We start from the raw sequence: 72,089 nt of genomic DNA on the forward strand, positions 1-72,089 counted from the left end.
ACCAGGAAGGAGACCCTTTCTAGACATTAAATCTGCTGGTTCATTCCTCTTGGATTTCCCAGGCTCCAGAACTGTGACAGATATATTTCTATTGTCTATAAGGCATATAGTCTATGGTATTCTCTTGTAATAGCCTGAAAAGACTAAGGCACTGTGTGAACAAAATGGATCTCTCTTTTCCCTCTATGTATTTAAAACAAAACAATACAAAACCCAATGTATTACTTTATGGATTAAGCCTATATCTTCTTTTTCCTGATGGCATCTGAGGTGTGAAGAGAAAGGATATAGGATGCCTATCACATCCATTGTAGTTACTGCATATGTCATTTAATCTTAGTTTTTTGAATCATTGTTCTCCCTTCTTGGGACTAGTATTTCACAAACATAGCATAGAAGGTGAAATCCTACAGCATTTGTTCATGATGAACAAATGCCTACTTATGAATTCTTGTCTCAGAAGCTAATTTAATTGGTGTATTCCAACTACTATTGCTTATTTCACACTTCAATAGGTAAAGATGCATTAATAATCGAAGTTTCAAACTGTAATTAACATTAGCTTTAGGCTCCTGACAATGAAATGATTACATTTTAATATATGGGTTGATAAACAAAGTTAATCTAACATATGAATAAACAGCAAAAATAACTTACATTTACTCTTTCTCTGCAAATTGATACATGCATTTGCGTGTTATAAAGCATGGGAAATAAGTGAATGTCAAAGAAAAGTGTATAAACTGCCAAAATAATACCTAAACTTAATTAATTGAGTGCCCCACAATGAATTTGAAATATTCCAATAAAACATTATTTTTCTAGTAAAAAGTTAAAAGTCATTTTTCAGCTGGCCTGATTTCCTTTCACATCTTTCTGTAATATTAAGTTATAATTTTATATCTTACTTTATTCTTAACCAAATTTATTACTTTATAAGCTCCCTAAATGATAATTTTGTATGCTGATGTCTTGTTCTTAATTATAGCACACCATATTGTGTGAATGTATTTGCCTGATATTATTATATTACCTTTATGCTGAGAAAAAAATTGTATTCATGATTTAATGACAGATGAATGAAGAAAAATGTATTCTTGACATTATCCTTGAAAAAGATATTTTCTGGAATTTTTCATAATATTCAAAAAAATAAGTGTTTAGAATGGTGTTAAGTGTAAATAACTGAGGTTGCTAATCATGGTATTTTAACATTCTCAAACACTTCACTTCAGGTGCATAAGAACAGAGAAACCACATAACTTCTTTTCCAGGTGGAACTGATTGCTCAGAATTCCATTTATTTTGATATGTCCAAATGTGTAGACATATTGTCATTAGCGTCATTAAAGACCAGGATGGCCTCTGAAACAAACAGAAGTAGAATGAGGTAGCCAAAATTATGGATTAAATACCTAGTCTGATCTCAGATATCAGATTACAGAACTAAGGAAAGAGGCTTTGTATTTTTCATTATGAGAACAAGTTCAGAGTTACCTGACCATTTTTAGAATCTGTGTTCTTTGCTATCTGGCAATGGCTAGAATCCTATTTAGAACTGAGACTTAAAGAAGAAACTAGTCAGGTACCTAATATTTATCACAGACCTAATGGGGGGTTTCAGCAAAGATTGTTTTATTTAATCCTAATAATAAAATTGTAAAATACAGACTATATTACATTCCAACCAAAAAAGCCAAGTTTCAGAAAAGTTAAATGATTTGTCCCTATGACAGAAACATAAAGTATTTTCTGATATAAAAGTATTTTCTGATTTTTTTTTAAAGCTTGTTTTTTATCCTTTTTTGGGGGGGGCGCACCCACAGCATGTGGAAGTTCCCAGACTAGGGGTCGAATCAGAGCTGTACCTGCCAGCCTCCCACCACAGCCACAGCAACACCAGATTCAAGCCACATTTGCAACCTATACCACAGCTCATGGCAATGTTGGATCCTTAACCCACTGAGCGATGACAGGGATCGAACCTGCATCCTCATGGTTACTAGTAAGATTTGTTTCCACTGAGCCACAATGAGAATTCCCCACTTGTTATGCTTGTTATGTATTATTTTTTTTAATTTTTTTAATATAGTTGCTTTACCAGGTTGTGTTAGTTTCAGGTGCACAGTAAAGTGATTCAGTTATTCACATATATTCATTCTTTTATTTTAGCATACTGTAGTTTATTAACTTACTGACATACATTTGTAATATTTTTACCTACATTTTGATTTTTTTTTACTTTTTTTTATTATAGTTGATTTATAATGTTTCTTCAGTTTCTGTTGTACAGCAAAGGGACCAAATCACAGTTCTCTGTGCTGTACAGTAAGACAACATTGCCCATCAATTCCAAATGTAACAGCGTGCACCCATCAACCCCAAACTCCCAATCCATTCCACTCCCTACCCCCCTCTCTCCTGGCTACCACAAATCTGCTCTCCTTTTGTAGATAGGATCACCTTTGCTGTATTTTAGATTTCACACATAAGTGATATCACATGGTCATTATCTTTCTCTTTCTGACTTCCCGCACTTAGCATAAGAATCTCCAGTTCCATCTATGCTGCTGAAAATGGCATTATTTTGTACTTTTTAAATGTCTGAGTAGTATTCCATTGTGCATATGTACCATATCTTAATCCATTCATCTGTCAATAGACATTTATATTGTTTCCATGTCTTGGCTATTGTGAATAGTTCTGTGATGAATATAGGGGTGCAGGTATCTTTTCGAATGAATGTTTTGTCCAGATATATGCCCAGGAATGCGATTGCTGGATCATATGGCAGTTCTATATTTAGTTTTCAGAGGTACCTCGATACTGTTTCCTGCCAAAAATGAAGGAATGTACACCTTTCTCCACACCTTCTCCGGCATTTGTTATTTGTTTACTTGCTGATTATGGCGTTCTGACTGGCGTCAGATTGTACCTGATTGTAGTTTTGATTTTCATTTCTCCAATAATTAGTGATGTTGAGCATTTTTTCATGTGACTGTTGGCCATCCATATGTCTTTTTTGGAAAAATTGTCTATTAAAGTCTGCCTATTTTTCAATTGGGTTTTTGTTGTTGTTGTTCAGTTGTGTGGATTATTTGTACATTTTGGAGATTAGGCCCTTGTCTGATGTATCATTTACAAAGATTTTCTCCCATTCTGTGGATTGTCTTCATTTTGCTATGTTTTCCTTTGCTGCGCAAAAGTTTTTCAGTTTAATTAGATTCCATTGATTTGTTTTTGTTTTGTTTTTATTGACCTTATTCTAGGATGTGTATCAAACAAGATGTTGCTGTGATAAATGTCAAAGAACATTCTACCTATGTTTTCCTCTAGGAGTTTTATAGTATCTTGCCTTATATTTAGGTTTTTAATCCATTTTGAGTTATTTTTGTGTATGATGTTAGATTGCTTTCTAGCTTACCTTGCACCATTTTCTTTTTCTTTTTTGCTTTTTAGGGCCATGCCTGTAGCATATGGAGGTTTCTGGGATGGGATCAAATTGGAGCTATAGCTGCTGCCTCTACCACAGCCACATCAAGGGAAGATCTGAGCCAATTCTGTGACCTATACCAAAGCTCATGGCAATGCAGGATCCTTAACCCACTGAGTGAGGTCAGGGATTGAACCCACATCCTCATGGATCTTAGGTTTGTACTGCTGAGCCATGATGGGAACTTCTCCCAGCACCACTTATTGAAGTGACTTTCTTTCAAAAGTTTGGGTTTATTTCTGGGCATTCTCTCCTTTTCCATTGTTTTGATAACTGCAGCTTTATGGTATTGTTTGAAGTCAGGGAGCCTAATTCCTCCATTTCTTTTCTTTTTCAATATTGCTTTAGCCATTCGGGGTCTTTTGTGTTTCAATACAAATTTTAAAATATCCTATTCTAGTTCTGTGAAGAATATCCTTGGTCATTTTATGGAGATTGCATTGAATCTGTAGATTGCCTCGGGTAGCATAGTCTTTTTGACAATATTGATTTTTCCAGTTCAAGAGCATGATATATCTTTCCATGTGTTTGTGCCATCTTTGATTTCTTTCATTAGCATCTTACAGTTTTCAAAGTATAGGTCTTTTGTCTCTTTAGGTAGGTTTATTCCCAGGTATTTTGTTCTTTTTGTTGTGATAGTAAATGGCATGGTTTCTCTAATTTCTCATTATGAACTTTCATTGTTACTACATAGAAATGCAATTAATTTCTTCATATTAATTTTGTATCCTGCAACTTTGAAAAATTCATTGATGAGTTCTAACAGTTTTTTTTTTTTTTTGGTGGTGTCTAAGAATTTTTAGGTTTAGTAGCATTTCATCTGCAGGGAGTGATAGTTTTAATTCTTCATTTCCAATTTGAATTATTTTTATTTCTTTTTCTTCTCTGGTTGCCGTTGTTAGGACTTTGAAAACTATATTAAATAGTAGTGATGAAAGTGGACATCCTTGTCTTGATCCTAGTGGAAATGTTCTCAGTTGTTCACCATTAAGAATGATGCCAGCTATGGGACTGTCATATGTGGCTTTTATTATGTTGAGGTAGGTTCCCTCTAGTCCCACTTTCTGGAGAGTTTTTATAAGAAACAGTTGTTGAATTTTTTATTTATTTGGCAATAAATAGATTTATTAAGACAGGATACTTATGAGAGATGCAAGTGGGCAGGCAAGGAGGCTCTGTCAAATTTTATCAAAAGCTTTTTTCTGTATCTATTCTGATGATCATATTTTTTTTCACTTTGTTGATGTGGTGTATCACACTGATTAATTTGCTGATATTGAAGAATCCTTGCATCCCTGAGATAAATCCTACTTGATCATGGCATATGATCTTTTTAATGTATATTTGTGTGCAGTTTGCTAATATTTTCTTGAGGATTTTTGCATCTATGTTCATCAATGATATTGGCCTGTAATATTCTTTTTTCTTGGTATGCTTGTATGATTTTGGTATCAGGGTGATGGTGGCCTCATAGAATTCTTTTTGAGATTATTTCCCCATATAAACTTCTCTTTTAATAGTTGGAGGCCATAAATAATTTCATAAATATGGCAAATGAATAGGTTATAAATATTAAGCACAAAGAACAATAATTGTTTTGATTACAGTTGTGTGGTGGAACATAGCCAATGGAGGGAGAATAAAGAGAGAAAAGTTATTAGAAAAGGAAAAAAATTGTGTGTGTGCATACACACACACACATATACATATACATGATATATTATGTCAGAAGTTTCTAAGATTGTACTCAGATTCAATGACTTGCTAGAAGTATCAACAAAACTTAGATAAGTTGTTATATTCATAGTTACAGTCTATTATAGTGAAAGGATATAAATTTATTTTTATGTTTATTTATTAAAATATTATTGATTTACAGTGTTGTGCCAATTTCTGCTATAGAGCACAGTGACTCAGTTATACATATATACATTATTTTTTTAGTGTTCTTTCCATCATGATCTATCCTAGGAGATTAGATATAGTTGAATTTTAAATCGTGTTGTTTGTATGATACTACACAGATTTTCAATTGCTAAAAGAAATTACACATGGTTTATAAAGATATATGAAGTACTATATGCTCATTACCCTTCTAAATACATTGTGTGGGTAATCGCATCTTTCATATGAGGACTCCAAGTCTAGAGAAATTGAACAACTCACCCAGATCTGAAAGCTTGTAAAAAGATTGAGACCTTGAGTATTTGACTCCAGGTATGTGTTGTTCTAAACCATATGTCCACATGTCTTACCTTCACCTGTAAAGCATTTGAGATAGGTACATATCTTGCTTTTCTTTAAATATATGATTACTGTTATATCTAAAGGCATGATTGAAAGAACAGTAAGAAGAGTCTCTCTTCTTCACCCCAAGATGATAGTAAAGGTGCACTAGAGTTGACTAGAATGGTGTCTTTCCTTCTTTTATTTTTGTTTTTTTCCCATTCTTCTAGTTATGTTGATTGCATAATACCAATATTCCAGTATTAAAGCCTTACAGATTTATTGTTTAAGTGTCAGATTTATCTCTTTTGTTAACTTTTAAGATAATATGACCAGATGGCATTAATTAAATTAGGAGTTATAATAAAGATATACAATATTTTTTATCCCCAGGAAAGCGTAACATTTCATTCCTTTTCTTCTATTTGTGTTTAATAATCCCAAAGGTCATGAATAATTACATGCAGTTATTAAAAAAACATACTCCATTGAGACAGAAATTCTACCAGATGCTATTATAATCACTGTTTCTTGCAGTTTAAATTTTAAGCAATTGTTTGGAGACAAGTTAAAAGAAAATGGACATTTGTTTTATCGAAGCTGCTTGTTATATATTATATTTGTGTTCAGATATCTAGTGTTATGTGCCAACTGTTTTTTGTTTTTCCGAGCTTCATACATGGTAACTAGCAATAATTTTAAACCAAATCAATATTGGTTTTTAGTCTTAATGACTAACTGGAAGCATATGAAATATTTGATAAGATTGTGGCTTGAAGATGCCATAGTCCTATTACAGGAAAATTATTTTTTAACAGCTGAAATAATAATTTCACAAACAAAACACTCAGAGTAACTCATCATATGATATCCTACCTTGACCCTTCTTACCTAGATTTTGAGATTGCTGTAATGACTGAGCTGCCAAATATTTATTCTCCAACCTTGCTCCATAGATTCTTACATTTCATAAGTACGGCAGTTGGCCGAGGCGCAGAAGCATCAGGCCAGGGAGCAGCTCATTGCAGAATGCTCGTCCAAGATGCCACAGATGATTGAGAATCATCAGGTTCACCAGCAGATGCTGTTAAAAAACAAAACTCTGCAGGCCTCACTCCCAAAAAATTTGAATTAGTTGGACCAGAGTAGGACCCATAATTTTCAACAGGCATCCCCTTTTGCTGCTCCCAGTGCTTGTTCTAATGCAGGTAATGCACAACTCTTGCTTTGAGAAATACTACATAGGATCATGCGGCAAGCTGTGCATCATATTACGCTGGGAATGATTTGAGCATTTGCAGGCCCAAGCACATGAATACTTTTATAGAATTCCACATCACATTTCTGCAGTGTATCTCTGAATAAGAATTACTGATCCATGCAGTTGAAGTCACTCATGACCATCATCAGAGAAACAAACCCTTTATCCATTCCTTCCCCCGCCTCCTCCTCTTCTCCCTCTCTGTCCCCCTGTTTTTCTGTCTCTGACTCACTCTCTTGTTCTGTTTTTTCTTTTTCCTTTTCTTTTTTTATAACTAACTTGTTTAACAGTGCTTCACTGCTACTGTTTTTTGTTGTTGTTGTTGTTGTTGTTTTGCTTTGTTTTCCTTTGCCTGAGGTCCCGGAGCACACACTTACATCCCTATGTTTATATAAAAAGTGACTGATGGTAGAATTGACAGGATTTTGAATACCATTTTTTTTTTTTTTTTGGAATTTGGCACAATGCTTATAGAAGACAAGTAGCCTTTTGTCTGTCATAATTCAGCGAATAGTCAGTACAGTATTAATATTCTGGATAGTTGATACATGGAATGAATTTTTCAGGCAGTGAAGATTATAACAAAATTATGAATCCAATCACCAACTCCTACCCTCCCCACTGCAATATGAATGGAAAAGGGCACCCATTCTCATTATGATCTTTAGACTGTCATCATCAGGGGTAATTCTAATGTTACACTATGGATGATGAATAGCTGAAATCCAATTTGAATGCATAATACCACATTTAATTTACACTACCACCTGTCAATAAGAAATAGACTGAGGCATATCTTCTGCGATATCCATAGGGAATATTCAATTATAATTAACCTTCGTATTTTTGTTAAATCTTTGTCCTGAGATGGATTGTTTGTGCCTTTTCTTATTCTTGTAACAATCTGTCACTAGAAAGAATTTGAATTTTAATCTCATATTCTCCAAGAGATACAATAGAGGATGTTTCTTTTAATCTCCTCTGTACTACTATTGCTTGTCTATTTCATTTCTTTTCCATAGGTTAATTATGACTAAGGTTGTAATCTTTGTGCAGCTGTAGGATACTTTGGCAGACCATGGAAAAGGATTTTCTACAAACCATATTGAGTGCAATATACGGAAATGGGAAATTTCATTTTTTAACTTAATGAGAAGAAAAAGAATAATTTTAGTTTAAATGATGCAATTGAGTGCATACAAATCCATGCTTTCGTGTGTCTAACTTTATAAAACTACTTTTAAGAAATAATTAACTGCTATATATAATCTAAACACCATTAAAATAATTTACATGTTACCTGTACACAGTGTAAAATTGAGCAAATAGGTTTTGCATAAAATTAGGCACCAGATTTAGGCATGTATCGTCTATTGAGTCAATTTATCAACAGTTGAAAGTCTTCCTTATTTTTTTTTAACTCTCTTTTCCATCACAATTGGGAAAATTAAGGTGACCACAGCACTTTCCAACCTATATATTTTAGATATTTGCAAGTTTATCATGCCTCTTTGTTCAGAAGGGAACAAGGACTGAAAGAGCAAAGGCTTTGCTTACATCTTAAGAAGCACTGTCTTCATAGGTACAACACAGGAAATGGGTGTAAATCAATACTTTTGCAGTAGTAGGCTGGGTTTTGCCAACAGGTTTTGCAGACACACGCATGACCATATCCTTGCTTCCACCGTGTGTACTTGATCAAGCTATTAGCTATTTCTGAACTTTAATTGTGCTGATATTTTAAAGGTAAAGTCAGAATAATAATACCAAGCACAAAGAATGTTATGAGGTTTAAATATGATTATGAATCTAGTCCCCAGAAAGTACTCAAAAAAGGCAGCTAATATTTCACTTCTGTATAAAAATATTTTAATTCTGATTCTGTAAAATGATTGGATTAGATCTTTTAAGTGTTCTTGAAGGGACAGAGGAAGAGAGAGAAATTTTAAATTCTTTCCTCTTCTGATTTTCAGTGAGCCATGTATATATTCTTTTTTTTAAAAATCTTATTAAATCCACACAAATAGAGAAAGTCCAGCATAAACCTGAGTAAGAAGAAAGGACTCAGATACTGGATCAACCTAAATTCATTCAGGAAGATAGAATTAGCCACCGTAAAATTGTTGGTGCTATTTAGGTATTTAAAAATTAAACAAGCCATTTTTAAAAGTCACTAAAATGGCACCTAGAAAATAGTATATACACAATCAATGTTAGCTCGATGTGATTATTTCAAAATATACTTTTTATAAAATGAATCTTTAAAATGCAAATGTAATTCTGTCTAGGGGAACAAATACCCAACTATAAACAATGAGATAACTGATCTGTTTTCTTCTCAAAAAGAAAGGGAGTATTATCATGCTTTTATAGTTATTTGCTTTTAATGTGTACTTATTCAAAGAAGAATTTGAATGTTGCAGTACATTTACAGAGATACATAAATAAGTACAAGACATAGGATGATACTCAAATGACAAAGTCTGTCAAATAAAAAAAAAAAATCAAAGTTTTTTTAACCCCTGAAAAGAGACAGAGTAGCAGAGTGTGGTTTCAGTGTGTCCCAGGGTCAAGCTGCCTCGGGTTTGCCTGTTGGCTCTGCTTCTCACAGAGGTCACTCCCTGTGCCTTAGTTTTGTGATCTGTAAAATGTGGAAAAAAAAAAAAAAAAAGCCCGCTTCTTTATTCATAGGTTTGTTATGAGTTCTTATTTGTAAAACATTTAAGCAGCAACCAGTACATAATAAATGCTATGTTAGTAACTATTAAATAAAAGAAATACACTTACCTCTGTATTGTATTTCCCTTCAATAGGAAACAAAAGAATCTTTTTTCCCCATGATACAAACCTGTCCCTTCATACTCAAAGTGCAAAAATCATCATTTAATTTGTCATTTTAAGACATAACAAATTACCATTTAGGATTCTCTTTTAATCTTCATGAAAATTTTATGAGGCAGGTACTCTTATCTGCATTTTATAGATGAGGAAGGAGTGACTGATGAGTAAGATATTTTGTTATAGACATTGCCTTGCACTCATGGTCAAGCATGGTATCATCTTTTGCCCTGAGGCCACATTATCATAAGCACAGGTGGATTTCTACCTCCAGATTTAGAAGCCCTGAGGGTGAAGTTCCTGAAAGGGGGCTTCACTTCCAAAGTTGTCAGTTCACCTGTGTCTCCTATAATGGCAGCTAGGACTTTACCCCACTACTTGAAATGGATGTGGTGGCCACACAGAATCTGTTTCAATGTTCTTGTTTCCCTAGAAGCTCAAACTACAATTTCCACATTATATTCCTATAGTAGGTATGAAAAGGCAATTTAGATGTTAAATATGTATATTAAATTAATAAAAGCACATATATGTCAATTTTCTGACAGTAACAGTCAGAAAATAAAATGAAATAAAAATGAAAGATACCTTGTGTTTCCTAAGATCTTTTTCAATTACTTGTAAGGGCTTGAATTTGATTCTTTTTTATTTTAAGCTTGAGAAAAGGTTTGAAGTTTTCTTTTTTTCATTATTGTGTACTAAATTTTTGTCACATATCTTAACCTTCCCTCTTCAAAGAGAATGCTTTTTTCAGGAAGGATGTGATTTTCATTTTGAGTAGCTAATTTATTTATCAGTATTACCTGTAGATGACTTGCAACAGAGATAAGCTTCACATAGAAGGAAGCAGACCCTTCTGTTCCCAAGGTGATTCATATTTATTGAGGCTAACCCATTTCTATCTATATTCACTGTTCTCAAATCTGAAACCCAGCAAAAGAAGACATCCTGTTATTTTCTTTTCACTTCCTCTTCTTGTTTTTTTAAAGATTAGTAGGAACATTTCAGCTTCTTTGTCAGAAACAAAAATAAGTATAAATACTAATAATATGTGTTTCTTATTAAAGCAAGTTAACAGTACAGGAGAATCAAATACATATTCTACACATAGAATTCAGGTTTCAGAACAATTTAATTCAGTTATTCTAAAGCTAATAATTCAAAATATAGTTTGATATTTACTATATAGCATGCAACATAATATAAATAAAAATTATTTATAAAAATTAAGTACATAATAATGACTGTGAATTAGCTTCAAAACAGTTGCATATTATAAGTATTATTAAATTCATTTTCAGGCATTGGCTATTAAATACATATAGTATTATTGGATGACTTAAATGCTTATGAAGAATAAAATTTGGGAGTAAATATTATATATTTAAACAAATTTAACATCTATTTAAACAAATTTATATGTTGTAAATGAAAATCTCTCCTTTTTGAGATTTATAGAATTTATCTGTAATCTACTCTTAAAGAAGTTCTATCTATATATTACTTTTAATGCAGTTTATCTTTTGCTGTGAACCTCGGTAAACCTTTTTTATTAACTTTTAATTATGTAATAGTTTTAAACAAATATATCTATATCACATAAATTTTTAAAGGAACCTCTTTAAATATCTTCATTATTTGAAAAATTGATTTTATCATCTTTTCGTCCAATTCAATGGGAGTTCCAAATGAATATTTGCTAAGAATATACAGCATAATTCATAAGGTTCTAAAACTGGAAAATTACAAGGAAAGATTCCTGAATTATTATTTGGTAATTATGATAATGAATCACTTCCAATTATGTAGGATTCAATAACGTCCTAGTCAGCTCTTCAGTACTGTTTCAGGGTAAATGTTGATCACAAATGCAACTAGATTCTATATCTCTACATCGACAGGAAGCTTTCTTGCAAATTTAATCTATTACTCAGATCACTACAATTATAAACAATAGGACAGTTCTATTAGAGGGTATATATGGACTCATTTTAAACCTAATATGACATTTTGTATACAACATAGAATGTTAATTATTAACCCCTAAATTATCAAGCCTGTCACAGCCTATTTATCTTAGAAAATGGTATCAGTATTTCCCCTTTTCCTTAGGGCAAAACTATAGATTATCCTTGATTTCTCTCACCTTCTGAAATTATTAGTTTGATTACCTATTTTCTGTTTCTGCTTGAGAATATAAGTGCCACCAGAACAGGGAAGTGTCTGTCTTATTCGCAGTAATAGCCTTAACATCCAAACTGATCCCTGGAACATAGTAAACAGTCTATAAGTACTTGATGAACAAATTAATTAATTGGTCAAGGCTATGTACTATCCTCAGCGACCCTCAAGAAAGCTGGAGTCTTGAGCTCAAACCTTTGAATTCTTCCTGGCATGTCTCTTTTTCCACTACAAGTAAGAGGTAATCTAGGAAAAAGATGTTTTAAGAGGACAGAAGAGGAAAGGATGTTCTGATTCTTTACCTAAAATTGAAAAAAAGTTTACATTAAAGCTCTTTGTTATACAGATAAAATCACCCTAACTTAAAAAAAAATTAAATATGGTTTAAACACCACTAAAATATCTTGGTGTTCAAATTCATGCCATCTAACCTAGTTTTCCTGACTTAAAGGCTACCAGTAGTTCACGCTTGCCCACTTCAATCTGATAATTAGCTTATTATGTCCATAATAATCCAGTTACACAGAAAAAGAATCTCCTTAACAAAATAAAGGACGTCTTTTTTTAATAAAGGACATTTTGTAATCATTTTCTGCAAAGCCAACCCCAGTTTGACAATAAGTTTTATTGCCTTTGAATACCTTCTCTTATAATAAAGCTGAATGGATTTTCAATTATTGTAAAGTACTCACATAATACCAGCAGGGTAAAATGGTGATTATAAAGAGAGAATAAATAATCAGTGACTCGATGTCCCCATTTAAGTTAAGTGAAACAATTATGTTTCCCTGCCTTCCTCCCAAGGCCAGCGAAAGATCTATTTGATATATTTGGAATTGCTTGTAGGTAACAACAACAACAAAACACTCCTCTGATTATCTGAGATGTCCAATTCATTTCATTAAGCACCTCCTGTTGAAAAGAATGTTTTTGGCAATTTACTTTACCTTCATAAATTGCCAGGTTTGAGACTTGGAGAATTCTGTTCAGAAACGTGTTCGATTGACACAAAACCTTCATCTGTATGTGCTCATCCTGCGTCAGAACAGTGCACTTTCCAGGGGTATTTGAAACTTGGCTTGTTCTTTACTTGTGCTAGGCATTTTGAAATTGGCAAGGGCATTGGATTGTTACTTAGATTTTTTTTTTCCCCTTCACTGCCCATAAACAATAAATTTGCCACAACATTTCATTCTCAAGAAAATGACCCAACAGTGTATCCTTAGCCCCAATGTTGCTGCTGCCTTAATAACATTATCACTAAAATAATTTCCTAGCTCTTCTATAAATACAAAAGAGTAAATCCTCTTTTCATCTCCTGAAAGTCTGTATTGCTTAGTAAAGTTGTCGGCTGTTGTCTTGAAAAATAACTGATTTGAGCCTCCATTTGTACATTTTAGAAAGGAGCATGTCCACGCTCTACCCCAAATATTCTTTGACATGTTAATAGTCACATTTTTGAAGCCTGTGTGATTCACAGAGAAGATCTCAAGATAAATCTCTTCGTATTTATATCTGCGAAGAAGAGAATCCAGTTTATAAGATCTTGTCATGGAAACAGGGTAAATCCAGCTTCAAACAGAGGATAAGGTTTGCTTCACTACAGGGATTCAGAAGCTGCTACTTCCACATTTACACAAAATAAACTACAGGGCAAGTCAGAACAGCAATCCAAGTAGTGACCTCTCTCTGAGCCCCCATAAACCAGATAATTCACCTCTGCCCTAAGCAGGCTACTGTCTTTGGAGATCGTGATGCTGACTGCATGCAGATCTTCTCAGAAAATCTGCTCATAGCTGTGACTCTCCTCTCAGGAGAGAGAAATGCACAGTGGAAATATAAACAAACCCATCCTGGATTGGGTTTATAGAACTTGCTTTATAGAACTTTCTGCTCAAGTGACAGATTTTAAATGTTGGTGCTCAAATCAAAGTTTCCTGGCTAGAGACTGAGAGCTGATACTCTTTCATATCTAGGTCTTGAAGGTATTATGGTGGTTTGTCTGTTTGTTTGCTTGCTCCTAATGAGTTGAAAACTTACTTACAGAGTTCCTGCCGTGGCACAGTGGAAACGAATCCAAATAGGAACTTTGAGGTTTCGGGTTCAATCCCTAGCCTCACTCAGTGGGTTAAGGATCTGGCCTTGCTGTGAGCTGTGGTATAGGTCGAATACTCAGCTGGGATCTGGTGTTGCTGTGGCTGTGGCATAGGCCAGCAGCTGTAGCTCCAATTAGACCCCTAGCCTGGGAATCTCCATATGCCCCGAGGGTATGGCCCTAAAAAAACAAACAAAAAAAAGAAACAAAAAAAAGGAAAAAGAGAAAACTTACTATATCAAAATATTTCTAAGCAATAGATACTGTTTTAATTGTATAATGTACTAGCATAGATAATTACTTCCAAGCAGTATTTGGTTAAGTCAGTAGTGGAATTATGAACAAGATGATGGTTTTTGAATCTGTTTAAAAATTATGCATCTGCCTTCTACATGTATGCATACTCTAGCCATAGAAATAGTGATATTTCAGCATTGCACCAAAACTTCCTGTCATAAAAAAGTTTTCTTGTTTACGAAGCAATCTAATTTATCAGAATCTTCGTGTTTCTTTGCTTATAAATTTAGAGATCTAATTTATCATAATCTTTGTGCTTCTTTTGTTTATAAATTTAGAGATAGCTGGCCTTTTTAAAGAAAGAAGCCTATAAATATTTTGATTTATAATCTATAGGCAGAAGTGAATGACACTCAAGCTGAAGATAAAGGAGGCATTCACTTGACCATAGATCCTCTGAGGAGAGTAACCATGTCTTCTTCATAACACATTTGAACTATCTTCCCTTCTCTTCTTCTAACTACTGGGCACAGGACAAGCAAAGGACTGTACACTCAATGCGTTTTTGAGGGATGAAAATGGAAGGGTATGGTTTATTGTGACCTGCATCTAAAATTTGATCAGGCTTGTAAGTTTGGGTTCCATGTGATGGTGCTAGAAACATTCTGCCAAATTGGAAGTCAAATAAAATGCATAAATATCAGTTGATAAAGTGGACAAATCCTTCACAAATTAAAGTGGGACTATTGCTAAAGCCAGATGACTGCATATTGAATACACAGATGTGTAGCAAAAGCCAACTGGAACTTGAATTCATACATCTTACAACCAGCTTGGCCAGTGTGGTCAAAACAGACCATCAGTCCAGAATGACCAATGTCAGATATAGTTAGCTTTGAATGAATCATGCCTCCTAATAATGTGAAAAATGTCACACTGGTGAATTTAATTCCACTTGAATTGTATCTACTCCCTCCTCAGATTTGAATAAGATTTTAAATAATGTAAATATAATGGTTATTAACATTTTCCCAATGACAACATTCACATAGTACTTAAGTTGTAGTGCTAAGCTGAAATACTAGAGGTCTGAATAATTTTTAATTCACTACAGGAAAATTTGAAGCACAATCTATGGGCCCAATATAGACATTTTTTGAGGGAAATGTTGCCCAGAAGTGAAATATTTGATGCATCCCCTCAGTAGGTTAAGTGCTCTGTGGGAAATGAATGCTTGTATTTTTGAAGGGGAAAACATATGTTTAGTATATATTTGAAGTACAAGAAACATTGAGAATTCTTGAAAATAAGTATACCAATATTTCTGCAAACTTAGTTATCTATGAATATAAGTATTTATTTAAAATCTAACAGTTTAGATAACCACCTTAAATTGGAAAGAAGAAAAAGTCTTACTCTAAACAATTCAAGCTAATGGATAATTGCAACGTTTGTAGTTATGTCTGTCAGATTTGATCTTGAGAGATTAATATGCTCTTTTACAAAACAAAGTAAAGAGAAACACTGGAGCAATTATGTAGATCAATGGTTGAGGGAAAAGAAAAAACTGAGGAAGAATGTGCCATATCAGTATTCAAATTATCTGTAGAACTTTTTCAAAGGATTTATCTCCCTGAGCTTTTCTCCTTCGGGTATGATTCAAAAATTTTTGGATAGGTCTTAAGAGAGATATTTTTAAAAAGTGATTCTGAATTCCCCTTCCTCCTTTAACTGCGGTAACAATCCCTCAAGGATGATAATGATGATAATAATAATTATGGTAAAAAAGACAACTCATTGATGTAAACAATGATTCTGCTTTTATTTATATAATTTTCTATAATATTTTCCAAACTAGCATAGCCCCAAATAATGTTCCAAGTAATATGAATAGAACTATATCAAAAATAAAGAGTGGCATATACAGATAAACTACAAATCTGATATTCAAGTCAAATTTGGTAATAACACATAATAAATAAAATTAGCCGTTTTTATGATACTTCTCAGAGCCTTTAATATGCAAATGTGTACTATAAACCTCTCTAGCAGAAAAGTAGTAAACATGTATGCCAAAACTATTTGACCAGGAGTTCTGTTGTCACTGAGCGGGTTAAGAACCCAGCTAGAAAACATGAGGATGCAGGTTCAGTCCCTGGCCTCACTCACTGGGTTAAGGACCTGATGTTGCTGCAAGCTGTGGTGTAAGTCACAGATATGGCTCAGATCTGGCATTGCTGTGGCTGTGGTGTAGGCCAGCGGCTGCAGCTCCTATATGAACCCTAGCCTGGGAACTTCCATATACTACAGGTTAGCCCTAAAAAGAAAACACACAAAAAAACTGTTTGACCACAACTTTTTTTTTTTTTTTTGTCTTTTTAGGGCCGCACCTGCTGCATATGGAGGTTCCCAGGCCAGTGGTCGAATCGGAGCTATAGCCACCAGCCCATGCCACAGCCACAGCAATGAGGGATCCAAGCTGCATCTGCAGCCTATACCACAGCTCACAGCAACACCTGATCCTAAACCCTGATACTAGTCAGATTAGTTACTACTAAGCCACGATGGGAACTCCCCAAACATATTTTTTTATCTACCCTTGTCTTTGTCATTCTTATCTTTTAGAATGATCTACATTAAGACAGTTTGGAAATATGTTCTGCACATATGTTCAGCAAGTATACTTTATGTCCAAGTATACTGCTCTTGCTGTCCAGAGACTGCAAGTAAGATTAACATTTTTTTAACCTGTGTATTACATAATGTTTTTGTAAGCCTTCAAAAATGGCTGCCTAGTGTTTGAAGAAAAAGTTCCAGTGTTTGAGTGTAAAAGATAGGTAGACTTTTAGAAATTCTTGAAATAGTCTGGAGAAAAAGAGGAGAGAAGAGGTAAGAAGCTAAACATTTGATAATTGCAGCAGAAACATGAAATCAGTAAATTGTTGCAAATTACTGGTCATTCTTTGAGTTGGCTTCTCTGAGGCTCATCACCAAATTATGTAACCCATCTCTGGCCACATGATAAGAGTTTATATTAAATATTTAGTTAACTAAGTTACTTAACTTTAATCTAAATATGTATATATATTTTTATATATGGTAGTGTGCATCTTTGTGCATCTCTTCACTTTATACTCCCACCTTCTCCCTCTCTACCTTACCCTTTGGTAATGATAGGTTTGTTTTCTATGTCTGTGAGTCTGTTTCTGTTTTATAAATAAATTCATTTGTACAGTTTTGTTTTAGATTTCACATATATCATATAATATTTGTCTTTCTCTGTCTGACTTATTTTACTTAGTATGATATTCTCTAGATTCATCCATGTTGCTGAAATGACATTTTTAATGGTTGAGTAGTATCCCTTTGTTTATATATATACTACATCTTCTATATCCATTCATCTGCTGATGGATAGTTAGGTTGCTTCCATGTCTTGGCTATTGTAAATAGTGCTACTATAGAATTGAGGTGCCATGTACTTTTTTGGAATCAGAACCTTTGTCTTTTCTGGACATACACCCAGGAATGGGATTGTGGCATCATATGATAACTTTATTTTCAGTTTTTTTTAAGGAAAATCCAAGTGTATTCCATAGTGGCTGCACCAATTTACATTCCCAACAACAGTGTGGGAGGTTTCTCTTTTCTCCAAATCTTCTCAAGCATTTATTACTTATAGACTTTCTGGTGATAGCCATCCTGACTGGTGTGAGGTGATACCTCATTGTAGTTTTGATTTGCATTTCTCTAATAATCAGCAATGTTGAGTGACTTTTCATGTCCCTGTTGGCCATATGTATACCTTCTTTTGTGAAATGTCTATTAGAGTCTTCTGCCCATTTTCCAATTGGGTTGTTTGCTTTTATGTTGAATTTTATGAGATGTTTACATATTTTGGAAATTAAGTCCGTGTGGGTCGCATTGTTTACAAATATTTTCTTCCATTTCCTAGGTTGTCTTTCTGTTTTGTTTGTGGTTTCCTTTGCTGTGCAAAAACTAATAAGTTTGATTAGTTCCCATTTATTTAATTTTGCTTTTATTTCTATGTAGCAGAATAATTTTAATATATATAATATCAAGAATTGCCTATTGTTACATAAAAATTCTCAGTTTAGATTTATAGGTCAATCTGGGAGTTCCCATCATGGTGCATCAGAAACAAATCCGACTAGGAACTATGAGGCTGCGGGTTCAATCCCTGGCCTCGCTCAGTGGGTTAAGGATCTGGCGTTGTCATGAGCTGTGATGTATGTCGCAGACGCAGCTCAGATCTAGCATTGCTGTGGCTCTGGAATAGGCCGGCAGCAACAGCTCCAATTGGACCCCTAGCCTGGGAACCTCCATATGCCGTGGGTGCAGCCATAAAAGGATAAAAGACAAAAAATAAAATAAAAAATTAAAAAATAGATTTATAGGTCAATCTGAAGTAAAATTTAATCAGAATTTAAAAAAATTAGCTGTCAGTCTAAATGTGTTTACTATTTATATATTTAAATTGTATTCTAATATGTCCTCACATATGGTTGGTACAGATATTGAATAGTAATCTCAAGAAAATTAAAATGTTGACCAATTTTAAATGAACATGTTAGCTGTCCACAAAGGTGTAGGGACTTCAATTTTGTTTCAATTTAATTATAATATTGATGAAAAAGGAACAATGAAGTTAGCCAAGTTAAATGGGATTAAAACATTTAGTGTGCTTGTTGCAAACTCATGTAAGGAACTCACCTCTTTGTCATATCATTAGGTATAAGTAAACAAGGTATTTACTATTTCACAATCTAGCATGTCCCAGATCGATTCAGCCTAAATTTGTATTTACTCAAAATTCAGTTAAATTCCTCACATTCAGATATTTGGGGGTCAAACACACAGCATGAAATATTCTTGCTTTCTAAACATTTTCAGGTTTGAATACTCTCTGGTTTTATTTCTATGTTCAGGCTGTTAATGATATTTTAAAATTTTTATTTCTTTTTTTTTTTGGTCGTGCTAATGGTAGCATAAGTTCCCAGGCCAGGGAACAAACCCATGCCAGAGCAGCGACCCAAGCCATAGCAGTAACAATGCTGGATCCTCAACACTAGAGAACTCCTAGTTAATTGTTATGATGATGATGATGATGATGATGATGATGATGATGTTTTTGTCTTTTCCAGGGCTGCACCTGCAGCATATGGAGATTCCCAGGCTAGGGGTCTAATCAGAGCTGTAGCCACCGTCCTATGTCAGAGCCACAGCAATGTGGGATCTGAGTCACGTCTGTGACCTACACCACAGCTCACAGCAACACCAGATCCTTAACCCACTGAGAGAGGCCAGGGATCGAACCCGAAGCCTTATGGTTCCAAGTCGGATTCATTAACCACTGAACCACGACAGGAACTCCTGATTAATTATTTTTTAGATGGATTCTGACTAATCAATTAGTAATATATAAACCACGATTTTTTAATATTTGGAAAAATTGAGCATGATAATAATGAACATATTTATCTGTAGAATAGTTTAAGAAATCTAGTCTATGTAGAGTAGACTCATAATACTTAGAAATGCAAATGTTAAGTCAGAATAAAAATGTCTCAGCAATTTAATTTAGAAATGTGTATATGTAGGTTCTTTCTTGTTTTTATAAATAAATGACTATTTTGATGATTTCAAGACATAGTTGCATAATAATTGCATGTCTGTCTATAAATTGACACTACTAGAATAGTTTTGTATTTTTCATAGGTTAAAAAGAATAAACAATGCATAAGCACTTGCTTTACTTATTAGCTAGTATTATGATTGACACCTTACTATAATCTGCAAAAGTTACCAATCAGTATATCTTTAACACGGCACTGTAAATTTCTGCTACAAAGAAATTTAAGAAATAATCCCTGACTTCAAGGACTTTATAGTTAATTTAAAATATAATTTCAGGAGTTTCATTGTGGTCAGTGGATTAAGAACCTGATGTGTCTGTGAGGGTGTGGGTTCAATCCCTGGCCTTGCCTAGTAGGTTAAGTATTTAACTGGTGTTTCAGCAAGGCTCTGGAAGAGGAAATGTCTATATGCACATGTATATGGGCATAAACTTAGGTTACTGGAGCCCTACTGATATTTAGAGGTGAAGTCCCAAGGAAAAGTAGGATAGTTGGGCTCTTAAAAATACCTCTCTTCTCTTCTGATGATTTGACAAATGCAACCATAAAGTATAATCTTGTTTTGTGTTTGAACTCACATAAAGGAAGAAAATACCTCTAAAAATGTCACTCCAGTAAGTTCAATTTTGTGAAACAACATCGATGTTTTCTAATAAGGAAAATATACCCATGTATTTTCAGAAGTAAAAAAACAGTATTTATTTAGCTGTTTCTTTTTTTATATATAAACTTGCCACATGTGAAAATATTCTAAATTTATACACCAGTAGTAGAACCTGCATGACAGTGTATTATAGAAAGAAATGTGCAATAGTAAGTGAATGAAAGCAAATGAAAATTTTCCTCTTGAGCTTTACTTAACCCTTTGCTAAAATGAAGTCTATCATCTGTCAGCATACTTTTCCTGTCACTTTTTTACTGATATGGAGTCAATTCTTCGTGTACACTTTGACAAGATAGTAATGGTTCTAAAACCTAGTAGGAGCCCCAAACCATGATCTACAAGAATCTACAAAAGATAACTAGAAAGAAAGAGAGCTTGCACTTACAGCTGAAACTCCCAAATGTCGAGTCAGTAAGAAGTGTACCCTAACTACACTTGGGCCAAGAGAGAACAGGAGTACAAATGTGAAACTGAATAGAGGTCTTCACAAAAGAGCTTCTAGAAACAGCTGGATTTTAGCTGCCTTTTAAAACAGGAAGCACCTGGGTTCACATGGGTTGAAGTGCCCTAGATTCCAAGTCAAGGAAAACTGGCTTCCAAAGTATGGATTCAGCAGTGCAGCAAGCAGTTTACATAAAGGATAACAAACTAATTAGAGTTTCTGCTTAGGGGCATGGTAGAGAAGAGAAATATAAATGAATTTGAAGAACTCTGAGAATAATATTAACAAGAGCAAGAGTTTAGCTCTTTGACATGTGGAGTGTGTTCATATACATTGTCTGGTTTGATACACACAGAAGCTTCTGTGACAGAAATATGACTACCATTTCAACTTTCAATGAAAGCTCTAATGCGCTTTCTTCTTCCATAAAATGCGAATGCTATAGTACCTAGCTCCTTGGACTGCTGTAAAAATTAAATGTGCCTGTACATGTAAACTGTGTATCAGCGTAGTTGGTATATTTCAGGTGTTCAATAAATCTGATATTAAAATGAAAAAATATTCTAATAGTACTCTAATAAATTACAGATATGTATAATAACACAGATGGATCTCAGAAAACATTACGCTGAATGGAAGAATTCACAAGCTAAGTAGTATGATTCTATTACATGATGTTTGAGAATAGGAAAACTAGTATCTATATTGATAGAAATTAGAATAGTATTTTTTCTGAGTGTGAAAAATACTGATTGGGAAAGGTACTAAGTAACTGAGGCTAGAAAAACATTATCTTTACTGGGTATATAAAAAGGATGCACATATTTATCAAAACTATTCAAACTCTATACTTAATATCTGTGTATTTCATTATATATTAGTTATAACTCAAAATTATATGAATTTAATTGTTTTTGAATTAAAAATGCTTTGGGAAAAATCTGAAAAGTTTGTGGATCTGGATAGCCATAACGTAGATGACTCTTGAGTAAACCTGGATGATATTCAGTGAGTTATTTGACTATCAGACTTTTAATTGAAAAACTATTTATGAGAGTATAGCACAGGAGGTAGAAGTAGACTCAGTGGTTGTAAGTGATACAATAGCTGGAAAAAAGAAAATAAACTAATTTAAAAAATGGCATGCAAAGCTAAACCTTGATGACTTATTTGGTTTCCAGAATTCCCTTTTTCTGGAAGGGTTCTGGCAAGAGGTAGACACTCATTTTTCAGAGATGCCCTCCAGAAGGTTCACATATTGAACAATAAAAATGTAAATAAATAAAAAAAAACACCCAGAAATAGAAATGCTTGTGTATGAAAAGGTCATTTAAATAGAGTCTCTGTATTAAAAACCAAGATTTTTTTCAATACCAGTGGCTGATAGTCCATGAAATACTGGCTCAAGAATAATGAAATCACCAGATATTGAGATAGAATATTATTTTAATGCATTAATTAACAGTGGGGTTGGTTCAGACCCCTTTAGTTATATTTCAAATACTATACAAAATAAAATAAGATAAATGTTGGTTTATGCAAATGTAAGTTCCAAGGTCAGATCTGACTCAGGAAATTCATGAACTTTCATAATCCTTTGACCAGGAGTCTGTCCCTTTTCCTCTTCTCATTTTTTCCTCCCAACCTCTCTCACAGTTCACCTTGCTCTTGGTTTTTCCTTACCTCTAGTTCTCTGAGTCTTATTTTACTTCCTGAGAGGTTAGATGAAGGTATTTCACATCTTTAGATTTGATAATCCAAGGGGAAAGAGAAAACTTCTCTCTCCCCTTAAGCAAAAAACAAAGAAAAATAAGCAAAACCTCAAAAATATAATTTCCCTTGATTGGAGCATAAGACCATCTCAGAGTTAATCAATATAACTGAAGTACTATGATTTATCTAGTCTGTGTCACATGTTAACTACATGAAGGGAAGACTGGGATTTGGGAGGAGAAGGGGGGCTTAGTACTACGATCTTTACTTCCTCCAGGATGAGAAATATTAGGAGAAGGCAGTCCACTTCTTTGAGATCCTGCTGTATAGCACAGGGAAGTATACCTAGTCACTTATGATGGAACATGAGGATAATGTAAGAAAAAGAAGTATATATATGTGTGTGTGTGTGTGAATGGGTCACTTTGCTGTATAGTAGAAATTGACAGAACACGGTAATCCAACTATAATGGAAAAATAAAAATCATTAAAAAAGAATAACTGAACCAACAATAGAAATAGATATAGATATTAATATAGATATAGGTTCAGATATATATTGTTCTATATATATATATATATATATAGAAAATGATACTCCTGTACATAATAAGTACTCTGTATCAGTTAGTGTTAAGTAAGGTGACAAAAACCATACTAGTAATATGGAGGGGAAGTTTACTAGAAAAATTATTAACTAGTAACAAGAAATTATTTTCTCAGAGGTCTAAAGTCCCAAGAATGCAGGGATAGAAGATGTAGGGAGCAGCTATTGCCACAAATGTTGAGGCCGATCATCTAAGTAAGAAACCAAATAAAATGAGGTCAATATTCTCCCCCAAATGAAGATGCAAACCTTGTTGCAAGGGGTGCAGCTCTGGCCCTTTAGATAGTGGAAATTGTTGCTGAGGTGCTGTAGGCCAGTACTGGCAACAACAGCAACCCCATAAAACAAAAAAGGAAAACAAAACAACAACAAAAAACCAAAAAACCCATACTAGAGACCTTGAGATATATTTGGGCTGCTGTAAACAGTAACACTGAAAAGTCCTTGGAGCTCCCGTTTTGGCGCAGCGGAAACGAATCCCATTAGAACCATGAGGTTGCAGGTTCCATCCCTGGTCTCACTCAGTGGGTTAAGGATCCAGCATTGCCGTGAGCTGTGGTGTAGGTTTCAGGCGCACCTCGGATCTGGCGTTGCTGTGGCTCTGGCGTAGGCCGGTGGCTACAGCTCCAATTCGACCCCTAGCCTGGGAATCTCCATATGCTGTGGGTGGGCCCTAAAAGGACAAAAGACAAAAATAAATAAATAAATAAATAAATAAATAAATAAAAACAAAGGACACTGGTGCAGCTTTCTGGGAAATATCTCTTTGGCCGCCGTTGAAACTCACTAGAGATTTCCCAAGAGCATTTTGGAAGAACTCACTGGGGACAGCACACTAGTGAAGGTGCTGCTCACCTCCATCTGTTAGAAAGAAAGCCACGCATTAGGTGCAGGAAAGCAAGTGTCAGACCAGGAAGAGAAGCACCTTTATTTTGCAGTGCCTCTACAGGACTATTTATTAGTCTAACATGTCAGCTGGTAAAGGAAAAATGTATGCAGGATCCAACCTCACTTCAAAGAGCTGAGCAAGAAAGGATGGCTTTGAAGCTAAGCTAATTGGCAATAAGTTGATAGCTAATACATGTCATTTTTGCCTTTTCAATCTATTCCCTTCCTATAGGCAAGCAGTATAGAAAGCTGAATCATACTTTAAAAACAGTTTACGGATTAGACCTCACTGTCATAGGGAAAAATAAAAGGAAAAAAATAATATGTCCTATTAAATACCACCACCATTACTACTACTTCCAATAGTAATAACAGCTACTGTTTTTTAAAGTATGCCAATCCTCGGACCAAATGCTTTGTTTAATGTGTAAAACAACTTTATAACCAGCTGTGTTTATTAATCCCACATTGATGGATGATTCGTAAACTTAGATATAAAGGGCTTGAGGTCAGAAAATAAAAGCACTGAGATTCAAATCTAGACTGTCCATACACTGCACTTTCATTCCCTGTAGACAACGCTCCATGAGAATGACTAGATTACTTGGTGATCTTGGAGTCAAAAACATGGAACATGATGAGCTAAATGTTAAATAGCTTCCCATGCAGAAAGCCTAGACAGTTATTTTTATCCCATGTGTAGTGAATGGTATTTCCTTTTTTTGTGGCGGGGGGGGGCTACATGCATGGCATATGGAAGTTGCCAGGCTAGGAGTCAAATCAGAGCTACATGTGCTGGCCTACACCACAGCCACAGTAACACAGGATCCAAGTAGTATCTGTGACCTACACCACAGCTCACAGAAACGCCAGATCCTTAACTCACTGGGCAAGGCCAGGGATCGAACCCAGATCTTCATGGATCCTAGTTAGGTTCATTACTGCTGAGCCACAATGGGAACTCCTTGAATGGTCTTACAGGAAAAGTACTGAACACAAAATGTCAGGTGTCACAAACCAAATGCCTACAAGAGCCAGGCTGATAATGCTTAACACAGAAGTGATGCTATAATAATTTGTTAGCCATTCGTCAAGATTGGAGATTTCATGTCCCTGTCTAAAAGATCAGTGGTTCCTTAGTCTTACTGAGTGACCACACCAGAAAATAAAATAAAATCATCCTGATTTTTCAGGAGGATTATTTATTTATTTATTTATTTGCTCATGCCCATGGCATGTGGAAATTCTTGGACTAAGGATCAAGCTGCGCCTCAGAAGTGACAGCACCAGATATATAGCCCACTGTGCCACAAGGAGCTAAACAAATGTGGAACTCCTTTGGAAGGTTTTTTTTTTTTTTTTTTAAGGATGTTTATGTGAAATGATGTAACTTTTTAATGTTGGCAGCTAATTAAAGCAGTTTTAAAGGAGTTCCTGTTGTGACTCAGTGAAAACGAATCTGACTAGTATCCATGAGGATGTGGGTTCAATCCCTGGCCTAGCTCAGTAGGTTAAGGTTAAGGATCCAGTGGTGCCATGAGCTGTGTGGTGTAGATCGCAGACATAGCTCAGATCTTGCATTGCTGTGGCTGTGGCACAGGCCAATCATACAGCTCTGATTTGACCCCTAGCCTGGGAACTTTCATATGCTATAGGTGTGGCCCTAAAAAGAAAAAAAAAAAAACAGTTTTTAATTGCAGTTGCTGATTCTCTTAAGTAGTAATAAGAACCTAGGAATACAATCAACCCTGTTTAAATCTGAAAAAAAAAAAAATTGGAGTTCCCATTGTTTCTCAGCAGTAACAAACCCGACTAGTATCCATGAGGACTTGGGTTCGATCCCCAGCCTTGCTTAGTGGATAAAGACTGTTATGTTGCCATGAGCTGCACTGTAGGTTACAAATGCGGCTGGAATCTGGCATTGCTCTGGCTGTGGTGTAGGCTGGTGGCTGCAGCTCTGATTCGCCCCCTAGCCTGGGAACTTCCATATGCCATGAGTGTAGCCTTAAAAAAAAAAAAAAGAAAGAAAAAAAAGACACTCTGTGGACCAAATAAGACATGCCAGTAGTGGCCTATTGCTGACCAGTTTGACGCCTCTGTCTTTGAGTCTTTTCAGCTTAGAAACTATCTTGTAACTGGGCCAAGACATATTTAGAACCTGATACTAACGATTTCCTGCTGTCTTAATAGTGTTTGGATGGGCATGACCAGTGTTTTCCTCTGTAACTCATCTTAACTCCCTGACCTTACATAACAGGACCATATTCTTTCTATCTGATCATATGTCCCATCAGCATATAGAGAACTCTAGCTGGCCTGGAAACTATTCATCTTTCTTCTAGTGAATTTATAGAACTTCATACTGATTCATTATATATTGCTCTCTATGTTTAGCTAAGACATTTTTTATTAGGAAAAATTTCAGGAGTTCCCCCGTGGCACAGTGAGTTAAGGATCCAACATTGTCACCGCAGCGGCTTGGGTTGCTGCTGTGGCATGGTTCAGTCCCTGGCCTGGGAATGTCCATATTCTGTGGGCATGGCAGAAAAAAAGAAAGAAAGAAAGAAAAGGGAGAATAATCAACTCCTTGATACTCATTACCCAGATTCAGAATTATCAAGATTTTATCACATTAACTTCATATATTATCACTCCTAACTTTTACTGAAACATTTTAAAATAAATGACAAATATCATATTTAAACCTTGAATATTTCAATATACATCTCTAAAATTAATATATTTTTGTAAAATTCATTGCCTCAATGCCCTTAGCCTGTCTGTCAAAGTTAACAATATTTCAATCCATCCCATGTTGTACTTTTTTCTCTTTGCTTCTTGTGGTGTTATTTACTGCACTCTCTTTCCCTCGTATTTCTTGTTAATGGAAGTTAGCTCTAGAAACTTGGTTGGGTTCAGGGTTTAGTAAAAATACTTCAAGGAGATGGATGCTGAGCATAGTTTAGCTTCTGAAAGCAATTTTATTGTTCTCATCTCTGTGGCATAGCAGTTCAGGATACCCCCACAATTACTAACAGCCATTTTCGTTTCTTACAACTCTGAGAGTGTCTTCTAAGAAATTACAAAGAAACAAAAGCAAATTCACAGTGGGCAGTTTGCCTTTGATCTTTCCTTCCTTCTTCACTGTGACCATCCGTCATCCAATATTTTTTTCAGAGTTTTCTTCTGGGACTTATTCTCATCCTCCCTTCTGAAAGTTTTTTGAAAATTATCTTTCTCCATTCTCAAAAAAGCAGGTGCCTTAGGAGGAGTTGTAACACAGAAATGTATCTAGAAAGAATACAATTCTAAAAGACTACATAAAGACTATACTCATCACAAGAAATCTGTACCTATCCATCTGCTTTATCTAGAGTCACTTCTTTTAAATTTTACTTCTTTTAAATTTGTTTGTATTCAGGAAACCAGTACGGTAGACTCCTTCCTTTTACTTTCCTCTAAGAGTTCACCGCTGGAGAGAAAATTATGGGAGAATGTTCTGCATGTTTTAACAGCTGGGTTGATAATAGTATGTAGATACTGATTCTCAATAGTTTTCAGTGAGATTGATGACTGGTACCCATCAGGTGCCATGGAGGAGGGTTAGCCCAGCTATCCCTTCTGGAGACCATCTTATTTCTCTGACATTAGGTTAAGAGAACATTTCTCTTACCTTTGCTGTAAGTTACATTGCAATCATATTTTCTCATTGACTAACAAAGAATGGCATTTTGCATGTACTTTTATCCCTTATTCTTAGCCTTCTCCATAGGTGGGGTTAGTCTTAGAATACATCATATAGATTGTCAGAGGAAACTAAGAAAAATCCAAAATATTGGTTTGAAGCTAAGAATTATAATTTAGCAGCTTTGGGAAATTATTTTAGACCGTTATCTCAAATAAATATTATCATTTTTTTTCTGATTATCCTCCATCTTTTGATTCCTAAAGTACTAATTTGAACAGTATTCTAAACCCTATATTTACTGAAAAGCTTCATTGTTTCTCATGCCCCTGGGGAAATCTATTTTTTGTTTGTTTTGTTTTGTTTTCTGCTCCTCTGTGTATAATCTGAGAAAGGTTCAGAAGGTATCCAGGGAAAACTGAGAAAAGAGAAGACACCCTCTGTTAGTTTACTAGGGTTGCCATGAACAAAATATACTACAGACCAGGTGGCTTAAACAACAGAAAATTATATTCTCATTGTTCTGGAGGCTAGAAGTCCAAAATCAGGGTGTATCGGGTTGGGTTTTCCATGAGGCCTCTCTCTTTGGCTTGCAGATGGTCATCGTTCTCACTGTGCACCCGTGTGGCCATTTCATTGATGTTTCTTCCTCTTTAAGGACATCAGCCGTGTTGGATTAGGGCCCTTCCCTTACGACTTTATTTCATAAGTACCTTTTTTAGAGGTCCTGTCTCCAAAATACAGTCACATTGGGGGTTAAGTCTTCAACATATGAATATGGAAGAATACAATTCAGCCCATGGCATGCCCTTGAGAGTACTTTTTCTGATCTGTAACTGCATGTATAAAAATAGGCCATCTCAATTATATGGGCTCTACATTTCAAGTATGCATGCCAAAGTCTGAATGTATATTTATTAGCAGACTTGACTCACAGCCTAATAGCATGCTACTGAATCATATTTACATGTGATCATAGTTGACTGGGGAAATAATTCAGGCGTTTATCCTGTTTTGTATGTGTGTATGTGTGTGTGTAGTCATCTAGTTGTTTACGGTTTTGATAATTTATTAAAATGACCCCCTCCAAGCTTTTACTGTCATCCCTCACAAAGAATGAACACAGCAGATATTTAGGTCTGCCTTTATGTCTGAAAATTATGCTTTTTTTTTTTTTTAAATGACACTACCCCTTTGAAGGATAGCACTTTTTTAGCTACTTGTCTCCATGTATAAATTTTAAATCCTTTCCTTAATGCATGTATGATGAGTTAGAAAAAGTGATTAGTAGTTTTAGTAGTTCCTTGAGATTCAATAAAAGGGGAGTCTCAGACGTAAGCAAGTTATTAAATTGGAGAAAGGCATATTGGCAATGACAATTAAATAGGGCTGTGACTTGCATATAAAAGTGTGGGAATGAAAAATTAGTGAATTTATGATTGAATTTTATGCATTCAACATGGAAAAAATATTGTAAATTGAAAAAATGGGCTAGAAGACTTTTTTAAAATAATAGTTTTGGAGAATGATTTTTATGTCATAATGCAGGGTATGCATAACATAAATTCTAGTACTAAATCACTATGTTGTTTAGGGTCAAAATTGTATTTTTGAAAAAGTTTTTATTCTTAAAAAATACTCTTGCTAAAGAAAGTTCACATTCATAAGTTTGGATAATTTCTTCCAAGTTTTGTAACTTAAGACAAACTAAGTCTAAACTCTCTCCTGTCTACCAGGGGTTAAGATAATTAGCAACAACTTAGAGTAATGAAATTAAATCACTACTCAGGATAAATGGTTGTCTTTGGTCTGCATGATAAGCTGTGACTCTGTGATGGGTATGAAAGTTTATGTGCCAGACAGAAGGGATTGTCACCTTGATTTTTTTTCTTTTTTGAAGTCTGTCCCAGACCAGTTCAGCTGTTAAATTTCAATTAAACTAAATGCAGTCAGAAAAACAACATTAAAAGAAGGGTTGGAAATGTAAGTATATTTCTTTTATCTAGTCCGAGCTGTTGGCAAAGTAAACTGGCTTTTCCATACTTGGCATTTATTAATAATATTTTGAATACCATTGCGCTTTTTAAGCTGAGTGTGGTGGAATTCTCTTGTGGGATTATTAAATGAGTCGATTTGCATTCTAATGAGAACAAATGTTTGGGATTGCATTGTTAAAATGCTAAAACGGTGTGTGTATAATTATTTTGCAGCTTAGATTCGCAGAACTCATTTCCCCAAACTCCTTTTTTTAAATAACTAAAGAGTCAGAGCCTACTGACGGCTGGAGGGGAGGTGATTAGGGTAATTTAAACTGTTCACAAATGACTTTGCCACAGAATGAAAGCATTTCTTTGGCTTTGCCCAGCTCCTTTCATTATCTTTAAGCGGCCGCAGTGTTGAGTCCCATAAGAAGTCTCACCAAGCTCTCTTTCCTTGTACAGTTTCTCATTTGTACTGATTAATCATTTTGTAATTCCATTCTGGGTTGACTTGCTCATCTTTAAGGCATTTGCTGCTTTTTCTTTGCTTGTCTATCCTGTAACGGTTATGTTGTCTGTTCTAATACCTTAGCTTTATCACTGCAAGTCAAGCTTTAAAACATTAATCCCTTCATGCTTTAATTTCATATTCTATTACCAGAATGAATGCAAATACTGTTTCCTTTTTCTCCCTTTTAATCATCTTTACTACAGCTTTTGCATATGGGCCAAAAGTAAAGTAAGCTTTTTATTATTTAGAGTGTAACTCTTTATTTAAAAATAGTTTTTCAACTTCCTATCTTTCATTAGTTTTAAATTCTGTTGACAAAATAGAAATGTTTACTGCAAATATCTGTAGCCTTAAAACTTAATTTGTAGCCAATTTTTAATAAAATATGCGTATTGTAAATCAACAGTCTTAAGTTACTAAAGGTGGACATGTTTTATTATTATGTTTTTAAGTATTTTGATTGTTAACCTTGACCAGAGTTGTTCATTTCGGTGACAACATTTTGGAACAACAGTGGTTTTAGATTCTTTTCATCAGGCAGTTTGAAGCTGGGCAAGAAAGTAAAAAGGATATAGTCAACCGTACTCTTTTCGTAGATAATAATTGAGAATCCAGAAAATTTAAGTGATTGACTTACAAACAATAAATAATTATTTTGCGAATATTTATTTTTTAGAAAATTAATAGAATTTGAGGCTTGTTTGTAAGTTTATCTTGTGTGGGCAATGCTTTATTAGGCTAAATGATGCTTTGTATCTATTGCATAAAGTATGTATTTACATATATATCTATATATATGCATGTGTACATATATGTATATATATACACATATAACACAAATATAGCTGTGTTGAAAATATTGACAGATACAATACTTTGAAAAATGCAAAAATGTGAAGATCAGTAAAACATTCCTTTATGACATGTTAATACAATAGAAGTAAGTGGCTTCGATTAAAACAAATGTTAAAAGTTGATAATTTTCTAATATTTTTAAAAGTCAGTTAATAGGCTGCTGGTTATTCTTTGCTTGAGATGAATTAAAAGCTTGTGATAAATGATATCAAGATTTTTTATAATCTAAAAATTGGTATTTTTGTTCAAAGTCAGTCTTTGATGACTTCAAGAACTTCAAATTCAGAATATGGTATGTTTTAACATAGTACAGTTACAAAAATGGGGACGTTTACATTAACCCCCTAACTCAAATTTAGCTATTGTTAGAGGTTTACATTGAGAGATCTGATTCATTTGTTTATAGCTGGTAACCAGAAACATGACACAGACAAATTTATACAGAACAGTAGGATTTTTTTTTTTTGGTACAAATAGATAAAAAGAATAAACATGAAACTGGCTTCAGCTGTGCATATTAGTTTAGTGTATGTTAGCAATCCCATCCCAAGACAAAATCCTTGGTTCACACGGTTTTCTAAATATAATCAGTAGTTTCTGGGAAGGACAGACAGGAGATGAATGCTGGCAAGGAAGCCCCAAAATATCCACTAGATGGGATTATCAGTAAAAGTTTCCAGGTTATAATATACTATACAAATTATTCAGACTGTGCAGGCTCCACTTTATCAATTTTTCTGTCTTTGTCTCACTACTTTTTCCACATGTGCTTTCATCATGTGATTTGTTGAATGTGTGAAGGAAAGGAAGGGCACCTGATAGAATGCATTCAGAGTGAATGCAATTATTCCATATTCATTTTGTTTTATTTTAAGACTTAAGGTACATGGCAGATATGTGTATTGCAAACAACACCTTCTCTTGTATACAGAAAAATTACAAACTTTGTTCTCTAAAACTTTCAATCCTTTAATCTTCCTGTGGATGAATAGCTCCCTCCTTCTGCCCCCCAAAGCCTTAGTCTGTCATGACCTTTCATACCTGTTTTGTCTTTAGAAACAGCTTTGTAAATGTCACAAGCTTAGGATTCTTTTTAGAGGCTTTGGGTTTCAGCTCTCTAACCACTGAGTAATCAAATTCAGGTTGGTTGTGGTTCATGATATTTATTGACTGCTAGTTTGGCTTTAGGACCCTAATGCCATAGGTTGAAGTGCCGTATTGTCCTATTATCAAAGAAAAGTCAAAGACTAAGAGTCTTGTTAGTTTCCCTTTTTATCTATTTATTTAAAAAAATATTTCTACAACTTTAATAGTTTTAAGTTCATGATTTTTCTTCTGTTGATATGCATGAAAAACAAAAAAACCTCAACCTATGACCAATTTGCATCTAGATAATATCATCCAAAGACTGAACTAAAGAATGCTGACCAAAACTAGGTCTTCAAATGAAATTGGCAGGAGGAGAATACAACTAGGCATTTATGCAGGCATAAGAAAAGCTCTTCAATCACAGAGAGCAAAGATAAAACTGAAAATTGAAGGACCGTTGATTGCAAAAATGCAGTGTTATGGATGATGTTGATATTTCAAATGGCTTAGAAAAATTATCCTTTTCAAGTGCATTAACCTAATTTTTGAAATAAAATAAAGATCAAATCTTTAATAGTACTGATAATCTATGTAATTTCATGAAATATACAAAAAACCTCATGGTGAGAACTCTTACTCAAGAGCCAGAGCCTTTTCATACCTGGCAAAAATCACGGTTAGACTGGGACAAACACTGTTGGAGTTGATTAAGCAATGTGCCCATTGTATGAATGCAATGAAATGTGTTTCCCTGACCTTTTATGCTGCTGCTTTCTAATTGAGCAGGTGTGCTGTTCAAAGGGAGTTCATTAAGTGGATTTTAGTGTGTATGTGTGTGTGTGTGTGTGTGTGAATCCGTATATCAGATTTGCCAAATGGCTCTTGATATTTGTGTGTTTAAAAATAAACATAAAACATGTAAATCCTGTAGTATTTAGATGAAAATCTGTTCCTTTTACTTTTTCACCAGGAAAAAAAATAGAGAAGCTCCTTTGTCTTAAAACAAAAAAATTCATACCCTTATTTTTCCTTGGCTTTGGGACTTAAAAAAAATGTAATTTTGCCAAAACTGTGGGAATCAATTTACCAAAATATTAAGTGAATTCAGAACTCTGACATTATTGATTCACAATGGGTGTTAATCTTGGCAAAGCTTATTCCTCTAGTTGTAATAAATCCAATTACTCAAAAGTACATTTATTGTGCTTTCTTTCTCTCTCTCTTTCTCTCTCTTTTTTCTTTTTTTTAATTCTCTTTGCTTCTTTCTACCCAGGATTAAAATGCTTAGTAACACTATAAAGGTATTTAGCTAGCTTCAGGAATCTCCTACCAGTCTGTAAGACATGGAAAAATAAAGCTTCAGTGTAGACAAGTAAATTAATATACTTAGAAAAATTAATCCCAAGTGGTTTTATAAGTTCCTGGACTCAAAACTATAAATTAAAAGCAGCAAGGGGATTTTAAAACCCACTGTGAACCACTGACATGATGTTCTACTTTAGTCAAAGGCCATAAAAATTAGTTTATTGAGAGCAACACAGGAATATCATATTCTTTGCATTGTTTTTGTGCTTCACAAGTTAGAAAATGCTTTGACATACTTTTTTGAAATGTGCTCACAGTATCTGTCTATGGCAGAAAATTTGTGAATAGTTGTCTTCATTTTACAGATTAAGAGATACAGATATATGAGATTAAGCTACTGGCTGAAATCACATAGATTTTCATGAATGGATTTAAGTCTTTTTTTTTTTTTGTCTTTTTGCCTTTTCTAGGGCCGCTCCCCCGGGCATATGGAGGTTCCCAGGCTAGGGGTCTAATCAGAGTTGTAGCCACTAGCCTATGCCAGAGCCATAGCAACGCGGGATCCCAGCTGCATCTGCGACCTACACCACAGCTCATGGCAACGCCGGATCCTTAACCCACTGAGCAAGGCCAGGGATCGAACCCTCAATCTCATGGTTCCTAGTCGGATTTGTTAACCACTGTGCCATGACGGGAACTCTTAAGTCTTGGATTCAGATATGTCTGTGTTTTTTCTGTTACACTGAACTGTTTCCTAGGTCATACCAATTATGATAGATCAGATAATAGGCACAGTAGATCTAACGAAAGTTTAGAGAATACAATGAAAAGATAGGGAATTAACAAGCAGTATAGTAAAAGTATTAGAGAAGTGATAAATGTTCATTAACACTGAATTATGCATGGTATAGATAAATAAATGAATAAGTAAGGATATAAGTTTGCCTTCAGATAACTCATATATAATTGAAAAGAAAATGCATGCACAAGAGAAAAATCATGCAAAAGTTTTGGGTATAATATTTTGGAGGTAGGACTTTGGAGAAAGAGAAATCGATTTGTATAACACTGAGTCCGGCTGTTCAATACCAAAGTCAGTAGTCAAACATGAGTAGTTACTGAACACTTGAATTGTGGCTAATGCAAATTGAGATGGCCCAAAAGTGTTAATTAAATATAGAGAATTTCTTAGTAAAAAAAAAATAAATGATTTAATTGAATTAATATCAAAATAATATTTTGATATACATGGTTAAATGACATATATTCTTAAAATCATTTTTATTCTCTTTTCAGACTTTTTTTTTTAACATGGCTACTAGAAAATTTTAAATTGCATACATGGCCCACATTTAACCTTATTGGATAGGGGCTGATTTAGAGAGGACATGGAGAGCTCCCAGAACTGCTTGGAAGGATGAGATGAAGAGCAGGCCTGGGAGGAGGAGAAAGACAAGGAGTCAGTGGAATAGTAGGAGACTTTTTGGTGACACTTTCCATAGTTCCAAATCAAACTGCAAAACCTTTCTCGTAAGCATTTCTTGTGAAAAAGCCCAGTTTTGCATGCAAGACAAAGGAAGGTAACTATTCTGTGTCACCTGAATACCTAAGGTTGAGGGGTCTAGGAGAGTGTAATTTCATCCCTCCTCACATCTCAAATTGAACCAGTGTGAGAAGCTGTGGACTTCATCACAATTTAAAATCAAGTTTAGTTTGCCTCCTCAAAGATGAGGGAACCGTTCTTTAGCCTCTGGATTATAAATTATTCTTAAGAAATATAAATAGCACTCTAAATACAGATTAATTAAATCCATTCAGTAATATTTAGTGTATACTTACCAAGTACTTTGTGCAGTGGTGAAAACAGAAATGATCTCCACATCAGTGTCATGGCAGCTGACTTATATCTGCATTAAATAAATGAGCATAAATTGATAATGAAACAAAGGAAATAAGACTCACACATCTATTACTGTAACATAAGGAGAAAGTATTCTGTGTTATGAGAGCTTAGTGGCAAAAGAAAGAATTTCCATCTGGGCATATGCTACAATTTTATAGAGGAGATGGCATTAAAACTGATTCTTACAGAAAGGTTTGGTCATACGTATGTGCAAATTTTGAAGGGTGTGTTCTATGTATATTTAACAAAGTTAACGTTGAAGAGAAAGTTTTGTAATGCTGGATAATTCAAGTTGTTTAGAGTGAAGAGATTTTAAGTTAGTGTACCATGTGGAAGAATAAATTTGGACCATAATCTTGAAAAGCCTACAATAGTAAGGCCGTGAGTTTCAATGAGGGAGATAATATCATGTAAGAGCAATGTTGAATAATAATAATATTAAAAGTAATGATAATAATGGTTTATTTACATGTAAAAAATGTCAACAATGTAAACCTGTTCTGTGATTGCTAGACTCATTTAATAGAAGTGACAATAATAGGAAAATAACAACAAATACAATTTGATTTGCTAATGCATGATCTGTTTTTAGGTAATTACATTTATAATGCACCTTCACTAATGATTTCTCAGATTTCCTTGACCGTCTTAATTGGTCTAACCCATGCAGAGTCATTCCTACTTCTGTACTAAGTCAAAATACTATATTACAAGGCCTGAGATTCTTGCTTCTTAACTTCTGTGGAGCTCAATGAAGCAACCTGGAAATGGAAAAGCCAGTGAGAGATAAGAGACTGAAGGAATCTAAGCATACACATTTTCCTTGTTTTCTTCCCTGTTTGTACAATTTCCAGGTATGTTTCTCTCTGTAGTCAACCTTCCGTTGAATTCCCACACGACAGGGAAACACATTTGCTGTGTTGCTTTCAGTATCTCTTTGCAGCTTATTGGGAAGCAGTAGACATAACAGTAATACACTTCATGCTTCTTCTTGCCTCCCCCGCACCACCCCATGTTGGGCTTCCATCTTCCAAGTAAAGACTGGCTAAGAAAGGGATATTGACAAGTGTGATTAAGTCAAAAGGAGGGGAGAAATATATATATATATTGTCTTTGTCTTTTGTCTTTTGAGGGCAGCACCTGCGGCATGTGGAGGTTCCCAGGGCTAGGGGTTGAATCAGAGCTGTAGCTGCCGGCCTACACCACATCCACAGTAACACCAGAGCCGAGCTGCATCTGCAACCTACATCACAACTCACCCCGGATCCTTAACCCACTGAGCGAGGCCAGGGATCGAACACACAACCTCATGGTTCCTAGTCGGATTCGTTTCCACTGAGCCATGACGGGCACCCCTCAGTAATATTTTTAAGTGCTTTCTATGTTCCCAATTTTTTTTCAGTACTTTCACAAATTATCTTTGCGAGTCCTTCATAGTAATGCCATTATTTACATTTACAGATAAGGAAATAGAGGTTCAGAAATGGAGAATATATTACTTGTGCTTAAACAGGTAGTAGGGGATAGAATGAAGGTTCAGAGTTTGGATAAGTTGCTTATCATGATAGAAGTAGTAGAAGAAATACAACTCAGAGAGGTGACCTAACTGGTTGGATCCAAACTCAAGTTAATGGAGGGAGAAAAGAATTTCACAGTCTTGACATAACTTATTCTGTAGATTGATATCAATTGCTTTGTCTCACTCCCTCTCACAGAGGAAGGAAAGAAAGAAGATGAGGAAATCTTATAAAAGATTAAAATGATTAAGATGCCTACAAAGAAGAAAAGATAATTCAAAGGACAAAGGCGCTTTTAAGTATATGAAGTGTTTTCTTATGAAAAAGACATTTCAGATTATGACTATAAACTCCAAAAGTAAAAGAGAAAAATAGCAAAAAAAAACAAACAAAACTCATTTTGGCTGAAAAAAAAATTCTGCAAACTGGTAACTACTTAAAAAAAAAAAAGCCTAAGATGCGTGATTTTGCCCATCACTGGTATCCTGTAGGAGGGATCAAATATGGTCTGAAAGATTTTAGGACTATGCTGTGGAGAAAATGTTGGACTCAATTATCTTTATAGTAATCCTTTCTAACACAGAGATTATATGATTTTGAAATTTTCTCATTTGACTAAATTTTGAATGCACTAAAATTTTAAAAGCAAGACATTATGAATAGTTACTATGAATAGATACTATGACCATTTGCCCCCAAATTTCGGCTAGGCAAAGATTTCCTTTTAATCATGCAAATTAATACTGGAAAATAGGCATCTCATTCACAGTGTCATGAGTTTCTAACCTTAAACTAATGCAGTGCCCACATCATTGTGTGACTATTTTGGAAAGAATTAGTTCTTCATTTCATAAGAAAAAAAATGTATAAAGGTCAAGGTAAGGCTTTCGTTCTTGATAAAGAATGTGTTGATGTCAACTTTAACCCAATAATTGCCCTCTGTTATCAAGAGTATTATATATAAAACTTCAGTGACATGTGGAACATAAATCAGTTCTGAGTAGGTGTTAAAAATACCCAGGGAGTTAATGTAGCTTTTGAGATCTAGGGTATACTAAAATATCTCGTTATTTCAAATATGATCTTCAAACCTAGACCTTCAATCTCTTTTTTATTATAAAACTTATAATAAAAAATAATTCATAATTATCATTAATATCAACAAATCTTATATATATTCCCCCAAAAATGAAGCCTGTTCAATGATAGTTATTTCACATTTAATGTAAAAACATAAATTTTTTAGAAGTTAGCTATTCTTAGAGAAGCAGAATTCTTACCAAGAGATGTCCCAAGTTTATACAGCAGGAGAAAAGGAGTCTGAATTTAAAATAGCTTCTCACAACAAATAAAAAATCAATTCATTTGAACATTTTTCTTAAGCTTTGAGGGAAGTACAAACACATTTATGTAAGTTCTGGGTTTTCCTTGGCATGTTAGGATATCTTAAGAAGTGTGGCCTTCCTAACTCACAAAGAATGTCTTACAGACTGCCTGCTGCATGTAGTTTAAACTTTTCAATATAATCATCTTTCTTTGCTCTCTCTGAAAGAGCAATACAAATAAAATAGCCTCATCCAAAAGTTACTTTTTAATCCAAACGTCTCATGTACATAATGAAAGAGTCAGAAGGCTTTTTATTTTTTGTTTTCCCTCCAAAATGGCTACACTAAATGATTTTTTTAATGTTTCTTTTCAACTATTCCCCTCTAAACAGTTATTATTGATTACTGCTTGCTCAAGGTGGAATGCTTTTCCTCAGATTTCCACTTTCAGTTGACAGCATGTCATAGTCTACAACCTCTTCTTCCTTCACCGTGGATGGGATTCCCAGGGTGAAATGAACAAGAAGTCCTGGTCACAAGAGTTTCTCCTAGAATTCCTCAAAGTATGTTACAGCAGCTGTCTTACTGTCTACCTGTGATACCAACATAATTCCAACGAGTGGATCTTGTTTTGGAATGTGTCAGACTTGCCCTCTAAATCAGGTTATGATTAGGAGTTACTAAAGGAAGCTTATGAGGAGTTTTTACTGTCTTGGAAATCTCTCTGTTCTGGTATCTCCATGAACTATAAGAGATAGCCGTAGGCTGATGAACTAGAGTCTACATTAAGTTACTTTGTTTTACGGTCAAATTTTATATGATACATAGTCATTCAAGTAATATATGTTTCTATAGTGCAAAGCTCTAAATTCAGCAGGGTATATCACAGGGAAATTCTATTATCCTGATTTTGGTCCTAGAAATCAGTTAAGTAAAACATGACCCTTCTCACAGTGACATCATAGTCTATTTGAAATAGATCCAAAATTTTATTGTCAAAGATTCTAAGAATGGATATTCCTATGTGGTCCCAGAGCACATGTTTAATTCTATAGGGGGAATAGAAGAATTGATCAGAAATAGGTTTGTTGGACTAGGTGACCTAAGGGTAATATAATATTGATCAAACTAAAATTTTGGAAACTCACTAGAAAATAAAATTTATTTTACTTAGTTTATTAAAACTAGAGCTTTTCCTTTAGAGTAATTGATAATGTTATAAAAAAGTGATAATAACTGGAAGAACAGAACACAATACTCTTTATGGTAGATAGGATTTCAATTTCTATGGTATTCTCCCTTCTCCCCACCCCCTCTCACATTACCCCTGTGTCACCCTCCCTGGACTCCAAGAACTTTGCAGGTGATATAAATGTTATTTATCTTAATATGGGGAGACTCTCCTAGAGTATCCAGGTGTAATTGCATGAACCTTTAGAAGAGTTAAGAGGGAGGCAGAATGACAGAAAGAGTTATGAATGTGTTGGAGAAATATGACATGAGGCAGAGTCAATCTGCCATCATTGACTTTGAAGATGGAGAGAGGAGGCCATGAGCCAAGAAATGTGAGGGGCCTCTAAAGCTGGGGATGGCCTTCAGCTGACAGCCAGTAAAGAACTTGAACCTCAGTGCTACAACTGCATGAGACTGAATTTGGCCAACAACCTCATGAAGAAGGAAATGGATTCTCTTCTAGAGCTTCCAGAAAGGATCACAACCATATAGACACCTTGATTTCTGCTAGCTAGACTCTAAACTGAGATCCTGCTGAGCATGCTAGACTTCTGACCTACAACAACTATGCGATAATAATGGGTGTTGTTTTAAGCTGCTAAATGTCTTTATTCATTAAGGCAATAGTAAAAAACAAATATACTTACCTACAGTTTTAGGCAGCCCCATCCCATCACTGGTTTTCTATTTAAACTCTGTGGTGTGTGTGTGTGTGTGTGTCTTGGAATTTTTTTTTTAAATTATTTTGTTTTTTCCATTATACTTGGTTTACAGTATCCTGTGTATTTTCTACTTTAAAGCAAACTGACCCAGTCTCACACACACACACACACACACACACACACACACACACACACACACACATATATATATATATATATATACACTTTCTTTTTCTCACATTATCCTACATCATGCTCCATCAAAAGTGACTAGATATAGTTCCCAGTGCTCTATAGCAGGATCCCATTGCTTAGCCATTCCAACTGCAATAGTTTGCATCTATTAACCCCAGACTCCCAGTCCATCCCACTCCATCCACCTCCCCCTTGGCAACCACAAGTCTGTTCTCCAAGTCCATGAGTTTCTTTTCTGTGGAAAGGTTCATTTGTGCCATATATGAGATTACAGATATAAGTGATATCATATGGTATGTGTCTTTCTGACTTACTTCACTCAGTGTGAGAGTCTCTAGTTCCATCCGTATTGCTGCAAATGGCATTATTTTGTTCCTTTTTTATGGCCGAGTAGTATTCCATTGTGCATATGTACCACCTCTTCTTAATCTATATGTCTGTCAGTGGACATTTATGTTGTTTCTAGGTCTTGGCTATTGTACATGGTGCTGCAATGAACATACAGGTGCATGTGTCTTTTTCAAGGAAAGTTTTGTCTGGATATATGCCCAAGAGTGGAATTGCTGGGTCATATGGTAATTCTATACTTAGTTTTCTGAGCTATTTCCATACTGTTTTCCGTAGTGGTTGTACCAATTTACATTCCTACCAGCATTGTAGAAGGGTTCCTTTTGCTACACACCCTCTCCAGCATTTGTTATTTGTGGACTTATTAATGATGGCCCATCTGACTGGTGTAAGGTATTACCTCACTGTAGTCTCATTTTGCATTTCTCTAATAATAAGTGATGTTGACCATTTTTTCATGTGCTTGTTGGCCATCTGTATATCTTCTTTGGAGGAATGTCTATTCAGGTCTTTTGCCCATTTTTCAGTTGGAGTTTTGGCTTTTTGCTGTTGATTGTAAAAGCTGTTTGTATATTTTAGAGATTAAGCCCTTGTCAGTTGTATCATTTGAAAGTATTTTCTCTCATTCCATGGATTTTCTTTTATTTTTAATGGTTTCCTTTGTTGTGCAAAAGCTTATCAGTTTTTTTAGGTCCCATTGGTTTATTTTTGCTTTGAGAGTGACCTAAAAAAATATTTGTAAGGTTAATGTCAGAGAATGGTTTGCCTATGTTTTCTTCTAGGAGTTTGATGATTTCTTGTCTTATGTTTAAGTCTATAAGCCATTTTGAGTTTATTTTTGTTCACAGTGTGAGGGTGTGTTCTAGTTTCACTGATTTGCATGTGACTGTCCAGCATCACTTGCTGAAAAGACTTTTTCCCATTTTATATTCTTGCCGCTTTTGTCAAAGATTAATTGGCCATAGGTGTCTGAGTTTATTTCTGGGTTCTCTCATCTGTTCCATTGGTCTATATGTATGTTTTGATACCAGTATCACAGTCTTGATTACTGTGGCTTTGTAATATTGCCTGAACTCTGGGAGATTTATGCCTTCTGCTTGGCTTTGTTCCTCAGGATCCCTTTGGCAATTCTGGGTCTTTTTATGGTTCCATATAAATTTTTGGATGTTTTGTTCTAGCTCTGTGAAAAATATCATGAGTAATTTGATAGGGATTGCATTGAATCTGTAGATTGCTTTGGGTAGTATGGCCATTTCGTGACATTAATTATTCCAACCCAGAAGCATGGGATATCTTTCCATTTATTTGAATCGTCTTTATTTTCCTTGATTAATATTTTATAGTTATCACCATATAAGTCTTTCAACTCCTTGGTCAGTTTTTTTTCCTAGGTATTTAATTTTCTGGGGTGAATTTTAAGAAGTATTATATTTTTATATTCTTTTTCTAATATTTCATTGTGCAACTGATTTCTGAATGTTAATCTTGTATCCTGCTACTTTGCTGAATTTGTTGATCAGTTAAACTAGTTTTTGTGTAGAATCCTTAGGGTTTTCTAAGTATAGTATCTTGTCATCTGCATAGAGTGACAATTTTACCTCTTCTCTTCCAATCTGGATAAATTTTATTTCTTTTGTTTGTCTAATTTCTGTGTCTAGGACTTCTAATACTATGTTGAATAAAAGTGGTGAGAGTGGGCATCCTTGTCTTGTTCCAGATTTTAGTGGGAAGGCTTTCAGCTTTTCTCCATTGAATATTATATTTGCTGTGGGTTTGTCATAGATGGCTTTGTTTATGTTAAAGTATGTTCCCTGTATACCCACTTTGGTAAGACTTTTTAAAATGAATGGATGTTGGACTTTGTCAAATGCTTTTCCTTCGTCTATTCAGATGATCATGTGATTTTTTACTTTTTTTTGGTTAATGTGGTGTTTGATGTTGATTGATTTGTGTATGTTGAACCATCCTTGTGAACCTGGGATAAATCCCACTTGGTCGTGGTGTATGATCTTTTTACATGTTGTTGGATTCTGTTGGCTAAAATTTTGTTGAGATTTTTTTGTTTCTATTGTCATCAAAGATATTGGCCTATAGTTTTCTTCTTTGGTGGTATCTTTGTCTGGTTTTGGGATTAGGATAATGGTGGCTTCATAGAATGTCTTTGGGAATGTCTCTTCTTCTTCAACCTTTTAGAAAAGTTTAAGGAGGATGGGTATAAGTTCCTCTTTGTATGTTTGGTAGAATTCACCTGTGAAGCCATCTAGTCCTGGACCTTTGTTTGTGGGGAGTATTTTTATTACATATTCAATTTTACCTCTAGAGATCAGTCTCTTCACTTGATATATTGCTTCTTGATTCAGTTTTGGCAGGCTGTAAGTCTCTAGAAAGGTGTCCATTAATTGTAGGTTGTCAAATTTGTTAACATGTAATTTTTTATAGTATTCTCTGTGGTTTTTGGATTTCTGCAGTATGCATTGAGATTTCTCCTTTTTAATTTCTTATTTTGTTTGAATTCTTTCTGTCCTTTTCTTCATAGTCTGTCCAGAGGTTTGTCAATTTTGTTTACCTTTTCAAAGAACCAACTCTTGGTTTTATTGATTTTTTTCTATTGTTTTTTGAATTTCTATTTTATTGATTTCCTCTCTGATCTTTATGATTTCCTTCCTCTGCTGACTTTAGATTTTGTTCCTTCTTTTTTTTTAATTCATTTAGGGGGTGCGTTAAGTTGTCAATTTGAGATTTTTCTTCTTTTTTGAGGAAGGCCTGTATCACTCTGAACTTCCTTCTAAGCACTGCTTTTGTGGCATCCCATAGATTTTGAATGGTTGTGTCTTCATTATCATTTGTCTCAAGGTATTTTTTAATTTTCTATTTGATTCCTTCATTGGCCCATTGGTTTTTTAGTACTATTTTGTTTAGTCTCCATGTAGTTAGTTTTTTCTCATTTCTTTTCCTATGGTTGATTTCTAGTTTCATGGTATTGTGGTTAGAGAAGATACTTGAAATAATTTCTTTCATCTTAAATGTATTGAGGTTAGTTTTACGCCCCAGTATGTGGTTCAATCCTTGAGAATGTTTCATGGGCACTTGAGAAGAATGTATATTCTGATATTTTTGGAAGTAATGTACTGAAAATGGCAATGAAGTCTAACTTTTCTACTGTGTCATTTAGGATCTTTGTTGCTTTATTGATTTTCTGTGTAGAGGATCTGTCATTTGATTTGAATGGAGTGTTGAAGTCTCCTACTATTATCATATTCCCATAAATTTTTCAGTTTATGTCTGTTAGTATTTGTTGCATATATCTGGGTGATCCTATATTAGGGGCATATATATTGACGTTTACAATATCCTCTTCTTGAGTGGATCCTTTTATCATTAAAGAGTTTCCTTCTTTGTCTTTCTTTATGGCCTTCATTTTAAAGTTTATTTTGTCTGATATGAGTATTGCAACACCTGCTTTCCTGTCTTGTCCATTGGTATGAAATATCTTTTCCCATTCCCTCACTTTCAATCTATATGTGTCTTTTTCCCTAAGGTGAGGCTCTTATTGACAGCATATTGTAGGCTCTTGCTTTTTTATCCAGTCTGCCGCTCTGTGTCTTTTGATTGGAGCAATCAAAGGTAATTATTGATAAATATGTATTTATTGCCATTTTCAACCTTGTTTTCCAGTTGATTCTATGTTTCTCCTTTTTTCCTTTCTCTTTTTGGTTGGATGATTTAATTGTATACTTGTGTACTTTTCTTTTTAGTTTTTGTGAATGTAATGTTTGGTTTTGATTTGTGATTGCCCTGTTTTTAAGTATGTTAACCCCTTCCTATATCAGCTAGCTTTAGCCTGATGATCATATAGGCTCAAACACATTATTTTTTGAAAAAAAAGTCTAGATTTTCTTATTTTCCTTCCCCACAATCTATGATTTTGAAGTCCTTTTTTAACATCTTCATGTTTGTTCTTTTGCTGTTCCTTGTGTTTATCATCACTTTTACAGTAGGTGGTTTTTTCGTTGGTTGGTTGGTTTTTCCCTTTTAGATCTGTATACCTCCTTATTTAAGTGATTGCTTTCCAGTTGTGATTTCCTTCATCCTATTTCATCTTACTTCTTTTTTATTTAGAGAAGCCATTTCAGTGTTTCTTTTAGAATGGCTTTAGTATTGCTGTACCCTTTTAGCTTTTGTTTGTTGGAGAAATTCTTTGTTTCTCCTATTTTAAATGATATTCTTCCTGGGTAGATATTCTTGCTAGGCTGCAAATTTTTCACTTTTAGTACTTTGAGTATATCTTGCCACTTTCTTTTGGCCTTAGTGTTTCTTCAGAGCCCAAGTCTTAGTGCCCAGCCTCCAACTGAGCATCTCAGGCTGTGGGGTCGGGGGTGATGGTGCAGATGATCTTTGTGGCTCTAACTCTGCTTTGCCCTCCTCAGTCCAAATGCTATACTCTACTCAGTGACTCTGAGGTCCCTCCATCTCTGCTGATCTCCCTGTTGGTTAGGTGGTTTCCCAAGGTGTCGATTCCTTTTCTTTCATAGCTCCCTCTCCTATCCTGATTCCATTTCTCTTGCTTTCTCTCTCCTTTTTCCTTTTGTTTTACCCAGTTATGTGGAGGTTTTCTTGACCTTTTTGAGGTTTAACTTCTTCTGCCAGCATTAAATAGATCTTCTTGTGAATCTTTCTACATGGAGGTGTGTTTTTCTAGTGTGTTTGTGAGAGAAGGTGAGTGCAATATCTTACTCCTCTACCATCTTTATCCTTTTCTCTGTCTTGGAATTTCAGTGCACTCAGAGGTTGTGGTTTCATTCATTGGATGTACACCTGGAAATGGAAAAATAATTTATCTGACTTCTTTTAAAATTTGAATTAGAACTGGAAACTTATTCTCCCTTTTAAGTTTTTGTGTGAGGTTATTTTAGATATGGAGATGAATAATCATGTTGTCTACTTCATTGTAGCCTGATCTCAGAGTTCATGATTTTTCAAAAATTAAGCCATTCACTAGCCAACATTCTATTTTATATTAGCAAGATAATAGCAAGGGAAGGGCCAAAATAATATTTTTATTTTTATTTTCTTTTATCCAGACTTGTTCCTCACACATTTACTCAGACATTACTTTGAAGGTATGGATATAGTGTTATAAAATTGTTAGCCATGCATAAAAAAATTATATATCTTCCTAGAATTTGCTGATATTTTCACTGTTAGCTGAACAGTCTGGAATAAAATTACAATAGGAATATTAGTATTGCTAATGCAAAGTGCTATGCCTATCTTCGCCAAAAATTTGGGTGCATCTTTTACATATATATCCCACAGATATCTGTAGATACAAAAGGAAAGTAGGTTTTCATACAAATTTTAATTTTTTTATAGTTCTGTGAAAAATGCCATTGTTAATTTCATAGGGGTTGCATTGAATCTATAGATTGCCTTGGATAGCACAGTCATTTTGACAATATTGATCCTTCCAATCCAAGAGCACAGTATAACTTTCATGTGTTTGTGTCATCTTTGATTTCACTTACAAAATTTTCAGAGTACCAATTTTTTTTTCTCTTTAGGTAGGTTTATTCCTAGTTTTTTTGTTTTGTTTTTTGTTTTTTTTTTGATGTGATGATAAATGGGATTGTTTCCCTAATTTCAGAAGACCCCAAATAGCCAAAGCAATCCTGAGAAACAAAAATTGAGCTGGAGGAATCAGACTCCTGGGCTTCAGACTATATTACAAAGCTATAGTCATCAAAACAGTATAGGTACCGGCACAAAATCAGAAATATAGATCAATGGAACAGGATAGAAAGCTCAGAGGTAAACCCACACACCTATGGCCAACTAATATAAGACAAAGAAGGCAAGAGTATACAATGGAGAAAAGACAGTGTCTTCAGTAATTGCTGGAAAAACTGAACAGCTATATGTAAAAGATGAAATTAGAACACTATCTAATATCATGCAAAAATAAGCTCAAAATGGATTAAAGATCTAAATATAAAAGTGGATAACATATAAAACTTTTAGAGGAAAACATAGGCCAAACACTTTATGACGTTAACCACAGCATTATATTCTCAGATCCACCTCCTAGAGTAATGAAATAAAAATAAAAATAAACAAATGGGACCTTATTAACTTAAAAGTTTTGCACAAAAGCAGAAACCATAAACAAAATGAAAAGACAACACACAGAATGGGAGAAGACATTTACGAACAAAGCAACTGACAAGGGATTAATCTTCAAAATATAAAAACACCTCCTGCAGCTCAATATCAAAAAGAAATAAAGAAATAAAATAAATAAACAGAAGATCTAAATAGACATATCTCCAAAGAAGACATTGATGGCCAAAAAAAAAAAAAAAACAAACAAAAAAACACACACACACATGAAAAAATGCTCAAAATCACTAATTATTAGAGAAATACAAATCAAAACTATTATGAGAGACCACATTACCAGCAAGTATGGCCATCATCAAAAGGACTACAAACAATGTTGGAGAGGATGTGGAGAAAAGGGAACCCTCTTACACTGCTGGTGGGAATGTAAACTGATACAACTACCGTAGAAAACTATATGGAGATTCCTCAAAAAATTAGAAATAGAACTACCATATGATCTAGGAATTTCACTCCTGGGCATCTACCCAGAGAAAAGCATAAATTGAAAAGATATATGAAACCCAGTGTTCATTTCAGTATTATTTACAATAGCCAAGACATGAAAGCAAACTAAATGGATAAAGAAGGGGTGGTACATATATACGATGGAATATTACTCAGCCACAAAAAATGAATGAAATAATATCATTTTCAGCAACTTGGAGGGACCTAGAGATTATCATCCTAAATAAAGTTAGTCAGACAGTGAAAGACAAACATCATATGATGTCACATATATGTAGGCTCTAAAAAAAGGTTAGAAGCAAACTTATTTCCAGAACAGAAACAGATTCAGACTTTGAAAAACTTATGTTTACATTATGGAAAGAGGACAGGTAGGGGGCAGGAGGATGGGCTGGGGGTTTGGGATTGGCATATGGACAGTGAGTTCTATGGAATAATTGGCCAACAGGGACCAGTTGTATAACACAGGGAACTCTACTCAATATTTTGTGATAATCTTTGTGGGAAAAGAATCTGAAATGTGTGTACATGTAAAAGTGAATCACTTTATTGTACAGCAGAAATTATCATAACATTATAAATCAACTATACTTCAATAAAACTTTAAAGAATGAAAAAAAAAGTAGGAAAAGCATATGTTATTAAGCTGCACTTGTCTTTGTTTAGCTCTAGTGCTATGAGCCAGGAATCTCATGAAATTTTTTTCTATCCATTCTCAGCTTGGTTCCTGAAAGTTTCTTACTACCTTTAAAGGGAAAGGTATTCCAACCTCATCTATTGGGAGGTTCTGAGAGTCAGTCTTAAGATCTCATTTTGAACAGCCTGATGCGCCTGCCCACACTGATTCTAACCAAGGGCTCCAGTTTTTATAATTCAGTCTGATTAGGCTGTAATCCATCACATCATTACTTAAAACAGTGTTAAAATATTACTACACATTCTAATAAAACCCTAACTCAATTAAGAGTAACAAATGGGTTAAGTAGAAAATGAGGGAAAAACATATTTTTCTTCCCCTGCTCTGTAAACAATAAGTTGGACTCAGACATCCTCCTCATTTAGTGAACTACCTAAAAATAAGAGGCTATAATGATGTTAAGTTGGCTGCTTCACATTATGGCGTAGCTTGGAGGTGTGTGGTCTTTTGGTAAAGGAATGTATTTTTATTGAAAAGAAAAAAGTAAGTGTATCAAGTTAAAATCTCAGTGACAAACCAGTGCTAACTAACACGAGTCTGCATTTCACCAGAGGTGGTTGTGCCTGACATTTCCTAGAGGACAGCCTGTAGTTAAGTAGTATTGAAAGGCACCACAGGCATTATAGTAAATGTATAAGGGACAATGGACAACAATGGGGCAAAATCAAGCTATTTGAGCTAATGGCTGATGCTGTGTTCTCTGTATTATACTGGTGCCATTCACATCACTATGGCTAAAGTGGTGTCAGTGTTTTCATAATAGAGCTACTATTTTAGAGGTTTATAACCTAGCAATAAAAATTGGCTTCTGGCAAAAACTTGACATACAAGACCTCAGCAAGAAAGTGATTTTTGAGAAATCCTATTTTGTTGCAGGGGAGAAGGTATGGAATATGTTTTGTTGTCTCAGATGCCCATTTGAGTTTCTGAAGCTCGATATACAGCTCAGATTTGGAAAACAACATTGTATAAGTTATTCGACTACAAGGAGGAATCAAATTTGTGAAGGGCTGGTCAAAAAATACTTATTGTTACAAGCTTAGCTCAGAATATTTTCATCTTTCAGAGTGTTCTTTCTAGACTTTTCAAAGTGGGAGTATGTGTAATGACTCACAGTCTTTTATTTTGATATATAGAAGGCATAGTTGCGTGAAGATCGAGGAGTTAAAAGGAGTTTTATTTTCAGAAGATAATGTATTATATGTCACTTGTTTTTCTTGAAGTTAAATTCCTTAATAAGACTTGATTCATTAATCCTATTATTAAATGTCATAGATTCATTGCATCTAAACTTTGGAAAAAATCCAACTTCCATGAAGAGCTGGAAGATATATCGCTGTTATCATTATCATTATCATCCACTGTTATTTCATTTTTAGTCTGGCCCAGCAGTGCTCTGGTGACTTGGATACTCTAACCTAACACCCAGTATTTGACCTTATGGATCTTTCATTCATATTTTGTCATGGAAAGATACGTACACAATGAAGAAATAAGATAAACAGGAGCAAAATTTCTAAGTATGTATACTCTTTGGCGCACTAAAATATTAATGCTAGTTTTCCAAAGAGCAGTGTTAAAACCTTTATTTTAAACATTTGCTGTAGGCATGAGACTTACCAGGTTATAAGAATTGAGTTGCAGAGAGGAGAGAAGAGAAAGTTGTTGGGAGATTTGAAAAAGGAAGGATGCCAAGAGGGTGAGGGGAGGGCATTAGCAGAAGCTATAAATGATGATATTGATGTTGATATTATTAATAACTATTAATGTATTTTTGATAATAAATAGTATTAATGTTATTAGTAACAATTTTTACTGATGGCAAATTCGATTAAGCATGGTGCTTCACAAACATGACAGGACAGTTATTGATAAACAGTTGTTTTCTTACAAACAATGTAATTGTATATTTCATCTTAGACAACATCTGCCAAACTTCAGAGTACAGAATAGCAATAGATAGAATAAGTTAAAGGTGGAGACCTATCCTATTGAACTTCCTATGAATTTCTAAAGGGAACAAAGAAATTGGAGAGGCCTTCAGAAAGCCAGACCCTTGACTTTTTCGTCAAGTAGTGGGTGTTGTCTTGTAGGCCTCATAAAGCCCATATTTTCTGTTGTATGATAGGCTGTCATTGTCAACACTTGGCTACATTGATTTAAACCACGAACATTTATTATTCCAGCTTATGTAAATATGGAATAGAAAAAAATGTAGTAAAATCCTTCGGAAACAGGATTGAAGAATTGCGATAGAGAACTAGAAAAAAAAATTGATTTGATTCCCTTTCAGATTTATCCACATTTGAACAAAGACTCAGCCAAATTGGAAAAAGCCCATTTTTTAAGTTATTTTCATGAAAGAGACAGAATCATCTCTGAGGTTAAAGCGTTTTTTTTCTCTTCGTTAATAAGAGCCACATCTTACCTTACTTTAAACTTTTCTACTTGTGTAAGTCTTTTAGTGTGACTCTTTGTTTAACACTGAATCTCACATCAGAGACTTGACAAGTTGAGAGGTGAGTTATCTGGAGAAAAAAAAAAATTAAGCTTGTCAGAAGCAGTCCTCCCACACAGAATTAAGATAAGATCTCAAATTCTTAAGTTCTCAAGATAATAGTCCTAAGGAGATATTTTTATCCATACCATCAATTCTGAGTAGATTGTGAAAAAAATAGTTTTTCTTTCCCATGTTTGAGACTCACTGTTTTTACAGAGATTCTGATTTTTTGATTGAATTTGTCCTAACAAGATATATATACTGCTGAGATTCAGTTATTGGAAAGTAGGAGGCAATAGGGAATATAAATTAATTTTCTTTTTTTAAACTATCACTTAGTAGTTCCCAAGGGGTAAATGATACACACACACACACACACACACATATAAATTGCGGCTCAGTGGTAAGAAACCTGACTAGTATCCATGAAGATGTCTGTTTAATCCCTGGCCCTGCTCAGTGGGTTAAGCATCCAGCATTGCCATGACCTGTGGTGTAGGTTGCAGACGCAGCTCAGATCTGGCATTGCTGTGGCTGTGGTGTAGGCCAGAATCTGCCCCTCCAATTTGACTCCTAGTCTGGGAACCTCCATGTGCCATCAATGCAGCCCTAAAAAAAAGAAAAAAAAAAGAAAAAAAAAACTGCCAAATATCACTCAAGAAGAAATAGATAACCTGAATAGTTCTACAACCATAAATGTGTTGAAATTTTAGTTAAAAACCTTAAGCCTGTCTATATATAAATAAACATTTTTTAAAAAAAAAAAAACTTTTATAAGATGATTCATTGGTGGATTCTCCAAAATATTTAAAGAAAAAGTTAAACACACTCTACCAAAACTCTTCCAAAAAATTAAAGAATAGGGTATCCTCCCCAAATCATTCTTAAGACCTCAATTCCTCCAACACCAAACACAGATAAGAATATTATTATAGAAGAGCTACAGAGAAGTAGTTTTGAACATAGATGCAAATATCTAAACAAAATTTTACAAAATAAATTCCAACAAAAAATACATATGATAATATATCATGACCAAATAAAATATAACAAAGAACACAAAGCTGGTTTGACACTGGAAAATTAATATAATTCTGAGTAAAAATGAAAACAAAATCTATGTGATTTTCTGACTAGATGCACAGAAAGCATTTGGAAGAAATCAAATATTTCCTCTAAATTAGAAAAATAATCTAATAAAATTATCAGCATGCAAGAAAGAGAAGGGAAATTATTCAACCTGAAAAAAAGCATCAAAGAAAAACCTATGACTAAAATCATAATAATGGAAAACTAAACATTTTCCATCTAAAAGAAGTAGCATGGAAAATTCATCTGTTCTTATCACTTCTATTCAATTTTACATGTTCTCTCCAATGATATAAGGCAACAAAGATCAATAGAGATAATAAGACCATAAGGATCTATGAAATACACCAATTAGAAAAGAATAAACTTTTTATCGAAGATGCCTTAATCATCTCTGCAAGTATATCCTACAAAATGTAGACAAAAAACTACCATCAGTATAAATAAGTTTAGTAAAGTTGTAGAATATAAAATTAATAGAAAAAAATGTTAAATTTCTATATACTGGACAAAAACAATTGGAAATTAAAATTTTAAAAGCAGTAAATATATTGATACAGATAATAAGAAAAATATCTGTACTCTGAAAACTATGAAACTGATGAAATTAGAGATATAAATAAATAAAAAGAGATAAATCATAATAATTGATTGGAAGACAATATTATTAAGATGTCAATTTTTCACAATACTTCTAAGTTTACTCTTGATCAAAATCCCCAGCGTTTTGTTTTGTTTTGTTTTTTCCAGAAATTGACAAGCTGCTTGAAAAAATTTTATGGCAACACAAAGAACCTTCAGGGAACATTGAAAAGGAAAAATAATGGAGGACTTAACCTCATTTTAAATCTTAATATAGTTGTATATAATCCAGGTGGTATATTATTGATATAAATTTTAGACAAATAGATGTTGGGAATAAATAGATCCATACATATACGGTCAATGAATTTCACCAGAAATACAAAGTAATTTAAGAAGAAATAATAATCTTTGCAATGAATGATGCTGAAACAATTTAATTTCTATGTGAAAAAACAACAAAAAAACCACCAACCCGCACACACAAAAAATTATTTTCTCACACGTGTTAATTTAACACTCAGTGTGTCACATACCTATATGAACTGAAACTTCATATACACCTAAATGCAGTTCTTCTCTCTCTCTCTTTCTTTCTCTATGTATGTACGATATATGTGTGTATAAAACTTCTATTTAATTTCTAAGATAATAGAAATAATCAGAAAAATGATAAATTGAGATATAAATTTTACATATATTTCAAATGTTTGATAATATAAAGTATTTATTTTTCAATGTAAGATAAAACACAAGGAGTTCCCATCATGGCTCAGCAGAAATAAATCTGACTAGCATCCCTGAGGATGTAGGTTCGATCCCTGGCCTCGCTCTTTGGGTTAAGGATCCGATGTTATCCTGAGCTGTGGTGTAGGTTGCAGACATGGCTCGGATCTGACATTACTGTGGCTGTGGTGTAGGCAGGTAGCTGTAGTTTTGATTTGACCTGTGGCCTAGGAACCTGCATATGTCCCAGTTGAGGCCCTAAAAAGACAAAAAATAAAAAATAAAATAAAACACAGTACTACCAGTATACTAATGGGCAAAGTAAACTACAAATGATTAATAAATCAATTAAAGTATCTTTTCAGCAATAGTTTACCCCTAGTTATTTATATTTTTAAGAATAGTTGCCCTGTGGATAAAGATTTTTGTGAGTGGAAGTAGCATAACAGCAAAAAGTTAGATGCAAATTAAACATCTAATTTTATGAGATTAAACAAATTGTAGAGCTTCCATTCTACAATGTCCACAGATTACCTTTTTAATAACAAGTAGAAGAAAATCAGTATGGTGAATAGAAACAAAAGAAGACTGTAGATATTAACAGATGTCAGCTTATGACATTTCTTTGATTCTATAAGCAATGGAGAATATTAGAAAGACCAAAGTTTTTTTCATAATTTATTTTCTAATTCTATATGTGAGCTTATGCACCACAATTATATGACTCTTTAGGATAACAAAGAGGTCTTTAAGAATTGAGAATTTCTTATAAACTCACAGAAACTTCTATATAGTCAATGGTCATTACATACAATTCCTGTATTTAAAAATGTTACTTCTGGAGTTCCCGTCGTGGCGCAGTGGTTAACGAATCCGACTAGGAACCATGAGGTTGCGGGTTCGGTCCCTGCCCTTGCTCAGTGGGTTAACGGTCCGGCATTGCTATGAGCTGTGGTGTAGGTTGCAGACGCAGCTGGGATCCCGCGTTGCTGTGGCTCTGGCGTAGGCTGGTGGCTACAGCTCCGATTAGACCCCTAGCATGGGAACCTTCATATGCCGCGGAGTGGTCCAAGAAATAGCAAAAAGACCAAAAAAAAAATTAAAATTAAAAAAATAAAAAATGTTACTTCTGAGTAAAATGACCATATTTCTGCATTTCGCAGGCATTGCCCAGTTCAGTACCTGAAACAATTTGAAACTGACTTACCAGAAGGGTAAACTTGAAAGAATATTATGAAACTAATGAGGCTAATCATTTTTGATTATATTACATTGGAATGATTATAATAATGTTCTAATTAGTAAGGGTTTTTATTTATTGGCAATTCAAAATGGATACATGATCATAAAGCAGGTGGTGAGACACATGTATAATACTGGTGTTAATTGGGTGGAAAGTTCAATGACAAAACAAAAAGAAATAAAATCTAAAAGTGTGAGACCACACTGAAAAGGTACACTAGATAACATTTAAGAAAATCATGAAAATTTTTCAAGACAGTAAGTGAAAAGCAGTGGGATGAATGCAGAGAGGAGGAAGAGGAAGAAAGGGATATACAATCTACTAGAAAAGTATCAGCCTCAGTAGAAATCTCTGAGAAGATAATTTTCTAATGTGTATTTTTCCCAAGGAAGTCAAATATTATAATGGACTTCCAAATAAGCATAGACAATTTCTGTGATTTATCTCATCAAATCAAATGCATTATATTTAAACTGCACAATCTTAGAGACTCATTTTCTCAACACTTCTGTGTAGTCAGATGACTGGAGTTAAATGCTGCAGGAGAGAGTAAGATGCTACCGTTTAGCATATTCATCAACATCTATTAAGGGCCTTCAGAGGAAACAGAAAGTACTGAAGTTCATTTGCAAAAATTCTTATTTGTATTATAGAAAAAAAATGTGTAATTATCTCAAACATAAGGGTGACATAAAATTTTTGAATTATTTACACATAAAGTACAAAGAAAATAATTGTGTATTATGCATATTTAATCTTTTTCTGTTAGTTTTACTCAAGTTATTTAAATTAGAAATACATATCCTCAGATATCAAATGGTATTTTACAATAGTAATAGATAGCATTCTCTACTCTTTTATGATACCTGAGGTCTATTCTTTAATTCAGCACTGAGCACTGATGACATACTCAGTGTTTTATTAGGTGCTATGGAAAATGAAAATAGCAGAAAATATAAGACTTGTCTTAAGTTTCTGGGAAGCAAAGCCTCACAGTGATTGACTGAGGGAGTGTTCCTAAGGAAAACCTTCTAGCAGTAGGGGAATGACATCAGATTTGGTAGGAAAGGGGAATTCAGCAAGGGCATGGTCTCAGGTAATGTATAGCCTTAGTCTTATCCACAGATGAGAGCCCTGGAACAGGCACTGCAGAGTTGTTCCCTCCCAGAGGCAAAAAATCTGCTTCTTTATTTCCTGTATAAGTCAGTTATTGGTTATGAGGAGGCTTTGAGAGGGATCAGCTTTCTGAGTGAGGAGATTCCATCTAACATAGGAATATTCCTCAGAGGAGGAGCCATGGGTAGCTGAGAGAAAGCACACAGTCTGCTAGAAAGAAAAGGCACAAAATAACTGTTGCAAGGCTTTCCCTTTTTCTTTCCCCTGGCTGTTTACTTCTTAGTCTTCTATCTCCTGAGCAATCCTGACACACTTTTTAGAAGATCGTGTTACCATTTCCATGTTTTGTATCTACATCTTAATATTGCTCAGTGAACTCTACTGGTATCTTAGGCCTTCTCCGCTTCACTTGTGACGTTTAGGCTAATGGGACTGCTGACTGGAGTCATTGCAACGCAGATTAGTTAACTTAGTTAACTTCTTTAATCAAAATCCTCCAACAACTTCTCAAATCCTTAAGCATGGCTGATCACACTCTAAAATTCTGTATTTCTAATACTTTAATGATACTTTTTCTTGCCACTCACCATTACTCCTGATATACCTATTCAATTCCAGTCGCCTTAGCCTCTTGCTGATTCTCAAACATGTTAACACACTCCTACTCAAGGTCATTGCAATTGCTGGTCACTCAGCCTAGAATAGTCTCCTTGTCTAATAAATTTAATTGCTTGCTTCCTTTGGAGGTCCTTACCAAATGTCATTTTGCCAGTTGGGACATTTCTCTTCATACAACCTAAAATAGCCCTCCACTTAAACACATTCATCACCATCTGAAATATTATATACTTTTTTTCATTTTTTAAAGTTTTATTTAAGTATAGTTGATTTATAAGGCTTATTAATTTCTGCTGTACAGCAAAGTGATTCAGTTATATATATGCACATACCCATTACTTTTCAGATTCTTTTCACATACAGGTTATTACAGCATGTCGAGTAAATTTCCTGTGCTATATGGTAGGTCCCTGTTGACCATCCATTCCATATATTGTAGTGTGCATATGTCAATCACAAAAAATCGATCTATCCTATTCCACCAAATTTCCTCTTTGGTAACCATAAATTTTTTTCAAAGTCTGTTTCTGTTTTTTAAATAAGCTCATTTGTATTTTTTTTTTTTTTAGATTCCATGTATAAGTGATATCATAAGATGTTTGTCTTTGTCAGAATTGCTCCATTTAGTATGATCTCTAGTTCATCCGTGTTGCTGCAAATTGTATAATTTTATCATTTTTATGGCTGAATAATAGTCTTTTTTATATATGTACACATCTTATTGATCCATTCCTCTGTTGATGGATATTTAGGTTGCTTCCATATCATGGAGCAGTGCTACAATGAACAAATAAACAATGAACATTGGGGTGCATATATCTTCTTAAACTACTATATACTTTTTGATTAACTGTTTGGCTGTCTACTTAACCAAACTATAATATTAATTATACTTGTAATAGCAAGAACTCTATTCTATTCATCATTGGTTCCTCTACACCTAGAACTATGTCAAACCATAGGAGATACTTAATGAATATTTGCTTAATGGATAAGTAGCTGCTAGAGGAGCAAAAGAGAGAAAATACTCCGCAATTGTCAGAGAAAGTCATGTTGGAATGACTTTCATGCTGAGATTATATAAGTAAGCAAGATTTATAATATGAAAGTAGATGAGAACTTTCCAGACAGAGAGATGAGCCAATGTCTTTAAAGCAAGAAAGCACAAATGTCTCTGCAAATCTTTGCTTATGTTCTCTACTTTGGAGGGTCCACCAATAATCACAGTAGTGTTCTCCATGAGGATACCTCTCAGACCTACATTCTACTTTCCATTACAAGGCAGCATGTTGGCTATTTCTACTCACATGGTCTGTTGCCCCCTTAAAATAACACTTTCTAGATTGATTCCTGTCTCTGTGGCTAAGGTATTAGAATTATCAGAGAAACTTCATTGTCCCTAGCCCTCTTATCCCATCACTCAATAACATTTTATTGATTCATTCCTTATTGTACCTTTATTTTCTCCATACTACTGCCACATCCATATCCTAATATGTCATGATATATTTGCCTATTGACTGGTTTCTCTGACTCTTTATATCATCCTGCCTGGTACTGCAACATGAACAACTCTAAATTATTCTTTTTGCGTGTCGCTCAATAACTTCCTAGAGTTATCCATAATGTTTACTTCCAAAGTCATAGCCTCATAGTCCAAGCCAACCAGGACCTGGCATCAGTCAACTTCCTACTTTGTTCTCTCCTTCTTTCTTTGAAGCCTCAACTTTCTCACATTTGTTTTTGCTTATATTCTTCTCTGCTGTGCTGTTGCTCACAGTTTCCAGCCATCCTAGAATGCTATCCCATTCCTAGACTATGAATTTAATCTACTCTTTCTTTGAAACCTGGCTCACATCTTCCCTCTATTCACAACTGCCCATTGAAAAAGGTCTTCTGCATATTTTAAACATCTAAAAAATTCATCTCTGTGATTCATTTGGAAAGTAATCATGTATTTCCATGGAATATTATTTCCTTTGTCTTATACTGAAACATTTAAATTTATTTTTTTCATTTATTATTTTTCCTTTTAATTTCTTGCTTCAAGAGGATTTTAAGTTTGCTTTGGAGTAGGGATAAAATCAAGGTGTAAGAACATACTTCCTGGTCTCTGCTGCCCCAACTCATCTTATATATATTATCAAATTAGCTTCCAAAAATGGGTTCTACTACCCACAGGATCATAAGATTTAACAACAGTAAATATTTGTACATGTTACCCTACTGATTAAAAGTTTATTTATCATTATTTTTTTACATATAAAATTCCTACTTAGTCTTGAAAGATTCACTCAGGAATGGAATCATTTCAATTAAGACATAGCTAACTTTTCTGGGTAATGTTTGCTTCTACTTCTTCTTTGTTGGCTCAGAATCATGAGGTTCCTTTTGTTACAGCTATAATTTTATGTGTAGATGAAGCTTTTGATTTGCAGAAATTAAAAACATAGGCTTCAAAGAGGTACCACCTCATACCAGTCAGAAGGGCCATCCTTAACAAGTCTAGAAATAATAAATACTGAAGAGGCTGTGGAGGAAAGGGAACCCTCCTGCACTGTTGGTGGGAATGTAAATTGGTACAACCACTATGGAAACAGTTTCAAGTTTCCTCAGAAAACTAAATATAGAGCTACCATATGATCCGACATTCTCACTACTGGATATATATCCAAACAAAATTATAACTCAAAAAGATACATGTTCATTGCACTCCTATGTTCATTGCAGCACTATTCACAATAGCAAAAATGCAGAAACAACGTAATGTCCCTCAAGAGATGAATGGATTAAGAAGATGTGGTACATATATACAATAGAATACTACATAGCCACAAAACAAAATAATGCCATTTGCAGCAACATAGATGCAACTAGAGGTTATTATACTAAGTGAAATAAGTCCAGAAAGAGGACAAATACCATATGATATCACTTGTATGTGGAATCTAAAATAGGGCACAGATGAGCCTATCTGCAAAACAGAAACAGACTCATAGACGTGGAGAACAGATTGTGGTTGCCATGGATGAGCGGGAGGCATTTGGATGGATTGGCAGTTTAGGGTTAAGAGATGCAAACTATTACATTTAGAATGAATAGACAATAAAGTCCTACTCTATAGCACAGGGAACTATATCCAATCTCCTAGGATAGATCATAGTGGAAAATATACATGACTGAGTCACTTTGCGGCACAACAGAAATTGGCACAACATTGTAAATCAACTATACTTTAATTTAAAAAAATGGGAATCAGAGTCAGAGCTGAATTCACACTTTACTTTGTTCCTTTATTGCCTTTTAAGCCCTAGAACAATTAGATGTGATCATAGATTGCTCTCACTTCAGTTCCTAAAAATACCTTTGTGAGTGAACAAGACCAAAACGACTTGTTTTTGTTATCCTATAGATTCACAAAAGCAACGTGGATAGATCCTGTGATGTTTTCTTCTTTTGTTTAAAGGATGTATGTAACTATACACAAACTGAGAAGGAAATGGATGGAGAGGGTGTTGCAGATTGGGATAGATACTCTAATTAATTCTTCAGGGAAAACACTCTGACTTTGGTTTTACATAATTTTATTCTAATTAATTTTCATAGTTGTTCTGTTGTCTTTCACTTGCTTATCTGATAGCAATGTGTGGTCGTTTTCTTTGCCTTTTGAGAGCTTTGAATGATATCTTCTTTCATTACAAAACCTTCTTACAAAAATAGCATCAAAATACATATTCATATTTAATGTTAGAAGGAACAAATCTGGAATAGTGTAACTCACCTGGCAGTAATCTTGCAATTAAACATTTATTCTCCAAGAATATGCCAACATAGATAATGTTATTACATTTTATTTTTTGTCATATGATCTCTTTATCTTTTGAGAAATAAACTGCCAGCTTCTGTTATCCTAGGTAATACCCATTTCTTCTAAGCATGTACAACTCTAAAAATATTTAACAATGTAACAAATATTATTAACTGAAAAAGGAATACTTCTTTCAGCAAATTTAGCTTGAAAGGCTTTATTATTTTTGTCAGTTGGAATGCTTCTAACTTCTAATAACAAAAACCTGACTTAAAATGACAAACAATAAGGAAAATGTATTATCACTGTAATAGGAAGTCTTGATTCATGATGGGTGTCTGGGCTGGTTGATTTATCGGCACAACAGTGTGATCAACTATACCAGTTCTTTTTATTTCTGGTCTCTGCCATCATAAACATTTACTTCACTTAAGAAGGATACAATATTTCCAGCCATCAAATCCAGAAAGAATAACACAAGGAAACAAAGAGATCATTTCTTCCTTCATTCTCTGGTAAGAAATAGGAAGAATCCCAAAAGCCACTGAACAAACTGTGCCCCCTTCACCCCTTCTCATGTCTCATTGATGAAGTTCTGGGATCATAAGCATTTCTGAGCCAGTCAGGTTCACTCTTTTGGCTGCATCAAGACAAATTTCCAACGCCAACCTCATAGTCATGCAGTCTACGCAATAGCGCAAAAACCTGGACTTAGAAAACTGTCACTCTTCGTCACTCTTAGTTTAATACACTGCTAGTGTCATCTTGAAATTCTTAATTTTTAAACAAGGACCTGCATTTTCATTTTGCACAGGATGGACCTCACAATATTATGTGGTTGGTTCTCCATGTTCTTCTGAGGGAATCAGCTGTAGGATGCATGGATGGATAGTACTTGTAAGTTTCCAAAAAGGGAGAGTGGGTGTATGGAATGCTGGGTAGAAGTTCAGCAGGTTCTACTCCATTCTTTGAGTTTAGAACTGGTTTGACTCCATTCCAAACTGCTAAGAGAACCAACAGAGAAATGACCAGTTCTGCACATTCTAGGAAATTCATTCCTTTGTCTAAAAAGCCACTAGGTACAAACTGGAAATCAGCGGTGTTGTGGGGGTTTTTGAAGGGAAGCAATGAAGACTCAAGGCATGTCTTCCTATATTACTGTTCTTGATATCAACCGCAAATCATTATTCGCCCTCCCAAACTGATTCTTATCCACTGATACCTTCTTCCCAAACTTAACACAATACCCTCTTTCTATTCATGCACACACACACACACACACACACACACACACACACACACACACACACACACACACCCTACACACACAACACACATTAAAGGTTTTCAATGCCTCTTACTGCTATAAAAGAAAATCAGAATTATCCTTAAACCCATATTACGAGGACTGACAAGATTTTGTCCTCTACATCTCCTACATTATGTGGCACTTCTTGTTACTTCAATTTCACAGCTCTGGCCATCTGGGCTTTTCAATATCCTTAAAGTTCTATGTTGTTTGCAACTTAGGAACCCATGTCATGCTATTTTGCCTGCTTCCATTCCCCTCCTCTCCTATTTATCATAATGAACTTTTATTCATACTTAAAATCAAATTTGGAGTTCTTTTCTAAGAAAACCTTCCCTGCACCCAATTCCAGATCAATTATTTTGTTATGGGATCTATAGGATTATATTGCTGTTTTTGAAACTGATATATCAGTTCTTACGTTCACTTTTATCAGTATCTCCAATTTGTAGATTAATACCAAGAAAGTGTAAGCCTTGAAGATCAGAGATAGCTCTAAAAAAATCAGCTTCATAAAGCTTTTTCAAAACTTTGAGCAAATCCTAGTAGAACTGCTAATTGGTAATATGCAAAGATAGAATTAGTTCACATCCAAAACTAGAGATTTTGCTGTGTTGAAGATGTGAGTCAGGTTAACTAAGCTTTTTAATTACAGTTAATGGCGTGTCTGTTATTCACTCAAATATACATCTTTTGAGTCACTTATTTTGTGATTTGAACCTATAATTGGCTGTTTTTATTTAAACAGGAAAGCAACAAAAATATTTGCATATACTAATTCAGTAACAGATCTGTGTTGTTTTGTTTAAATGATTTCTAAGGTACTTTGAGGATTCTCCTAAACTCTAAACTTAAACCTAACCACTTCATTAATTGCTTTCCAGTCATTTCATTTTTTTTTTAAATCTTCTTACACTCCTTACCAAACTCAAACACTGAAGTACTTATGAATCTAATGGGCTTGAGATGCTTCCTAATGAAGTCTGGGGAGAGATTTTTATTTTTCTCTTGGCTTGTTGTTCTTCATTAAAGACAACTTTGAATTTATATTTTCATTAGGCCTCTTTCCAAGTGTTATCAATATGGTTGGTGATCTGATTGCTAACTAAAGATCTGGAATTAAAATAGAGCTGCACATTTAAAAATGTGTGTGCATATGTGTTTGAGTATCTGTGTCTGTCCATATACACATTTATGCATAAATAAACACACATATTGGTGATTACAGTTTTATTTTATTTTTTAGAATTCAATGATTATGCCAAATTTATTCATTCATTCATTCACTAAATATTTATTATGTGCTCAGAGCACAGGCACTCATCTAAACAATACAGATCAAGTAGCAAACTAAATAGATAAGGATACTTATCTATTTAACTTAAATTCTAGTAATGGAGAGAGAGAATGACAAGAAAATAAATAAATAAAATATGTTCTTATAAGAGTAAGCACTGGGGAGATAAATATATAGGGTTAGTGTAATAGTTATATTACAGGGAGTGATTGAGATGAGTAAGAGAGGTACTATTTTTTTGTTGTTGTAAGATTCAGGGAATATCTATTAGAAAATGTTATATTTGAGCTGTGACCAAAATGATTAGAAGGAATAAGCAAGTTGAGGTTTTAGAAGAAAAAAAAATTAGCTCAAACTAAATTAATTTAGCACTGAGGTTAGAAAGGAATCCATGTTTATATAACTAGAAACTCGAATTGGTTGGAATATATTTTCTAAATCTCAAGATCTTTGATGTTGTTCTGTTATTATTTTCTGCTTTGAGATTGCATGAGAGGTTAACAGCTGGCTGTTTGCACACAGTCAAGGACTCTTCATCCTTCTCAGCTGACATTTTTGTCCTGGTGGTCTCTGATTGACTATGCCATCTTGTTCAAATTACTTAACTTCTTGGATGCTATTATTTTAAAAATTACTTTTTTTTTTAAAAGAAATCATTCCTGTCTTGTTACCTTGCTGGAGGGTAAATTTGTGAGAGAAACTGGGTAGGGTCATACTTCAGGAGAAGATTTGGGAATTAGATTTATAACTCAGTCTCTGTGAAAGCATGGGCAAATTATTTAACATTTGGATATCTCAGTTTCTGATCTGTAAATTATGGAATAACAGAATCTGCATCAGAGGTATCTTGAAAAAGGAGATAATTTATGGAAAGTACCTGGCACATAGTAAGTACTCTCAATAAATCGTGGATAGTATTACTATTATTTTATCAGAAAAAGCAGTGACCATGAAAGTTCTTTGCAACTGAATAAAACTATAAACAGAGTTTAATTATAATTATGTGTTTGGTAAGTAGTCACACAATAATTATTGTGTAGTAACTTTAAGCTTTTTGCAAAAGAATTAGTTTTTCTTAATTTGTGACATATTTTGAGTAGAGGTTTGGGCAGTTTAAAAACTGTTGTAATTCATCATAATTCATCACTGTTTTTTGTTTTTCATAATTTTATGTCCAAAAGTATTCTTTTCACTTGGGATATTAGACATGTAATAAATCAGCATATTTATTATCTCTAGGGAAGTAAGTATTCCTTATCCTCTTATGGAGGAATGAATGTTTTCATCTGACACTCTGGTCTTAAAGAGACAAAGACGTATTCCCTTCCTTATGCACTATGTACTTGGTGAATGGAGATTAATGGAGACAGTTTTAGATACTCAGAAGAATAAGTACAGTCAGAATAAAAGGGTCACTTCCATTTCTAAGCTCAAGAAAGCTAGCAAGGCCACAGTGGATAATTATATACTAAACGAAACATGCAATTATTAATGGTACTGTCTCACTTTTAGCAATTTAATTGTCTACCAAAAGACTATCCAAAGACACTGCATTATATTCTGTAGTTTTTTTTTTTTTTGCTTCTTTGCCTACTGAAGCTTTTATAATGATTTACATTAGTAATAGGCTTTCTCCAGTTCACTTAATTTAATCATTCTCAATTTATTCTTCCTTTCATGGAAAGCAATTAAAGCGAGTGTAGAGTTCTCCCAAATGAGAGCCTGTACTACGATAGACACAGGTGTATGATGGTATATACTTCCCAGCTGTGCAGTTGCTCCAGATGTTCTGTCCAGAAGGTGGAAACCATAGCTTAAGGCAGGAAAACAATCTTGTTTGGAGACATTAAGAAAACTAACCCAATAATAATAACAGCCACCATTTCTTAGGTGCTCACTGTGTGCTAATCTATGTATATTTCCTCACTTAATCTTATTTCTAAACTATGAGAAATAAATGTGTATGGCCTTTATACTATAAATGGGGAAACTGAGGCTCAGAGAGGTAAGGTAGCTTGCCATTTCCATGTTACCAGGATGTATTGGCACACTTATCCTAACTCAGGAACCTAGTCTGACCTAGACTCTGTGGTGATTTTAACTACCACTAATCAGTGTAAGTCAGATTATGTTATGTTCCCATGCACAGCTATCCAAAACTTCCCTTCAGTTTTCACAACTACTGAAACCCTCTTTTTCCCAGGTATTATATATTTAACACCCTCATTTCATTCTGATCTCTGCTCAAATGGGATCGCCCTAAAGAATTCTTCTCGAACATGCTATCCAGAAGCAACCCTTGCCACCCTACCTTTTAACCTGCGTTTTTTTCTTCATAGTTTTTATCATTATTTGACACCATACATTATCTATTTGTATAGTTAATATTTCTTCAATGCACCATAGCAATATTAAAGACAAAAAAAAAAAAAAACACTGTGCCTAAAACATGGCAGTAGCCCAATAAATGTTTGTTGATGGAGAAATGTATGAACAAATATTAAATAATCAGCAGATGAGTGATAATATTAAGCACAGTGCCTGGCACACACACACACACACATACACACACACACACACAAAAGCATTCAGTAGAGATTGGTTCATGTTTTTATGGAAAAAATAATAGCAATAAGAATTAACATTATCAAAAGTAATGAAATGGTATATATTAAAGTTAAAAACCCCACTATTTTGAATTCCCCTGAATAAACTTATACAGCTGAGGTAAAGCCAATTATGGAGATAATTTTGCTAAAGAAAAGAAACACCTCATTATTTTCCAGGAAAAGGAAAAAAATATTCCAAGTTGAATCTGTTTTTTTAAATTATCAAATTAATAGTCATTTTCAAATTCACATCATAAATTCTAAGCACAGAAGGAAACTTAACAAATATAATATATATTTTCCTGGGAGTGGAATTTTAAAATTTGAAGTGTATCCTCCTTAGTTAAAAATCAATATATTACATACTTTATTTTGAAGCATGTATAAAGTTATATGGTTAGATAAGATAAACTAGCATATAGGGTTACTTAATATGTGTTTATTATCTATTTTCTACAATGAGGAAGAAAATTATTCTCAACATTCCTATATTCATGCAGAACTGATTAGTCAACTTATAATAAACACAGAGAAAGACAACTAACTTACTGAATTACTAAAAGTGATCTTCACATTCTGTAGTTTATAATAACCACACCTTTTACTTCATGCATTACTCTTTTAGTGACCCAGTATTATTTGCCATAGCTATTCTAAAATGAACCATGGGTATCAGCTTATCACAAGTCTCTAAAGGGTCAATTTAAAACTAGTAGATTTCCTGAATTATATAAATGTCACTTTCTCTTTCCTCAGTTCATAAATACATTTGCATTATCTAGAGAAATATGACTAGGCTGTCTCTGACAGTACTCCAAATTGGGAGAAACAATTATATAATTAATAGGCTCTAGAGATGCGGATGTAAACAATGCCAGCATAGTCCTTCCTGTTGTGTAGGATACATAATTTGTAGTAGACATGATGGATGTGGCTCTCTGGCTGATACACCTACTTCTACAATGGGAACCGAGAAAGTTTTTCATTGCCAGATTCCTGCTATACTCTTCTTAATTCTTTCATAGCTGATACTTCTAGAGATGGATTCTGAGTGTAAATCTCTGTAATTTTTTATCCTATTTTAAAAAATATCAGAGTCCTACCTCTCATCTCTTTGATGGTAATAGCTAAGGAACGTGAACGTTGTGAACTGTTGGCAGCTACATTTCCTTCTGTATAGAGAATGCAAGTCCACAGTGTGAGACTGAGGTCAAGGTACATACAAAATGAGCGGTGAAGGGGAGTTCCCACTGAGGCACAGCAGAAATGAATTTGACTAGTATCCATGAGGATGTGGGTTCGATATCTGGCCTCACTCAATGGGTCAAGGATCCGGCGTTGCGGCGAGCTGTGGTGTAGGTGGCAGATGTGGCTCAGATCCTGCGTTGCTGTGTTTTCGAGGCATAGGCCGGCAGCTATAGCTCTCATTCAGCCCCTAGCCTGGGAATTTCCATATGCCACACTTGTGGCCTTTAAAAAAAAAAAAAAATGAGCAGTAAAGGCAACCCAGACTTCATGTATGCCCTGTGTCCAGGTAAACTTGAAGTCCAAATGAACTCTGCACTTCATCTCTAGTCACTGGATTATATGAGATTATATATATATACTATATGAGATTATATACATACTATACACACACGCACACTACACGCACCTGTGGCACATGGAAATTCCTGGGCCAGGGACTAAATCCGTGCCATAGAAGTGATGTCATATCCTTAACCTGCTAAGTTACCAGGGATCTCCTAGTTGAATATATCCTAACATCGGGTAGAAATATAAGACTATGGATTATATAAAAGGTCATCAATGTAGGCACATCAAACACTGTACATATTAGATATATTGGAATAATGGATATAGTAGATAAATACGTGTGGAGACATTCAGTTTGGGGATGTAGCTTACATGTCAGAGCACAATTAGTAACTATGTTGGAAAGATCAAAAGTGCTAACACAGGTAATATAACTTTTAAACTGTCCCATTTTTAAGGTGTACAAACATATTTTCTTCTCTTTAGCTCAGGACTTAAATTCTCTCTGTGTGTGTGTATATATATATATATATATATATGTGTGTGTGTTGACCAGGATCTCAGAAAAATAATGTCTGAAAATGTACATTCATGGGGTTTGCATAAATGACTTTCTAGTTTTTTTTTTCCTTTTTTGTTCCCAAATGGTTTATCAAGCTTCAGCGAAAATATTGTGCATAATTGCTACACCTTAGATTGCAATATACTATACCAAACTAATCATAGATATTTATAGCCTGCATAAACTCTGTTTGCCCATCCATGGCAAGCATTTAATAAAGTTAGTTCATCTGGAAAGGAAGTTAAATTAAATAATCCAAAATGAATGTGATGCATATTCAGAAAAATGTGGTGTTTAGATTGAGCTAACAAAAAGGAAGTCAGGCCCCAGCAAAGATGGACAAGCTAGAATTCAGTCTTTCTTTCTATATGATACATTAATCCTTCACCCTACCTTTTGTGTCCATTCTTTTTAGACATTGTGCCTTGGCCCATTTTTATTAAATCTTCTAAAATTCAATACATCTCTATTATAAACTGCATAGATATAATAAAAAAGTCATCCTCCAGCTGCTGTATACAACTCTAAAATCTATATAAGAATATTCAAATAAAATTTTCAAGGTAGATTTTACTTTCTTAACATGAATGAAAATTAATTTAAGTGTAAATGTGCATTAAAGCTAAGGGAAGGATGGTGAATAAATTCTGATATTTTCAATCTTGAAGAATAATCACACTGTTTAATCATCTATAAAAAAAGGAAAAACCCTGGGGCATTTAGCTAAGGATCATTTTCCGCTACCTTGTAAACTAAAGAAAAACCTAACAATAGCAAGTGTCAATGGTAGGCAAAGCTATTTTGACTCATGAGTAGGCTATTAGATCATGATACAGTCCACAGTACCTTATCTGCAATTTTAAAATCCAAATAGCCCTTAATATTAATTTTTAAAAAGTTTTCTTTTTGTTGGTCACACCCTCATGTGGAAGTTCTCAGGCTAAGGACTGAACCCCCACCATAGCAGTGCCATAATTCACAGTAGTGATAATGCTGGATCCTTAACTCACTGAGCCACCAGAGAACTTCATCAAAAATATTTAAAAATATCACTTGGTGTTAAAAACTCTCTTGGTTTTGACCTGTTAGGAAGTTATTATACATAGTCTTTATTTTTATTTTTGTATGAGTAGTCATTTTTGCTAAAGACACATTAATGGTGGTGGTGTATTATATACGGTGCATTTTCTCTAGAATCAAAAACCTTTTGAATTCTGAAACATATCCATCCCAACGGATTCCAGCTAAGGGATTTTAGACACGATAAAATCAATTCTCCCTCTCAAATGAGCAACATCATCTCCCTCTTCACTCTAGATCACACACAGAGACTCAAGTTTCTATTTGCACTTAATGATTTGAGAAGAGTTTTGTTTAGGGACACGGGATTTGAGAAAGGAAAGGGATTAGACATACTGGGAAACATATTTTTGCCTCTTTTTCTGGTCTACTCAAATGAGATTTGATCTTGTATGTTTAGAAGGGTATGAAGAAGAAGTTGAAAAAAAAATTGTTTTTCTAAGTTATTGAGATTTTCGGCCAAAGCAGATCCTTTTCATAATCCTTATGTTAAAGTGTGGTGTATATCTGAGGAGGAGGCAACTGTCCATATCATTTCTGGCCAGCACTGTGAAAGCTGCAGTATCAGAAGAATAAGGAAACAAGACTCCTGGTACAGCAACTGGTGTTTACTTCATAAGATCCATAAGCAGTTGCAGCCATTGATTTAGAAGGGATTTGCCTCCAAATGAAGGCATTAAAATGCAATAGATAGGGAGTTCCCGTCGTGGCGCAGTGGTTATGAATCCGACTAGGAACCATGAGGTTGCGGGTTCGGTCCCTGCCCTTGCTCAGTGGGTTAACAATCTGGTGTTGCCGTGGGCTGTGGTGTAGGTTGGAGACGCGGCTCGGATCCCGCGTTGCTGTGGCTCTGGCGTAGGCCGGCAGCAACAGCTCCGATTAGACCCCTAGGCTGGGAACCTCCATAGCCCAAGAAATGGCAAAAAAGACAAAAAAAAAATGCAATAGATAAATTCTAGATTGGGCAAGGAGTATCCCGGACATAAATTTGTGGCTCTGTGACACTGAATTATGAGTCACATGCAGACATGTCTTTGGGAAATCCAAAAAATAAGTGAGGAACATTTTTAGGGAGATAAGTTCTTGAAAATGCATGCATCTCAGTCATTCCAAAGAGGACATAAATATAAAAGAGGCATGGGTAAGGTCAGGTGACATTTGGGTTTAGTAGGTTAGGGTTTTGCTTGTTTAATTTTGCCATGTATAAGCTAATAAAACTCTAATATGGGCAACATGTTAAGATCACCAACACATCTCAAACTAGCACAAAACTCTCATTATCCTTATTAACATTATTTTCTATATTCTTCAGTTAAATTTCCAAACCTCAACATTAGTTAGTTGATTGTAAAAGTTGATATCTTTGTCTCAAAAGAATGCTCTGAGATCCACTCACTTCCGAATCCATTGGGCATAACCCAGTGATGTCTTCTTGGTTTGCCTATCATGCCTACATTAATTTCCATTGCCATATTTCAAGCACTTATTAGCTCATGCCTAATCTATGGCAATAACTTCCTCACCAGTATCTGTACTTCCACTCTTTCATCCCTCAATTTCCTTTTTCCAATGTCAGTTTTGCTATTAAAGTAAGATTTCATTAGTTAACTCCATTTCTTAGAGTTTCTCAGTGGTTCTCGTTGTCAGGAGAAATATCTCAAATTTTCATCCTGGAGTCTGTGGTCCCTCATTATCCGAATCCACTACGTAGTCCCAACTTTGTTCTTCTTAAATCTTTACCTTGTACCCTACATAGATCACTCACCACTCACCATAGCTTAGATTTCCTATTTATTCTCCCGTGGCCATTGCTGTTTCCCCTGGAATGCATGTCCCCATTTCTAGCCTCCCAGTAGAACAAGTCTAGACCAACCCGTTCATTCAGTTTACATGGATTTATTATCTCTTTTAAGATTTTGACAAAATCAAAAGCAACTATCCCAACAGAGACTCCTTTAAACAAAATGGTCCTATATTCTTCTAAAGAAGGAAGTTGTTTTGTAGTCACATCACTGGTATTAGCAGGGATTGGTCCCAGTTTGACTATTAATCACAACTTGTTCCACCATTTTTCTGGCCAATTGCTAAATAAACTTTTATGGTTTTGACATCTGGAATGTAATCAAATATTGGAATGTAGTCAGAAATGGGTGTTCAGAGCCTGGGGCTCTGATGGTGAGATGATATGTGGATATGACTCTGGTGAGTCCAACACTTTCTTATAATTTCTGCACAACTGAAAGAACATTACTCTCCATGATACTTAGCCATTTATAACTTGTACAGTTTAAACAAGTGAATCAATTGCCTCTTCAGTAGTTAGTGAGCAAGGAGGGAATGAAGAAGTCCTTTACTAAATGTACTTCAGGTAATAGTGAAGGTTGGAATTGGATGTTCTTTTGGAAACACTGCTTGTTGACAGACGGAGGCATGAGGAACACGGGGTGAGGGTGTCACAAATATATATATATTAATTTTTGGCTGCACCTGTGGCATGCAGAAGTTCCCAGGCCAGTGTTGAGCCCAAGCCACAACAGTGACAATGCTGAGTCTTAACCACTAGGCCACCAGGGGACTCCCATTGTTTGTTTGTTTTTATAAGGGGCGAAATATATCCCAGATGTTTAACTTCTGGAAGATATGCCCAAAACTTACCTTGAATGTGAGAATGAGATATATTTCCAGGTTACAGAAGCAGTATGTTTGTGCCATTGTAGGCATTCAGAGGCACTTAGAATGACAGATGCCAAGCTCTTCTATTTGTGGGGGGTGGTGTGTGTGTGTGTGTGTGTGTGTGTAGCATTTCTGTGTAAATATCAAGTATTCAAAATAATTGTTATGGATAATTTTCAATAATCTTCCCCCATTTATCCAATTTCTATTAATTCTGAAAGTTACATCATGGACTATAGACCTTCTCCTCCTGTCATACGTCCCCTTTCCTATTCCCTTGGCCTCTTTACATAGCTCATTCTGATGAGTGTGTGTGGAGAGCAGGATCATGTTATTCCACTCCCAGTTTGCTTTTCCCTTTATATAGCAAAATTCTGCTCTTTTGGAATTATTGCGAAATTGCATTCTGTTCTTCTTTTGATCCTCCTCTATTCCTTCCTTGCCCCATGAAAAGAGGTGGACTTTAACTGGTGAGCTGGGGAAGGGACACCTACAGGTAATTTATCCATTTCTAGGCTCTTGCTTACCTGCCAGTTCCAGTATTCTCTTTTATTTTCTGTGTGATGAGCAAATGTTGGTTAGCACTAAGTACCTGTCTTCTGGCTCAAAACCTGACAACATATCTCTATTCCTGCTGTTGAGACTGGCAACTGGTTAACCACCTAATCTGAAAACCTATCTCAGCAAATGTGGACCACAAAATCAAGCGGGAGGGGAAGAATTGGAATCCAGATGTTCTTGTTGTCCCAGACTGTTCTCTAAATCATCTGTGCCAACCATAAAGTTAATTTTTATACTTAGAAATATTTATATTATCAGAGATCTAAAAAGGAGTGAACATTATACATATTTTCTAAGTTGTTTCATTTAGTCTCTAAGCCATTCAGTTTTTTTAAACATCTAAGGCTGTGAATATTTTCAACAATGAAAAGAGTGATTTTATTAAAATACTTTTCACCTAAGTTGAATGGTGCAATGCCTGATTCTTTATCAGAACTTTTGGCTTGTTGTGAGAAAGTACTAAAATGGTACTATTTTGAAGGCTTTTATCATATCCTTAAACCTTCCCCTTTTACACTAACTTGACATAATATTCATTAATACATTTGTA

This window comes from Phacochoerus africanus, chromosome 1 (genome assembly GCF_016906955.1).
Source record: "Phacochoerus africanus isolate WHEZ1 chromosome 1, ROS_Pafr_v1, whole genome shotgun sequence".
Classification (NCBI taxonomy): domain Eukaryota; kingdom Metazoa; phylum Chordata; class Mammalia; order Artiodactyla; family Suidae; genus Phacochoerus; species Phacochoerus africanus.